Here is a 72,089-nt window from a genome sequence, read left to right as displayed (position 1 = left end):
TTTAATTGAAGTTAAAGGATTCCTGCTCTGCTTGCCAATTATTTATTGAGATGACAGTCCTGGCTTCTGGTTTTCATTAAGAAAGCAGCGAAAAATAGAAACCTAAACCCATCATCATCAATTATCCCAAATGCCAAAACACATTCATTAATAATCCACTTGTGAGGATTTGCATATGATTATACACCGTTTCCAATTAAGTGGAGAGGGTAACATGTTAAAGCCATGTGGTTTCTATATATAAGCTGCTGTGTGTTTGCTTCCTCATGACATCCATCATCCAGGAGGATGTTCTCATTAAAGGTGTCTCTTGTTAACACAGGCACCTTTTCAAATGAAAAAACCTGCACACTGCAGCAAAAGGTTAGTAGTCTTAAAAACAGTACACTTCCTCTGGCTGTTTGGTTAATATTTGATTTGTTCTCACACAAACATCATGTCGAAACAGCTGAACAACTGGTGTAATCTGCCCCCTGGTTCTTTTATTCAGTCTTGCACATGCAGAGTCTCATATCTTTATAAGTTAGACAAGAAGTAACATGATTTCCTGGTTCTTTTCAAACTTATGTTTCATTTGTTGTAATTATGTGTATTGTCTTATGAGCACTTTGATTTGTGAACAGACCAGCATGTTAGAGCTCAGTTCAGCAACACTGACATGTGAAATAAATAATGCATGACTAAAACTTTGCATCAAAAACATAGTTTTTCAAGAGTAACACAATATGCAATGCAATAAAAAATGCAATATAGACTCCGGTGGGACCCCTGCCCCGGGTTTGGGGTCCATCGCTTCGAACCGTATTCTGAAGTCGGAACGCTTTCATGAACTTGCGAACAAGCAACTCTATCGCCAGACAAGAACACCAATATCGGACAATTCTGCATAACCTCGGATTACATCCAGTGCCAAGGATTTTAAATTGTCGCTTTATACGATATGTGTGCATGGCAACTATGAGGTATGGTTAGAGTTAGGCTACTAAAACATAAAACTTTAACTGCAGGTCTTTGACAGGACGCAAACTCCAGCCTCTGGCATGACAATCTGCTAGATTTGGACCCATGGGTGTACTTTAAATCTTCCCTCAGTTGACATTGAAATGATGTGTAACCGTGACCTATAGTGTTGTCAATTATGGAGCGCAAAGGAGTTGTTCATTCTGAGGCCTGTTGTTGCATGTTTCTTTCACGTGTACACCAGAGGACTGAAAGAACAGCGGTGTCAGACTGTATGAACTGTCTTTGTATCCTCCCCTCTCTCTCGTCTCCATTCACCACCCTCCTCCCCTCTGTCTTCGAGGCAGAGGATGATGAGACGGGGCATCTCAGCCCTTATTGCCCTGCGTGTCAGGCTCCATTGTGGGAGAACCTGACTGCCAGTGAACTCAGACTGCTACAGAACTGCTGGCTCAACCCCAGTGGAGCCTCCGAACACCAACGACCTCCCACCTCCAGCAGTGACTGAGTGTGTTTCTGCAAAAATCAACTTCAGTCAGACATGCAGCATGAATGTGTGTGTGTGTGTCTGTGCGCGCGCGAGTGTGCGTGCTATTTTTTTTTATATATATATATGACTGAGCTGGTTTTGCTTTTATCAGTGACTCAATTGATCTGTCCTCTGACCCCAGCCTAGCTTCTCAGCTCCATCGCGCCACTGCACTTGCATGACCTCCGACCCTTTATGTGCTTGTTAGGGTTGTTGAATGTAGAAGGTTGCGAACTCCATAGAATATAGAATTCTATTGCTATGGTGACTGCGGCCATTAACCGCCCTTTAGACATTTCGTTTCATCCCACAGGCATGGGCTTTATTGATTCTTTCATTTAGCCAGCGTTAATCCTTTTTTTCTTTCATTTCTATACTGTCATTTTATTTTTTATTTTTTTGCCAAGAAAATTGTGGGCACACTTTAGAAGACGATGAATGCTCTACATTGTTATTTATGTGTATATTTTGTGAATATGATTAAGTATTTCTGTAGGTTGCTATTTGTATTCCAACTGTATGACCCTGCTTGATGATCAGCCGCACTGCATCGACTAACATTTGGTTTGACAGACCACGACTTTTGTATTTTTGCGGTTTTTAGTTTCTCCACATTTGCTCCTTGTACACATTGCTCTCCTTTAGTTTTCATCGTCATGAGAATGGGCAGTTTTTATTGCGACAGGAAACGTTATTTGCATATTCAGGTCTTTCTGTCCCCTGTTAATAAATGAACCCATACTCACTTTGCCCACAGGATTGTATATTAATATGTTCAATAAAGCCAGATTATGTATATATACAGTATATTCCTCTCTTCCACTTTGTATGTAACTACCACTGTGCAGTGAGACCCACAGGCTTTTGAGGCTTTGCTCATTGTAGGATTTGGTAACAGTTCATTTTACAGGCTCAGAAATTTCATGGAAAGTAGGTAGGAAGTACCAAGCAACATATTTGAAATTACCCCCAAATTACCGCAATAATCTACAATGACTATTTCTTCATTTCTTCAATACATTTCCAGGAAACTTCCAGCTGCTTTCTGATTAACTTACGCCCCTCATGTCATTTCAATTTCCAACTAGTTTCTGAAGTTAGTTGTTGCTGCTTAAAGGCACAATATGTAAGAACTGGCCACCTGTAAGCGCTGATTGTTGCTAACTGTAACTGTAGCTGTGCAGGACTGTGAGCTCGGGAACCAAAGGAGTGTTAGCATTTCAGTAGATATCTCTGCAACACAATACACAGACATCATAATGTCAAAACTGTTATTCATTCACATTCCGTTGATATTTTGTATATATTTTTGAATGTTTTCAACTATAAATCTTACATGTTGCCCCTTTAATTTCAAATCAAATTCCTGTTAATTTATTTGCTAATGTAGTGTTGTCTCAAAATGTAAAGACAGTTACACAACATTATTATGAGGCCGCAATAGGCAGTTATGAAACTTTTAAATTGGGAGATTAGTCACTTGATTCTTTACAATGAAGTTGTTTTTGTAACTAAAAGTAGTAGTAAATTAAGATGCAACAACTCGCTTCAATTTAGTGGCCTGCTGAGGCCACTAAATGGGAGAAATTATCAGCTATTTATGAACTGTTTTTGGAAAATAGCAGAATATTATCATAAAACATTGTTGGGGTAATTTTCAATCAATTTTTAAAGTCATTATTGTCATAATTAGGAGGTAATTTCAGTGAATTTTTTTACCACCTACTCACCATGAAATTTGCACAACTGTTAAAACAAAATGTTACCGAGGATTTTTAAAAATACAGTTGTTGCTGTGAGATACAATCTCTGTAGCCCCTCTTAGGAGGGCATGTTCTTCTTCTTACTGCCTCAATTTTCATTATGACATGAAAGAAACCTTTTTTTCATCCAAACATATGCCGAAATCGACATTTGTGGATAATTATCACGGTCCGTCCTCATGCAGAAGATGACAATAGTTTAATCTAACCAGTTTGATTTGTTACTTTCCGCACAGAGTATAAAGCCAATAATTCTCATTTCACACATGAATGCAACTGCACACTAAACGTGACTCCTTTACCACTCCTATCAATTACTGATGATGTGATATGAGATGTCTTGAGAGAAGAGCTGGGATGCGGTTTGGTCAGTGACTCTCATTTATATAATTCACTTTTAATAAGCTCTACTCTGTGAATTGGTCACTGTTAACTACATCTTAGACACTGCAAACATAAACACAAACAAGCACAGCTTTATATACATACATGCACACACATATATGGTGTAGATGGCAAAGAAACCTTTTTCTTTTTTTTTACATGAGATATCTTAAAGTCATGAATTTAGTGAGCCTTTACTCCCAGCAGTGTTAACTTCCCATTTATCCACCCAGAGTGGTATAACCTCCACCGCCCACCCCCTTATCACACATTCCTCTACTCTGCTGTCATTTGACTGAGAGCAGCCTGGCTGGCAGAAAAAGCCAGAAAACTGAAAAAAAATGGGGAAAAAAAGGAAGTTTTATCATCCAACTTCCTGTTCCCTTTGGATGCAAACGCATGTGCTTTCAGGCCGGTCTTAGTCTGGGTCACCGTAGCCAATCACAAAAGGGTAGAGTGCCACCTATTGGTGCACAACCTGAATCCTCTCTCTTCTCCACCACCACCTCTCCTCTCTCCCTCCTCCCACAGCCGCACTGGCACTCAACTCCTACACACTGACTCACCATATGTTTTTACACGCGCACAGAGAAAATCACAGTTTGAGCACACGCAGTAGCCACACGCACACAACGAGGATGCACACAGATGCTCATGCATGCACTAATATATGCAGAATGACAGCACATGGATTCATACCATTGTAGAAACTGACAAACATTCACAACTCAACAAATCACCGAATGCATTACAGACACAGTGAATTCGATTTGGACAATCAGTGCTCGGATGAAGCTGCACAGCTGAGTAAAGTAACAAGAACATTTTTTTGCAGGATTGTCTCAGAGTGGTCGGAGACTTCTGTTGCATTTCATTCCCCGTCCTTCTTCCTCCTTATTTCCTGTAATTGCTCATCTGTCAAATCCACAATAAAGGCTTAAAATGCCCCCACAAAATATGTATGAAACAGATTGTCTCAATGATGTTGCATTATTTGTATTAATCATGAAAAAAATAAACCAATTCAGAATGTAGGATGCAGGTCTCTTTCCAAAACAATCCAAGGCACACTGTAGGATTTGTGCAAAATAAAAACGCCTTTATTTTACTTGGCATTGTGTATTTAAAATAAGCAGTGTGTTGTCACCTGCTGACCTATTGTAAGACCTGTACTTTTGTACAAAGCCTACAGTGTGCCTTGAATTATTGTTGAAAGAGTCTTGCATTTTGTATTTTTTTATCAAGATTATATTTCATCCATGGAATGACCTTTCAAAAACAAGAAACAAGATTCCAAAGAGCACCTGTGATCACCACAGAGGCCCAGCAGTGCTTTCAGTCAAGAATACTGGGCCTCTAGTTATGTGTTTATTTAACTTTATTATAACAGTTTATTTATTCCAATAAGATAACACAAATTAAAGTGATTCATCAAAGTTAAAATATTTTTAGATAGTTATTTCTTCTTCATACAACAACATTGTAGCGAATATTTCATGGAATTTAAAGGGGCAAGATGAAATCATTTGAGTTGACTTAGTCAATAATTAATTAAAATTGTCGACAGATTATTATGTCACTGTATTGCGGCTGTCCCTGTGCTAGTGGTGTAAACACTAACTAACCACTACCTGCACGGTTAACTGAGCTAACTAGCTAATGTCAGCTACTTTTGAGTATACATTTAACAGATGGCCAATTGTTACATATTGTACCTTTAAATCTATGAAGCTAACAACAAATTCTACAACAAAATGTCGTATATCTGAAGCAAAAAAAATGTCAAAACATCAGTGCAATGCTCAGTTTTTATGTTATAAAGAGTGTCACTCTGAATCAATTATTAGTTTTAGGTGAAGAGTAGAGCTTGAATAAGGAATGGGTAGAGATGGATAAGGGCTTTTGGAAACCAAATGTTTTGCACATGTTTTGTTGGAGTAAACAAGAATTAGACACCCAAAGTTAACCACCTCTCTAGAGATGATTTTATCCACAGCAAACCGTCGTCTAACATGAGCTTTTGAGCGTCTACTTTGTTTCCTGTAAGCCCAACACCATGACAAGAGGTGGATGCAAGTATCACTTTAATCCATCCAGTGAGGCTCCGGGGCTTTCACTGTCATAGTAAACTCTTGAGGGAGCAGCAGGACGAAATGTGTAGGCAGAGAAATAGGAAGGCGGCTTATTCTGCTGACCTTTGAACCCCAGGAAATATTGTTTATACACACACAAATATGCACACACACACACACACACACACGCATGCATGCATGCAGAAGTAAACACATGCACCCCCCTACACAGTCACACTATCAGCAGCAGGGTGATTGTGAGTAGCTAGGCCAAAGTGTAGCCGTGTCTCAGTGCTCCTTCACTGTGAATGATTTCCACAGGGCTGTCAGCAGGCACCATATTAACCACATCAGATTCATTCTCATGCCAGACTGTCACATGCAGTCTGATTCATCAACTTTCCACACTGTCAACCCAGGAGGGAAGAAGATAGAGAGACAGAAGGAAGGGGAGATGGAGGGGCCAGAGAGGAAGCAGTAAGAGGATGGTGAGAGGAAAGATGGAAAGGCGAGAGGACAGTCTGGTGAGTGGATGGAGGAATGAGATATAACAAGTAGAAAGAGAGAGGGGGATAGGGGATTCACATAAAAGACGAATAAATAAAAGGGGCACACAAGCAGAACTCCGGCTCTCCCGTGCCTGACATGCCGAGCTGGTGCTCGTGAAGAAACACGGCGGCGCAAACCAGCCAATAACCCGGAACGCTGAGTGTCTCACAGATGGGAAACATACTCAGACTCTCTCTGTCAGCCTCTCCCTGTGTGACAGAGCCACAGAAACACTCGCTGTGGTATTATGTGTGGAGGTGCCGGCTGGATCTCATTTCATTTCGTTCCATCTCCTTTTCCTCTGAAGGATGTAATGTGGTGTCATGCACACAGATCTCCAATTCCATTTGCTGCTTAGTGGCAGTATGGTGCATGAAACAATGCTTAGGAGGTTTTTTCTAGATGCTGAGTGTCACATTTCAACTGTTGAATATATCGAATAATAAGGGCCTGAAGTGTTTTGAAGAGCAGTGATCCAGTAAGGCGTTTATGGTCCTTATTTGGTGTATCTTTCATCGACCCAAGAAGCAAATATTCTGTCTTTAGTGATTTTATGCACTGTGTCACTGTTTGAAATGTAAATGAGGTCTCATTACAGCTGGAGTGACTTTCGAACTCTCACTTTTTGCGAAATAATTTTGAGCTAGGAGATTGCTCTTTAGGTTGATGACAACATAAACAAGGTGCCTTTTTTTTTTTTTACCTGTTCACTTCACAAGTATGATAATTTTCCTGATCTTAGGGTACTGCAAGAGGAAAACACTGCTTACACAGCAGCAGGGGGGATGTCTGCTAAATGTGATTACAGAGATGGTTGTATACAGGAAGTAAAACTGATATGACATGAGGAAAATGATACCATACTGCATGTTTTCAGAGGTTGTTTGCTTAAATTCACCACTGGAACTGTCATGAATACCAAACCTAAAATTCTGTGGTTGTCGGAATAAAATAAGCTTAATCTCTCAGTTGGCAGCTGTTTTTTTTAGGACTAAAATGGGTGAAAAGTTCACAGAATGATGTTGGAATTCATGTTAATCCAAGTATGGTACAAACTTTTTAACACAATAAATAAAATCTGTCAGCAGGTCTGTGTTTAAAAGTCAATGTTATGTTATATTATGTTATGCTATCCTATGTCATGTCATGTCATGTCATGTCATGCCATGCTATACTATGTTTTGCTACATCATGTCATGTCATGTCATGTCATGTCATGCCATGTCATGCCATGCTATACTATGTTTTGCTACATCATGTCATGTCATGTCATGTTAAGCTTTTTTATGCTATGTTATGCTATGTCATGTCATGTCATATCATGCTGTTATGCTATCTTATGTCATGTCATGTCAAGCTATGCTATGCTATATTATGTTATGCTATGTTATGCTTCATATTATGTTATGCTATGTTATGCTATATCATGTCATGTCATGTCATGTCAAGCTATGCTATGCTATGCTATGTCATCTCATATCATATAATGTTATGTTATGGTAAGAATTAATTCATCCCTAAGTTAGTTAATTTTTAGGTAAAACACTGATATACTGTATTAGGTATATCAAATACCTAACTATTTTAGGTAAAACATTGATATACTGTATTTCTAGATACAATCATGATATATCTAATATAGTAGGCACAATATAGTAGTAGTTATTCGTTAAAAGCCGAAAGTCCTGATCCCACAAAATGTACTTGCAAGATTGCAAACGGTGGAGATTACAATTTTACCATTTTCTAAAAACACAGCAGAAACTTGTCATACATGTGACTTTGTTTCTGCGGGTTACTGCAACATTATGTAGTAACTAATACGCTTAACCTCGTCTGATTCAAAGCTATTAGTGGAGAAATTGCAAAAACCTGATTTGCACTTAGCCCCAGTAACCCCGCTGTGTAATTGACCTTAGTCAGCCACATCATGGTAGGTTACACGTACAGACCCAGTCTCATTTCATGAAAATATATTTCCTGGTTAATTTGATGAGGAACATCCTGTTCTGATTAGACCTGCACATGGGGGATGGTTAAAAATAACCCACAGAATAAGTGAAGAACGACCTCCTTCGATACACTCAAGCACTCCACGCACTCTTGGAATGGAAGCACCACACTGGGCAGATGAGGAGCTCTGATGAGTGCTATAATGAAAGATCAAAAAAAATGTGCACACAGCCTGTAGCTTTATTTGATCAATTGGTTAAACTTTTGTTGAAATGTGAACTTCAAAAAGATCATAATCCTTTGATGAAAAGGATCCTTAAATTTCAAATATAAAAGTTGAAACATAATGATAGAGTGCCTCTCCATAACTTTAAATGCTTCTAGTATTTTCTTTTGAGGCAAATACCCAGAGAAGGGACATATATTGGCCTGGAGCCCCAGTCAGCACCTCATAATGCCACAGAGTGGTGTATTGCTAAGCTACTATTAGTCATACTTTATAATCATCACTATTAAATGGTTGATTTAAAGTTAATTAAATTAGATAACACTTATTTAACTGTTAACAAAATGCTGATAAATGCTTTACAAAAAACAACTGTTAATCACCTGTGTATTGACAAGTTGCAACTGATGTTTATAATACTTTGTAAATACTGTGTAGTTCATCTATAAACATTTTTTGAACGGCCTTAATAAAGTTGCAACTGATGTTTATAATACTTTGTAAATACTGTGTAGTTCATCTATAAACATTTTTTGAACGGCCTTAATAAAGTTGCAAATGACATTTATAAACCTTTACAAATGCTTAATAAGTGGTTTATAAACCAATTCATTGTTTGTTAACAGTGACATAACTATTAACTGAAAATTGATTAACCATAAATTAGGGATGGTTTTTATAAAGTGTCACCGTGCGTTTGACTGATTCTATGCATGTGTGATATCCATGTTTGCTGATTTGACTGAGTTGGGACTATGAGAAAAAAGTGATGTGACGTTCCTGACAACTTCACAAAAGAGAAAGAAGACACACAGAAAAATGTAAGGATGTTGCTGCAATACAACCGGTGTCTAAATATGTATTGCCCTAGATTAATTTGGTTTAATCATCTTATATTTATGGCTAAATGGCATTCTGTGCAACATCCAGACAAAACGAGAAAAGCATGTGCCACCACCTGAGCCCCATTTCCAACATAGCGTCGTTCTAATCACTGTCGGCAGTTCAAATAACTTACTGCCGTTGCACACATGGAGAAACGGCGCGCTCCTCAGCCGCACTAAACTGGTCTCTATAAAGCCTCTACATAGCAACTCCTCCGAGCATATCATTAAAATTCATCCAGATACCATAGCAACCAAGTTTTTCTCATTGCAAGAGGTCAGTTGGAGCTCGTAGGGAAGATGGCAGGGTACCAACGGCTGGGTCTCCCACGCTGGCAGGGGAAAGGTCACATCTCAACTTCTGCATCGAGCTTGTACTCTCCTCCGACGATTACTCATGAGTACACATCTGTTTCTTCATGAGTGTTACTCTCGTCCTATAGACACTCGATAGCTCTCATCGTATGCAACATTCAGACTTGTTGTTGTGTTTCTTGCAGGGTTTATCACCATCTTCACAAAGACTTTTTGCACAAGACTATCGTAGAGACGAGTAATTTATTCATGTGCTTCCCGCAGTTTGATGTTTCATTTGTGAGTGAGCTCACAAATATCAGACTAGCAAGCTCCTCTAATTGATTAAAATCAGAGTATCACTCACAGCCCGTCTATGCCAGGGTAACAAAATATCATTTGATTACCGAGTGTAACGAATGTATCTGAGTTGAAGGCTACACTTTAATAATGAAGTTGCTGCGGTTTGTACGACCACTTTATATGAGGAGGAATTAATAGATGTGATTCTGTCGCCCGGGCGACTCGCCAACTAAATTTCTAATCAAAATCATCTTATTTAAACAAGGCATGACAAATGAAGACATCTTGGCTCCAAACACTTCTCTCTGTGTTTGTTTTAGACTCCGTAAAAGACAAAAAAAAAAAAAATGTCAAAACAAAACTGTCAAACAATAAACCTCCTCCTTTTTTTTTCTACTCAAAATGCCTGGAAAATGTCATTTTAAATGAAGTGTAGGTGCATAAAAGAATGAGATATGCAGATGCGAAAAACAATGGTTCATTTAAAAGTTATGACATCATTAGGAAATGCTGTAAAAAGTGATAAATTGAGCCTGAAACATTTGCTATTACGAGACAACTGACAAGCCGGAGGCGGTGGCAGAGAAACTTTAAGAGAATAATCGCAGTCAATTGTGCTCGTGTGTGTGTGTATGCTTGTATTTTATCACACTATGGCAACAAAATAAACCTGTATATAGTCGCATAGTGGAGCCACGCCTCACCTAACACCTCAGCCTACGCTATCAGATAAATGTCCTCATATGTGCAGGAGTGTGCATAAACCAAAGAGGAGGTGATCGCAGTAGACAAAGGCTTCAATGAGCTTAAATTTGCCACGGGTGAGGACCTGCCACTTTGAGTACGTACAGTACATGTGAAAAGGGGTTAAAGAGACAAGAGGGAGTGATTTTAAGAGCTTAATGGGTCATATTGATGATGTGTCTTATGCCAGGCAAAACAGCGCTGATGGTTGACTCCCTTGTCGGTTTATTAATGGGGAAAATCACTGAGGTACTGGAGATAGGACCCCTGATTACTTTTATTGATCCTCGAGGACTGCAGCACAGGTACTAGCATTTGTAGTATCAGTATTAAATGTTTAATTTGCTTAATTTGATTTTATTTACTGTGTTTTTACCAGCGCAGTTGTCAGGATTAAATGTCGGCGGTTAACACTTCTGCAAACCACGGATACGTTCACATTTTTACACGTTACAGGCTACATACCGTGTTGACATTTGTACAAAACATGTCATTTTACATTCACATTACATGTTTGTCACCTGACTTTCATGTCCAAAGATGGAGGGGATGGGAGTCACAGGCGACAAGCCAGTGATCACTGTTCAAGTCTGCGTTTCAACATTTGCAAGTGTGAAACCATATTTTTAAGGTGACCTCAGGACAATTTCTCGTGGTGTCTGTGGCGACAAAAACAGATATTTTAAGCCAAAACATGATGTTTTCCTAAACCTAACCAGAGCATAAGCACAGCACTGTGAGAAGAGAAAAATTTAAATTGAACCTACAGAAATGTAAAGTCGCAACATGAAGAAACATACATTTTGAACTTATCTGTGGTTTTGCAGGGACATACTATGCCAATGTTTAATCTGCCAATTGGGCTGGCTTTTTGTATTGATTATGGATCGGGGCACTGAAGTTGTTTATCAGTCATATTTTAGAATAACATAATCAAGGTACTTTCAATAAAATGTTATCCTACAGTAATAAAAAATGCTTCCAAACAAATGTACCGCATAGTTGATTTAACAAGTCTCTGGCAGAGCCTGTCCTCATAAGGAAAATGACCATATAGGTAGAAAATGAAAGCAGCTTATTACGACCATTACGTATGTTTGTTGTTAAACAGCGACCTCTAACGGCTGTAGTAATTATTACAGCAGCAAAGTAAGAAGTGAAGAGAAGCAGTATAAATAGTGAAAAGTCTGTATAGGGAGGAGGTCGGAGATGGACGCTTCGGTTAAACAAGTACAGGGCTTTCATTCAGGAGACCGTGGTATGCGTGTGAAACTGTGAGTCAATGGTGAATTATTTTAATTTACGAAGGTAGTGAAGTCATGTACATAGGGTAATGTAAATTACTTTTGATTACTTGTGATTTTAACCCAAACCACAATGTTGTCTTCAACCTAACCAAGTTTTCTTGCCTAAACCTAACCAAACTGCGACAGTCAACAACATTGTTTTGGGAACGGTGATATATGTCATTTGGGGAATGCTGACAATCGACCTATCCAGTTGAGGCTGTTTCACTCTGACACAGTCTCAAATAGTGAATAAATACTAATTGTAACAATTCAACTTTTTTGGGCTTTATTGATAGGATAGCTTCAGAGAGATGACAGGAAACAGGGTGAGCGAGAGGGGGGTTGACATGAAGCAAAGGGCCCAGACCGGACTCGAACCCTGGGCCACTGCAGCAAGGGCAAAGCCCTGCTGTACCAACTGAGCCAATGGGCACCCCAACAACAACAACAATTCAACTTTTGATTCTGATTAATGCAGGGCTATTGTATAGGATTGCATTAAAGGTGTCCTTGTTCAATGTGTCCTTGTATTTGTGGCATAAATTCACCCATGCCTCTAAATGGCCGAATTGTATTTGCACATTATTGACAAACCTACCACACAGTTCACACAGTCCTGCTGCTGATTGCTCAGCTGTCCGGTGATGTATGTTTTAACTCTAGCCGTACACCTAAATCCCACATTCATTCAGAGTGTGAAGTGTAGTGTTACTACTGACACTGCAGTTTAGGCAAAAGACATTCATTGTGAGGATTACAGTAGGGGGGAGAGAGAGAGAGAGAGAGAGAGAGAGAGAGAGAGAGAGAGAGAGAGAGAGAGAGACTGGGTGATGGGAAAATCCGATCTGTACTTACAGACGAACTGGTGCTATTAAGCAGCTTGGTGTGACCTCAACATCTAGATTATACTGTAGTTATACAGCGCAGTGGAAGCACTCGGCCATTAATCCACATAACATGTCATAAGAAACAAGCTGATATGTCCCGTGTGCAATACATCAGAATGTAAACTATTATTATGGTTTGTGTATACTTTTATATTTGTTTTTACATCGAAAAGACAAAATACATCGATACACACACAACCTCCAACCTGTCCAGCGCTTTTAAGCAGTACATAAACAGCTATATAAGCAATTTATAGCCTCCAACAGTAAATTAGGCATCGTGACTTTTGCATTAAAGCATCTCTATACATCAGCTGGGCTTCCTGGCTCCATGCACTCAAGAGGGAAAAGGAGTTTCACTGGAAGCCTAATAGCAGTTAGGGCTCCTCATTTAAATCAATGCTTTTAGCTTTTTTTTGTGGCATTTAGCTATTGGCTATAAAGACGGCAGGATGAAGCTGGGGGAGCTCAGTAGCCAAAACAGGAGGAATTTAAACAAGAAAGCTGAGCAGCTCGGATTTAAGGTGGCTGTAGCTTCATTGTACAACAGCAGTACATGTAAGTACACATACTTTGACAGAAGTGACACTGTACACACATGTTTAATGCAAAAAATCCAATTCTTAACACGTAGCGATAAAACCCTGTGGAGTATATAGAACAAAAAGCAGACAAAAACAACTGAAATGTGGGTAAATGAAATCATAGAAACTCCAGTACGCTCTGTCAACTAGTATCAGGCTCCACTGTAAAATACTGTCGTCTGATTTTTCCTCCTCTTGTCTTTTCTTTTTTTTTTTTTTTGCTCCAACTTTGCATATCTTAAGTGGAAGATTGATGACAGGCTGCATGCTGTGGACAGAACCTATGCTAATGAGGAACACAGGAGACCTCCCCTGGGTTTAGAAAGCAAGTTGAATAAGAAGAGGCAACAGGGACTCGGAGCGCAGCGGGTGCTGCCTGATTCTGCTGGAAATAGGTGTGTACATATGTGTGTGGGCAGGCACGTATAAACGAGCGTGTTTCTTTGTTGATCGCTGAGTAATGCGTGTTTAAGTGGATATCCATACACGTCTGTCTTATTAATGAAAGGATTTGGTGTGCTGCTGATGCTGCTGCTGCTGGTGGTGGCGGTGGAGGGGGGAGAGGGGCGGTGGCAGTAGAAATATTAGACACAAATAAGGTCAAATCCACATTACCATGGTAACCCACCGGAAGAGACCAGCTGGTCCATCTGTTCCTCGGCTAACTTTGAGTTGGTTCTTCCACACCTCACACCAGCTGCTGTTGTTATAGTCACACAGGATCTTCATGTTCACTCAAGCAGCAGCATCCCGTGCTCTGCAGCTTCACTGGAATTCTGAGGAATGCATTCACAAAATAAAATAACAGCAATAGAAGACATTCCTACCCGGTGCGCAATGCACTTACTATTATTTCATACAACAAACGAATGACAGGAAAGGTGACAGGAAAGGTTAGACAAAACTGGGGATTTTTTTCTTTTCCTTTTTCTTTTTTTTAGGAGAGCAGAGAGTGTTCTGTGTGGTAGGTCATGGATGTTAATAATCCTGCCTGAGTATCAGGGCTTTATGTTCCCCTTGAAATTGACATATCATACCATCAAGTATGATATGTCAATTTCAAGGGGATACACTACAGGGGAAAATGTTATTATTTTTCAATTCACCAGTCAGTTTTGAGATGTTAGGCTATTTTGCTTCCACAAAATGTTTTCTTTCAGACAGGTGGAAAGAAAACATCTAAAATACACATTAAAGTATTTATTTTAGTTCAAATTTCTGTTATAGTTAAAGCAATATTATGCAGAAAATTGTATTTTGTGCGATTTGGCGCCCCCCCACAGTCTCTAAGTGCAACACCACTGTCACAAATGCAAATCCCAGGTCTATGACAATTTGTAATGTAGGTGCTAACTACAAACAAAACTCATTCCATCATAACAATGTTATGTGCTCAAAACTGTTTAATGAAGTAAACATGTATGTAATGCTGTGATCCTACCCTCTCACTGAAGTTACAGAGTGCAGAAACAAGTGATAGCTGGGGGCGGCACAGTGGCTGTGACAGAGACGCCATTCACCCTATTACAAGACTGTACTACACTGTACCATCAAAATTAATTTGATTTGTTTGTAAATTGATTTGTTATTCTAAGGAGAAAAAAAATGACACTGTTGCTTTAATCACTTGGATAGCCTCAATATGAATATTTAAAAATAAAATAGCAGAAAACTTGTCATACATAAAATATTTGTCTTTATGTACGCAATCAACTAGATTCTTTGTCTTTTGTATTTGTTAAAATCGTTACCCCATTCAACATTTTTTGTCTAAAAGTGACATTTCACAGTTGTTTTTCTCATATTCTGAGAGCGAAATCTCCACTTCAGTAGAACTTACTTTCGCCAACTTCCCAATTTGATTCCTATCTAAACTCTGAAGGTTAACGCAGATGGGTTTATTCATATGTCATTCATAGGCAATTTTTTTTTCTATGGCCGTGGACAGTATTTTCTGATTTATCGAGTGACAAAAAGAGATATCTAAAGTTCTCTCTGTAAAACCATTTGACTTGAATGCGTCGACAAAATGAAACATGACATTTTAAAAGGGCTTTATCCAATTCTCTGGAACTGTATGCAAATATTTAATTTGCATATGTAAACATACAATTTCAGAAGACTTCTTATTCAAAAAATAATTGTCTTAATGTAAGTCATCAACTAGGGAAGTCACACGGTGATATCTGAAAGTTAACATTTTTAAACCTGTTCACCTGTTGTGTCTCCTTCAGAAACACAATACATGTGTATCTAATTAGTGACTGTTAATTGGATGTTACCTAAGTGCCTCATTTTCTGAGCCAAAAGTGATGCTCCTTTACTCTCAGTTGTATCACTACCATTCTACTTTTCACATCAAGCTGAACTGTAACCAAGACACTTAGTGTTGTGTTTGTTATCCTACATGTCTGTGAGTGGTGGACTTATTAATTTGTTTTTTCATATTTGCAGTATAATCTTTGGCATTGCTATATGGAGGAAAAATCCTTCTCTGAGTCGCCAGCTGAAGCACCTGAACGTGGAAACGTGCCTGGTTATCGGTCAGAATCAGGTAGCATAATTGGTGTAATTATGACAATCAGGCAACTAACCTCATATAAGCTAACACATCAGATATAATTAAAAATTACTTTTATTATTTGAAATCGAGGGGTGAGAACACTTTAGCTGGTGCTCGTATCCAATTCACTTATTGAGTGGCAGCGGTGATGTGTTTGTATAATAGGTCTTGGTTTAGAGATAGTGGCTGGAAGGTAATGCCAATTTCACTTCTGATGTGTACTGGTGGCACATATTGTTAAAATATGACATTTATTTTTACATAATAAATGTTTAAATTTGGTTCCATTATCTAAAATTTTCATGCTTTTTCCCTCATTTAATAAAAATTGGATTATATAGCACTTTTCATGAACTCAAAGACACTTTGCTCAGATTGAGCGTTGAACATTAATGCTTAACATTTTTTAAAGGTGGAATAAGGTTCAACTCCCGGCCTTTACCCCAACAATTTTCATATAGTTACTAAAGCTGTAGAATAAATGTTGTAGTGTAATAAGTATCACATACATGGAAATACTCAATTTGTCCTTGAGTAAAATAGTTGAGTTAATGTACTTAGTTACAAGTCACACTTATAGGACTATAGTTTAAGTGCTATAAATTGATATTATATTATATATCATATTATATTAATGAGAAAATTCTTTTATCCAAAGCAATACCTGATTAATTTTGCAATGCTTATTAAAGAAAAGAGTTTATCCATACAAAAAAGCATTTTTTAACATATAAAAGTAGTAGTTTCATATGAGCACCCTCCTGCACGGACTGCCAAAGTAAGTGCACTCAGAGTCGATAACCATTCCCATAACAGGAGCAATTCCCGCGACATACACTCCATTCAACCACAACTCCACTGCTTACCATTGCAAGTGTCAGGCGACTGACTGAGCAGCAACAACCCTCTGTTGTGGAATTAAATTGCATCATATCAGCACTGGTTTCCCCAAACTTGAGTTTAGGAGGCGTCGCTTGTGCAAAAAGGTGCCACTTTAAAAGGGCAGTCAAATAAGCCTATAAAATTAGCCCCTTTAATCAACGGTCTGGCCTTTTCAGCCCCACGATGCCATCACTCCCGCAGCACAACGAGACCAGGGTCACAGCAGCATAACGTATCCGGCTGGTGTCTTTTCAGTCTGTATGTCAAATGGACATTTTTCTGGGTAATTTCTCACCATGGCGGCCACTCTGATTATCATGTGACTGTGGGGGGTCCGGAGCCGAGAAGCTAATGAACTGCTTACATAAAGTCTTCTGCCAAGGTTGTCTCTCTCCGTCAGGATGTCTGGGAAAAAAAAGCTCACTGCTCACTGGAGCGGGGCGTTTATATCATGGATGGGCTTTGGGAGAGAGAGAGAGAGAGAGAGAGAGAGAGAGAGAGAGAGAGCGACAGTAGGGAGCAAGGGAAAAGTTGAGAAAATAACAGATGGCTAGCTATAGATGGCTGGCTCAGTGGGTGGATGGATGAGGGGATGAGAGGGGGATATATACGTGGATGGATGGATGGATGGATGGATGGATGGATGGATGAATTTACACATTCTTCGGTGGATGGTTTCAGCTGAAAGATCTAGGGAATGTAAAAAGAAAAATCTCATGGACAGTTATGGGAAAAACATTCCTTTGTCAGCATCATTTTACTGTCTGCTACAAACGAAAAACACAATACGGAGAGAGAATGAGATCAAGGTGGCTGTCGATCCGAAATATCTGAGCCTTACACTGATACATGAGAGTAAATCTCACTGAATAAAAAAACCTTCAAGTGAAGGATGATCCCTGAACAGACAGTTGTGTCACATAGGTCAAGGCATGGGTGTTATGGTTGAATGGTCCTTGTCTGCTTGGACACTTTCAACTTCTCTTGATTGCCTAAAATGGGCCACGGATTCATGTAAGCTTCCTATTGAACATGTTGGATATTTTCTCTCTTTTATCCACTAGATGAGATACAGATGAGACACAAAACAATGACATGTGGTTGTCGGTTATGATATTTGACTGACAGCCAATTAAGTGTCACATGTGACTGCAGCACCATAAGTCTTTGTTTGCGAGGTATCATGGCCTTTAAAGGATTAGTGTGGTGATCTGGTGAGCACACATAAATCTGGAACTGAAATAGTTCCCAACAATGTGCACTTTTAATTCCAGCTTGTGTAATGTTTGCCAAAAACTGCCGTGTTTGAGGAAGTTACTGTGCCTTTTGTTAAAAAAAACTATACATATTTGTGACCCATGTTTAAAAATATAAAGATTGTGCGCAAAAACATATATATTTTTAACAGGAATAGAAAATTTGATGGGTTTTTTTTAACAATATAACAAATAGTTTATATTTTATTCAAATGTTAAACTTTGACTTCAAATCAGATTTGAGATTTTGTGTTTACTGCAAACCAGAGAGGCACCACAGTCAATAGGTTTATGAAACATGCAAAACAGTCATATAGACATATTTTTAATGAATGGATTATCACAAAAAAAAAAAAAAGTAATTGAAATGCCATAGAGGCAGGTTGTGAAGTGCTCGGTGTGTTCCACTGTTGACTGCCTGCACCAAAAGGTGCCATGCTAACATTACAGTGTCGACACAGCTCATGTTAAAATAGAATTGTTTTGCTCCGTCAGAAAAGTGTGAGACTGAAAACTGTAAGATTAAATTTAAAACTATGTTGTTCATATTATTCATAACTGTCTTATTTAGATTTAAACCGTTAGATGTTTAAGATTATGTTTAATGGTGTAAAGATTAAAATGGCAATGGCTTAGTGTTCAGGGAGTTTTGTTTTGTTTTTGTTTTCGTACTTATTTTCTCTCAGTTTGGAATATAGGTCCCAAAAAACATTCAGTCCCTGTCTCAGACTTCCCGCCCACAACGCTGCCTCTTGGGTTGCAACTGATAACAAAGCCTGAGGTGCACACTGTAAATAAGTTTGGGCTGTTTCAACTTAATAATGTAAGTTCAACTTTGACTTAGGTTGTGTATTTAGTTCAAAGTCCAACCAAATTCTAAGTTAACTGAACTTAAGAAAACATGTTCAATACACTTAAGATATTAAGTTATATCAACAACTGTTCAGACACACTGACAGACATAAATAAAATTGGTTGCCTTCTACATTTTCTCATTTTAAAGAATCAGGTCTTCATTTTTTAAACAAAGAACAGCTGCAGCTGCTCCTATTACCACTACTTTATTTTAAAATAACGTGAAACCACTCCCAGTTATTTTTTTAGCATGTTAAAGTGCAGGGGGTAAAGACTGAACATAATTCTATCCTGTTCCCATTATTATGAAAATAGACAACCATGACTGTATAAAAGACACACAACAAGTTTTCTTCAAACTATATTAAAAAAAGGAGGCTCAGGAGAGTTTTACCTCTCAATGCATGCTGGGAAGTCTTCTAATACAGTATGTTGGTCATGTTTCTTCAAAAACTTATTTTAATTGTTTCACTGAATTCTGTTCAGTCTATTCATACAAGTTAGAAGAACTCATTTGTATAAGTTCTGAAGTGGTCTGAATAACAATAGCTAGAAATGAACTTGAAATAAATTAAACTTGTATATTTACTTTAAGGTAATGAGAAAATATATGTTAATACCACTAAATTAAGATTCAACAGCTGCCTTGAGCTGAACCCTGAATCTGAGTAGGTGTGCGCCCCTTGCAAAGATTAAGATTGTGACGACTTCATGCATGTCTACTAACTGTAATTTGACATACAGCAGTATCTCTTTTTTCACAGTATACGCCAATATAATTCAATAAAAGCATTTCAGCAATGTTCCTTAAACGTTATTGTTGTAAGTAGGCGACTTTCATCAAATGTCTTTTTTACAAACCATACTTAAAAACACAACTAAAACATACGCACACTCACTTCTTGCAATTATTGCCTTTTCTTATACCACCCACGATGCATCACAAAAAAAACATGATGCTAATTTATTCTTGACTGTTATCTATGGAAACTGCTGACAATGTACTTGTTACTGGCAGCAACTCCTTACAGACTTCATACCGTGCACAAGGAATGCTACTGTATTGTAAGTCGATAAGATAAGCTCAATCAATAAAATGACTGATTCCTGACTATTTGCTGCAGGCTGCGCAGTCGATCTTATGTAAAAGCTGTGTGTTTCCCGCCCGTGGGTGGTTTTGCATGACCGAGCTGAAAGCAAAACCTAAATAATCCCTGTTGAGCTTACAGTATGAGTAAGATTGATTTTTTTTTTTTTTTCCACATTAATTTAACAGCTTTCTTTTCTGGCAATACATTGCTTGTGTCACAGTCTTTTCCTACTGCGTAACAGGCTGTGGCATAATGTGGCTTAACAGGCGGGCAAAAATATTTGTTCTACAGTCATCAACACGAGCCAAAGGGAAAAAAAAGAGTCTTTTTCACCTGTTAATGTATGAATCATCCCCAAACTAGGTTACTGAAAACAACTGCTTAAAGACTTTATATAACGATGAGAAAATAAACCAGCGCTCACCTTAATTTATCTAGTCTTATTTGCTGCTCTAACGTTGCAAGAGAATAAAATCAGTAAATAATCTAACTACCCCGAATGAGGCTGTTGAGTGCACACTAGGGGGCATGTTGGATTGAAGAAAAGGGAAAGCAGGGGGAGGGAGGGGCAGGGGAAGAAGTTTGTGTCCATTATATAAAGTATTGAGAGAGAGGCTCTCAGTGGAATATAAAAAAGAGAGGAGATAGGATGATCCAGAATGATATTTAGAAGATGGAGAGGGTCAAATGTTAAAGGTGAAAGCATTAGTGAGGAAATGGGACCAAAAGGAGCAAAGGGAGGAGGAGAGAGATGAAAAAAAACACTCAAGGAGGATGGAAGTAAGATGTAGGGGAAGGCAAAATCTGGCCTGCAAAGAGGGAAGGGAATGTGGGTAAAAAGGGATCAAGGAAGGGACAGAGACAGAGGAAAGGTTGCTGGGAGTTGTTAAGGAGGAATTTGTAGAGGAAGAGGGGAAGAGGCCCTTGTGGGAAAGTTTTAAGAGTGGCAAGAGACCAAAACCAAACTGGAGAAAGAAAAAAAAGTCATGTTCCCGTGAAATGAAAAGAAAGACAGCAGGAAGGGACCTGAAAAATGGCGCCAAGAAGACACGACGAGTGAAGAATAGGAAACAAATACCGGAGCCGGAGTCATTTAGTAAGGCGGAGGGGCTGAGCAAAGAGTGAATTGGAAGAAGATGAATTAGCGCAGGGGGGTGAGGGAGGAAGCAGAAGGGGCGGGAGACAGATTATAGTACAGGTGAGCTCCGGATAAGGGATGAGGGCCGGATGTAATGGACACTGTAGGAGGAAGATAAGGGACTGGCTGGATGGATGGATGAATGTCTATGAATAAATGGATGGTTGGATGGATGGATGGATGGATGGATGGATGGATGGATGGATGGATGGATGGATGGATGGAGGGGGTTGCCAGAGAAAAGGAGTGGTCAGTGTGCTGGATAGATAAGTGAGAGTCAGGGTAGCGAGCATTAAATGATAACGGGAACTGATTAGGGCAGGGACGCGTGACAAAAAAATGAGGATAAGAAGGCAGCACATTTATTGGTAAACAACAATGATGATGATGATGATGATGACGACAATGATTTGCCTCATAAACTCAAACCCTCTTTATTTTCTGTCTTCCCGGCATGCTTGGCCTGCCTGTCAGAGATTGCTTCCCATAGAAATACACATCACGACTTGCGCAGTCATATTCTACGTCAACCAATTTATAGCCCAGTCCAATATGCTGACGGTGCTCGAGTAAATACCTTTCTCCAAGGAGAACCTTCAGGCCAATGTTGAGTTGACATTATTCACATCAGCATATATCATTTTAGGCCTGACACTCAACCCAAATAAAGAGAAAACATTCCTCTCTCCACAGCCCAGCAGAAGCACGGCTGTCATCCCACAAAAACCTCCGCCAACAATAGATCCCTTGAAAGTGATTACTTCCAGGCAATTTAACACAAGCAGACTACCCACTAACATAAAGGTCACGGGTTTTATGTATTCAGCATAAGGTGGAGTTCTAGGGAAACATTTTTAGAGATGAAGTTAATGGTCAAAAAGAAGCTTGGAGGTAGATCTACATTAACATAAAAACTCAGGCTATTATAAGAAGATAAAGAGGGGGAAAAAAGCTGAGTAGACCAAACAGACCTAACAAAATCAAAACTGACTACGCCATCTGCCCACAAAGGGGAACGTATACTGTATGATCGCTGATCAGACCATTTTAGGAGCAAACGGGGTAACACAAAGACAAACACTACCAACTAAACTTCAAATACAACAAACATCTATCATTAGTCTGATTAGCCACTGCCTGAATTTAACAGCTCTGTCTTTTTGCTCCAGCCTCACAAGCCTCCGCCATAATCCTATTTGCTCCATGGCTACAGTTGCTCCACCTTTCAGCTCTGGCAAACCAATCTATGTATAATAACATATGAATATCAAATAAAAGCTATGTGTCATCATTATCTGTCTGCTGATGTATGTGCAAAGTGAAAATAACGTGCATAAGTTCGGAAGATCAACACACTAAATGAGGACAAATGACGGTGTGACAGTGACCCAGCATGCACAACTCTAGGACCCTAAACTCAAGCAGCTAAAAGTAATAAGGCTCATCAATAATTTTATCATTTACACCGATATTTTTTCCCTAAATGTCAAAACGTCTTCCATTTAAGAGACCTTTAAAGTTCACAAAGAGACAGCAAAGATGTAATACTTTCTGGAGTTGTTCCACCTGCAATTGTAATCTGATTCAACCACTGAAATTCCATCTGTGAGTGGCTCCCTCAATTTTATTTGTCCTTTGCATTTTGAGACAAAAGCTTACACCAACAACAGCACCGTCACAACGCAAGTGTTTTTAGCAAGCGTACTGACCTTTTTGAGCATACTTAAGTTGGTCATGTGTAGGTGTGAATGCTCTGCCCACTCAAAACCTGTTTTGACTAAACATGTAGTGCGGAATTGAGAGCAAGGCCGTGCCAGGAAAACTTTAATTATTCAGTTCTGTTTATTGAGGTTTCACTACCAGAGCGGCTCTGTCTCCGAGAAGTGTGCGCGTAGAGCTGAAACTCCAATCTGCCATCTCAGCAGCTTAAGTGTTCGGTCTGTCGCACTGTCATTGAGCAAGACACTCAACCATTCCTGCCCATTTTAAAGCGCTCTAGGTGAGAGCATCAGCTGCATGCCAGCATGTAAATAAAAATGGGCGACCACCTCTCCAGTGAGGATACAAGGGTCAATCTTTACCTTGTTCCAGCAAGGTCAGAAAGGTTGGAAGTAGAAAAAACCCATGGCCTGGTTTTTCGCCTCTGTGTTAAAACGGGCCTGCTGCCTGAAAAAGCTGTTGAAAGAAAAATAGAGAAAACAGAAACCAGACCCTCAGATAATCATCATAACCATAAAGTCGCAGAGAAAGATTCCAACAACACTGCCTCAGAGAAGCATTGACCGTCAACTTGGAAGCTAAACTAACCCCCCATCCTGGAATTCACCACTCACTTCGACACAAGTGCCATCACCATAAAGAGGACGGGTCATCTTAGCAGAGTGAATGGCTCCAGGTGTCCAACACAATTCTATTCCCTCTTCAGAGATTGATGTCTTGGCCCCGGAGGTCAGAAAAAGCATTAATATGACAATTCCAAATCATAGCTTGAGAAATGCCACAGGTGCAGGAAGCACGCAGGACACAGGGGACAGAGCTGAGGAGGATTACAGTGTCGGCTTCAGGGCCGCTGCGATATATGGTAAGTCAATCTCCCTCCGAGAAGGGAAAACATATTTTCACACGTCCAAATGTTCCTCATATGTACGTTGCTCTGACTGACAAAGTGACAACAATTCTTATTTCTCGTTATTTTAAAAAACACCAGATTCTGCACCTTTTCTACCGAAAATGGAAAACAAACCAACCATTTTGCATACCACCGAGCAGTCATAGGTGTGGCAACAAAACCAGGCAGTCCCCATTTTTCTGTCCCCAACCATACCCAAATACTTTGCCAGCCCAGTCACCAGAATAAAATGTTAGCAATTAACGTTTCCGCAAACCACTGATGGATTCATATGATGACCTTACTGACACATCAGGAGGGTGGAGGGGATAGGGGTGGAACTAAGCTCGTCGACAGGGCAGCCAAGCCAATGACCGCCATTCAAGACTGTTTCAACGCTGTGTGTTGAAGAGTGAAAGCACTGCGTGTTTTCGACGAGGGACCACGGCATTTCAATACTTGTAAGCGTGACACTATTGGATATTTTTAAGGAGAAGTCGGGACAGTCTCCAGCTGTGTCTGTGGCGACAAAAACTGGATAGTTATGACGAGAAGTCATCTCCAGCCATGTTTGTGGCGACCGAACTGGGCGTCCTAAACAAGACCTTGGGACATCTCGTGCTGTGTTTGTAGTGACCAAAGCAGGTATTTTAAGCCACAACATGCTCTTTTCCTACCCTCAACCAAATATTGATTGTGCCTAAACCTAGTCAGATCATTAGCACATTTATTATGGCGATTGGCTAGACTTTACTCCAAGAAACAGATATGAAACAGTAGTTATGCAGCCAACCTGTTATTGAAGTCAGTTAGGATGAGAAGAAAAGCTACAAAAGCCACAAGTTATGTGCGATTTATTCACTCTGAAATATATTGACTGAGTTTAATGTTATATTTATCCACCAAGGCTCAATGAACACACAGGGCCAGAACACGAATGGACCTTCACTCTTATAAATTCTTTATTCCTCTTCCCTTCATTCTTTGTCCTCACACAAGCAGCCAGGTACAAGGTTGCACAGGCTCAAACCAATGTAATGTCTTCAGGAATGTCTTTGTAACTGTTTGACACTGTAAGGAACCAGAAAGTGTGCCAGTGAGTCGTCGGACTAGAAAATCAACCATCTTACCAACAGCTTTAACTCTAACCCTAAATTTAGTTGCAGTGAAACACATTGAATTACCTTAGCCTCATTTCCTGGCCCTAATATTATTACTAATACGTATTGCTTATGCTTGAAAGATGTTCCATGAAGGAATGTGCACAGACATAATTCTAATTCAAAACTCTAACAACTCTAATAAATGCCAGTGTGCCTTTATGCATCAATTTCATCCATTGTCATGGTGACACCTTGCTGCAGTAATTAAGTTTCTTTTCATATTGTTAATCAGTGCATTTAAAATGCTGTTAAATATAAATTTGAACTCTGAACTCATCAAATAGGGCTTTTCCATTGGCGATAAGTCAAACCATTCTGCGTGTCCAGTATAAAAGCGCCAAGTATGCCGAGTTGTACCCAAGATGGACCGTCTACAGTCTGACGGCTTTCAAGCAGGATGAGGTGATATCATATGGGGACGAGTTTCCTCTACTTCTGCTTCTCTCTCCGTCCATTTCATTGACCTGCCTCTGTTTTAGAATTAATAAGCGGTAGACACCAAGCCAAATCATATTCTGATATAATGGAGAAGGAGATGCAAATCCCAGCCGCCCTGGGCTGACACGCCGAGTCAAACACGGTCAAACCGAGCCAATATATGTGTATGGAAATAGACTACCGTCATAACCCATGAGGTCTATTCGGCCAAAGCACTTTATCCAAAATGGGATTGATGCTTAAGAGAATGTGAACCTACATTCTACTGTATGTGGCACTAATACATCCACTGCAGCCATCTCAACCACCATCACACCTTATTACCTCTGTAAGCTCCAGTGGTCACCTCTCCCTCACCAATGTGGTCTAGTGCCTTTCATCAATCATAGTCAACTAGCTATAGGGGCTGAATAGAGGCTTGGTGGGGGTTGGAAACCACTGGGGGCTGGCTAATGTGGCCAAAACAAAACAGCCTGTGAGCACTGTTTACAGATATTTGACATTTGAGAACCACGATCTGAATTTTATTTACACTTCTGACACAGTTTTTGTATGATAGAAACCCTCATACGGGCTGCTTTATCCATGTTTGTCTTTCATTTTCACTTTTCAGATTTTTCTTCATGCATGTTTACACACAAACACACACACACACACATTTGCACACACAATGGCCCACAGTCGATGCTGTCAATTTTGGTCCGCATCACACCAACATCAATCTTCATTAAGGACTTGACCTTGGATGTGACCGGCGAAGCATGGATGATACCACCTCGCACAAAGAGGGCCATTGTGTTCTTTTGTGTGTGTGTGTGTGTGTGTGTGTGTGTTTATCGGTGAGTGTTTGTCAGCAGGTGTAGCCTCAGAAGTGTATGAACAATGGCGGCGTCTTCATCCTTTTGTGTACATGTGTGTTCATACAGTCTTTGAGTGTTTACTGTGCAGCATGTTTGTGTCACAGCAGCAGAACTCGTTTCCTTGCATCTTTTTTTTTTAAGAACGGCAAAAAAATACAATCTTGTTTACAAGACTATTACGCTGGTAATGCATGTCAACACAGAAATAAGGGCTGCAGTGTGAGCCTACAATCATCTCTACAAGGAAATCATTTACAGCAGCCATGAGGAGTTTTTGTTTATTTAACAGCCTCAATTTATTTTTGATCCCTCTATATAACTGGCAGGAGCAAAAGCATTTGTGAGGAGACTGGATGTTTGTATATTATGATTCTGTACGCCTGCCACTTGGTCTGCAGCAGGTCGGCCTTAGCATTCTCATAAATTCAAATTAGGGAGCCAAAGCTCTTGTTAATGGTGGTATGACCATCTTAAAACCTGATTAGAACTTTTACTTTATGGATGCTTCTTAGTTATTGATCTTCCCACAATTAGAGAGACTGTAGTGTGCCTCATCAGCACGCAGCCCATTCCGCAGGCTGTTTATCAGAAAGTCTTCTACATCACGCCTCTTCCTCCTGCTCTTCAAAGTTTGCATGGCTAAAAGGTCATGGAGGACAGCAGCTCGTCCTGCCAGGAGGCGATGGCGCTCATGCTAATCTCTGAGGTTTTTGTACACAGTTGGCTTGGAGAGTCAGCACAAGCCAGAAGTCCAAATCTTCCCCTGAATCACAGGCTGCACTGTGATCACACATTGGTTGGTTTGGCACTTAGGCCGTTGCCGTTGGAGTTGCCCTGGAATATCCCGATTGCATCTGACTGAGAACCTGAGAACACGCTGTGGTAGTGGCTTGTCAATCACAGGGCAACCAGCCCTAAAACATTGTCTTATTGTCTATTTTATTCTACGTGGGACCATAATTTATTAATTTAACATCATGCATCATGACTTGGGCCCAATGCCATTTCCAATTTTCACCCCTACCCCCCATTTTCCAGTGCTGTCTTGCCCCTCAGAACAGAGTTTTAGGGGGTAGTGGGTGAAATTTCTCCCTATGAAATGGGACAACCCTTCAAGACCCTCATACGTCGTTTATGTAAGCAGAGGCAACCGGACATGTGCGGTATGATGTGGTAATTTCTCTTGTGTTACTGTAATATCATTTGCCATTCATCTGATGGAGACAGAAAAGCATGATCGCTCACAATTTGTTCACAACTTCGTGCTACCAATCAAGCCATCGAATAAAAAAGAACACCGCTTTGCTACCTAGCCACTAGCAGCGCTTTAAAGGCTAACATTAGCAGACCTTGCTACTACCCTGCCAGTCTGCATTGGTATTTAGAGGAGAGGTAAAAAGTGCATCAAATTTCCTGCTGGACTTGTCATCAACATTGAAATGCATCAAAATGCGGGACAGTCATGCACAAATCAGCATTTTCAATGTAGCGTTAGCTAGCTTGTTGGCTTATGGAACATCAGCAAACTTGTAGCAATTGTTCTATGCTTTGAAAAGGACGATAATGCATTGAAACAACATAGAGTTTTCACAACCCCTAGCTAGAGGTGTGCCTCTAAAAAACTTCCGGGGCCATGTAGCTCTCTTGGAGCATGCTGTAGTGGAATCCCCGGTTTGTTGACTATCCAACAAAACATTTCGGACTAAGCCTTTCCAAATCAGAAATGGGAGAGTCCAGTCCAGTCTCAACAATTGCTTTATAATTCCAATAAGTGGCCCAGATTGCTATTGATGGGGGCTGAATCCAGGCTACCTCATTGTGGCTTTCAGGGAACCAAAGTTCAAACTCATTCCATCATCCAACCGACTAAATTAGCTCTAATTGCAGGAGCTAACCAAACACATTAGTTCACTCAGCAAACTCAAATGGATAATTATGTGAATGTAGAATGCTTATTTGACGTCTAGGCTCTAACTTCATCTCCCCCACATGGAAACGCAACAGCAGAGAGTGAGGAGCCACGATAGTAACTTCCATCTCTAGGGGAACATAGACTTAGCTACAGGTGGATGTTAGGATGGAGACTTTTGAAATGCTGTATGAACAAAGGCAACAGTGGTGGCAGCAGTAACTGCAAGTGACAGTAAAGCTGTTAGTTTGCTGTTTAAACGTGTAGTGAGCATAATGAAATGTGATGAAACTGAAACGAACTGCTGAATAGCAAATGGGTGTCAATTAAAATTGATTAGTATATCAAATTGGTGCAAATCAGTGCTAATGATTCTGTTCTTTGTGGTTTATCTTAATTTCGTGGTAACTAACAAAACTAATAAACTATAAAAACAGATCCAAGTTGAATTTTAGTGAAACGAAGATCGGCACGATAGATTCAAGAAAACTTGTTTGCTTATGTTCCCTATATGAATCTCATAGTCATTCAACTTTGTTTAACTCCATATGTTTCCCCTCTGTGCCCCACACTGCAGTTTGAGCATCACTTTCATAGCTTAATGCCAAAAACTCTGTATTAGCTTTGAATTTTTCTCCCCTCTTTACACTGTTTACTCTCACTTTAACTTCATGTAAGTAGAGCTGCTAAAGGCCAACAGCTGTATTTGACGGTGGCAAGCTGAGAGGCTGACACTTATTTTGCTGTTATTCCAAATATGACTTTCTGTATCTCTATTTTGCGTCTCTTTCACTCCCTCCATTGAGCGGCAGCAGCTTATGCTGAATGAGTGCTTAAAGAGCGAAAACAAAAATAGGCATGAAGTTTTTCCACTTCTTTTCCTGTTCGACTCCGATCAGGGAGGAGTCATCGTTCTGTCTGTTTGACAAGAGATGGATGTGACAACGTCTAATGTATGACAATAGAGAAGCCAGATAATAAAACGTGACGTGTTCCCCTGGTTATGAAGTCACGTTGCTTAGCTCTTTTCATGTCTGTGTGATTCTCTTGCTGTGATTCTCTTTTTTCAACCACAATTCCTCGTGAGCCTACAGTTTCTTTCAGATATTTTTCCCAATCCCTGTTTTTACAGAAGCCCTGAGGGGCAAGTCAAGAATTGACTTGGATTTTCTTTTTTTGCATTTTTTTGCTTTTTTTTTCCAGAGAAAAAAAGTTTCAATGTGTTTATTATTTTTCAATATTTAAAAAAAAAAAATTCCATGTGTGAAACTTAGTGAAATTTTTTTGGTTTTTTTCGGGAGAATTTTTTTTCCCTGTTTTTTTTTTCACCCAGTTTCACACATGACAAAAAAAATTGTCTCCTTAAATTTTTTCACTTGGTTTCGCACATGACTTTTTCTTTTTTTTTTTTCTCTGGAAAAAAATGTTTTACACATAAAGACATAAAAGCAAGGAACTAAGAAAGACTATCCTGGCAACTTTTTTATTTCCAACAATTTAGATCAGACTTAGAAAATGGATTACCAGAAAAAAAATTACAAAATTCTTCACTTGCCCCTCATGGTTTCCATATTGTTTGGTAACCACTGCTCAAAATTATATGCTTGACACTTTTATTGTATTGTACGGAAGCCCTAAAGGGCCATGCATTCATACATTTTATTTCCTCCATTTTTCCATGATAACGAGTTAATTTCATTTGTTTTTTCGAGATCTCGAGTTATTATCTCAAAATAACAACTGCCGTTTTCCTGAGATAACAGGATAATTTTCTCGAGATCTTGAGATAACAAAACTTTGTTTTCCCGAGATAACGATATAATTAATTCGAGATCTTGAGAAAGCAAAACGATAGTGTAGTATATTAAATCATTGCAGGAAACATCATTCAGTGTAGCAATGTCAGAGGAGCAGGAGCATATTGATCACCGCGTCACATATCTTTTCAATCAAGGCCTGACACAGGCTGAAATAGCATTATGCCTTGCTATTACAAATAATATACACATTAGTGTGCGTAATCTAAAAAGACGGTTAGCAAGGCTTCAGCTATATTGGCGGCGCAATCTAAGTGAGCCTGATGTCGTTGTTAACTACATAGCTGACCAGCTACGAGGTCCCGGGCGTCTCCATAATCTCAGGCGTATCATATCACAGTCATTATCTCGAGATCTTGAATTAATTATATCGTTATCTCGGGAAAACGACAGTTGTTATTTCGAGATAATAACTCGAGGTCTCAAGAAAACAAATGAAATTAACTAAATAAAATGTATGAATGCATGGCCTTTAGGGCTTCCGTAGTATTGGTTTTATTGGTACTGGTTATTTTTGAAAAACATTTTAATGACATTTCCCACATTTATTTTAGTATGTAAGCTGTTTTTTTTTTCTTTTTCTACACTAATGGCAAGTGTAACTTCATATGCATCCTGTGCTTGTTTCAAAGCAATTGAGCAAATACAGTGACCTTCAGAAAAGAAGTAGATAAATTCATTGGAGACATTGTTGTTTGTACAGTGAATGCTCTCTCCATTTGAATTAAAAGTGTGTAGCAGGCCATTGTTCTGCACATCTCACCATCTGACGCATTGAGATATGCTAACGACAACTCTTAGGGCATTAATCATAATAATGCGAGACAAACTCTCTGTCTCGTCTGCATGGTGGGAATTGAGGAGCAACTTTTTGTGGCTGCAACCCAGAATAGCACCTCCATACAAATTCACAGCTTTGCTGAATGACTGAATGATGGGCTCTAATGAGGTAGGAGATGTGTGAAGAATCTTTCTCTCCCCTCCGCTCCCTCCCGCTATCTCTGTTTTTTTATTTTGTCACTTTGACTCTCTCTCTCTCTCTCTCTCACACACACACACACACACACACACATGCATGCACACTCTGACACCATCGGTTTCTCTCTCAATCACACACATGCATACACAAATACTCCTACACCTCCAGAAATAGAGGCAGCAACAGTCTCACTGAATATCTCAGCCCACATGTTGATAATGTCACCTTTTCAGTGTTTCATTACCTTGTGCTAACAATCGGAGAACATCTCTCTCTTTCCGTCTCTCTCTCTCTCTCTCTCTCTCTCTCTCACGCGGTCTTTATTTTGGGATCAGTGGGATGTTTGAGAGGAACTGTCATTCCATATAATTGCCATAGCCACGGTAATGGATGCTAACGGCAATTACTCCGTCGCATCTGGAGAGCGAACAGAGTTTATGATCCATAATGTCTGTACTCCAACTTGTAAACGGCACTCAGAGGAAAAATCGGACAAGGGGAGGACAGGATGGACGCAAGGAGGTTGAGTCATATGTACAGATGTAGAGGACTGCTCGAATGTAACAATGACTTGATTTCATGACACAAATGACGTCTACACTCAACTTGCAGCTACAATGAATGTAGATGGGTTTGTCACTGACTGCATCCCCATCCACCTTTTCTCAAAGACCTTAGGATGAGTGAGGGGTCAGCTAACGTTAGCAGAATAAAGGAAAATGTACAGAAATGAGCACCTCATAGGTTGATGCTGCCTGGAATAGCAATTTTTCAAGACCTTTAGTTCCCAGGACTGGTCGGCTTTCACTGACCTGAAGATGTGCCACTAAATCTTTGTCGGAAAATATATGAATATCATGTCCTGCTATGGAATACCTGTAATACATTAGTCAATATTACCTTTTGTACAGTGCAGAAGTTATGATATTAACCTACAGGCATCTGTGTGAGGCTTTGTAAGAATGGTTTACAGGTGTAGCAGCAAGAGTTATAAAAGTCTGCCAAATGTAAACATAAATGACAACAGAAGTATCCGTTCTCATGAACTTTTGGATTTCGTCACATTCTCAACCAACTATTTTATACAAGAACAGCATTTTATTAAACAAATTAATAAAATAAAAAGACAGTTTCCAATTCTCAATCAGCAAGTTTATGGTTTGGGTTCTTAGTTTTGTAATTTCCGGTTTTATTTTGTAAGGTTTCACTTTACACTTCCTCCCTTTGTCCGTGTTCCCGCCCTTTTTCTGTGTTCACCTGTATCTCGTCAGTTAATCACCCCTGTGTATTTAAGCCAGTGTTCATCTGTTTTGTTCCTGTGTCTCCTGCTTGTCTCACCTGTCCCCCAGTCCTGTGCTTGCAGTGTGTCTACCTGTGGCCTCCTGTGCTCCTCTGTCTCCCTGTTTTTATTAGTTTTTCACCGGTTGATTTTTGTTTTGTTGCCTGTCTTTGCTTTTTAGATGTTTCTCCGCCTGCCTCTGTGCCTGTGATGAGTGTTCAAGGTTGTACATTCAAATGCCGATCCATTTTAATTATTTACTCAAATTTTGGACATTTTCCTGGTTGAAGTCATCTTTAATATTATCGTTGGTACCTCGATGTTGACAACTTGTAACTTTCTTATTGGTTTTATAAACACTGACCTGTTATTGACCATTATATTGAAAGGCCCAAGCCAATCTCTGTCTCCTCTGCTCATATGGAGCTCCTGATACATTTAATATCTGCCCTGCATTTCAACTTTGACATTCAAACAATTCAAAATAGCGATCTGTTCCTTGTTCCTTTTTATAGAAAATCTTTAAGGTTATGTCGAACAGTCAGAAAGTTAGCTTGTGGCTTCTCTGATTTGCAAACTTCTATTTCAACCACATATGTTTTATTGAAAAAAAGAAGTTGTCTAAGAACAATTGGATTTCTGCATTGGATTTTTTGAAAATATTGACAGCTTACCAAGTGCAAAAATAAAAGAGGAGTGTTTGCTCATCTTTAAAAATGAAGCTAACCAAGAGATACAAAGTTAATTAACTCCAAAGTCCAAATAAAGAAATTAAGACAATATCTTTGCAACAATTCAGGATATTACATTAAAAAATAGCTTGTGCTTTTATGTATTTCTAATAATTAATTTCCATATTTAGTTATTTTTATAGTGATAAATATATCAGTTAAGTCACATCATTGTTCCTCAGTGCCTGAGTGGCAGTAGTGAATAGTTTCACTAGGTAGAATCAGTGTCCAGGAAAAGTATTTGAAGGAAAAGCAACCAAGCAGTGGAACAGATGGTCAGTGAGATTTTAATGCCCAGGCCAAACTAAACTGTTGCGCGTCAGTTGGCTAAATCTCAGGGTTATAATCAGTGTTATGTAAACTGACGAGTGAGAGCGCTGCTGCTGCTGTGCGGTCTGCCTCCGCTCCGTGGCCCTACTCGCTCTGCACTGTTTGTGTGTATATGTTTAGAGCGCCTTCGCCGGCAGACGTCAATGTTTTTGAGAGGGAAAGAGAGAGAAGAGCCAGTATGGATGCAAACCAAGAAGCATGAGATGGAGAGAACCGAGAGAGAGGGAGATCAAGGCCAGCAGGAAAAGACACTTAAAATTTCAGACATTCAGTGGAATTAAAATGCTTTAATGGAGACATTTGACTGACACCAGTTCATTAGAGTACACAGCAACCACCACAGCTGAATGCTGAGGACAAATCCACAAAAACATACCCCTAATGGCCACTAGAGGCTGGCTCAAATAAGGTTTATTGAAGTGAATGAGAAAAACCCCAAGGCATTCAACAGAGGTATAAATCCTCTGCACTGGAGTACAGTTCAGTTGGAGGCTGGTCAAACAGGCCAAGCCTCGGGCTCATTGGATTCCCATGAATAAATCCAATAAGACTAACCAGTTGTTTGGGCACTTCATTAGATTAGGAATAAAAAGAAACTTATCTTAGAAACTTGGGCCAGACTGGGGTGCAGTTTTACATGTCGTGTAACATTTGTAAAAATGAGTTATGAATGAAATTTATAACCTTGTTTTTTTCTCCATATAAAATGTACATCTTTAATGGCTGTAATCCTCATTCTGTCCAATAAATGCACGCAAAATAAACAGAATTGTATACTTCTATGGACAATAATCAATAGATAGCTGTTATTTGCAGCAGTTATTTCCAAATAGCCTGCAGCCATGGGCAGGATATAGGACAACGGGCCCCTGGACACAGACCTATTAAAAGCCCCCTACCGCTCCTACATAGGAGCAAGACACTCAGACTGAATGGGACAGAACATGACTGTGTTCTTTGTGGTTGTTTTCTCTTTTCACGGCTGTATAGCATCTCTTTGAGGTTGTTATGCCTCTGGATGTAGTCCTTTGACCTCTGTATGCAGTCATTTTGCGTCTCTTTGTGGTGATTTTGAATGTCTTTCAATTTGTTTTGCTTCTCTCTGTAGTCACTTTGCATGTAAGTCACTTTGCTTCTCATTTTGTTTCTTTTTATGGTCATTTTATGTCTCTTTGCGGCCTTTTGAAATATCTTTGAGTTTGTTTGGCATCTCTTTATAGTCACTGCATCTTGCTTTGTAGTCATTTTACGTCTTCTTGTGGTCTTTTGTCGTGTCTCTAAGGTTGCTTCTCCTCTGGATGTAGTCGTTTGGCCTCTGAACGTACTCATTTAATGTCTCTTTGTAGTCATTTTGCATCTGTTTGTGGTCATTTTGTGTCTCCTTGTTGTTTGTTTTAAATCTGTTTGTAGTCACTTTGCTTGTCGTTTGTGTCAGTTTGTGGTCATTTTGCCTCTCTTTGTCTGCGTTTTAATTGAGGAAATCTACTTCACATTGAGGTTCAGTTTAGGAGCACCTGAGCCTGTATCTGGAAGGCCTGTTCAGTAATCCCTCCACAAAACTAGCCAGCCAACAGGCCCCTGATCACTCCTCTGGCCTGGTCCCTGGATCTAAAGCTGTATTTGTGTGTGCTGCACCAAACTGCAGCTCCTTTTTATAAATTTTTGACCATGTGTGAATACTGCAAATCCACTAGCAGCTCACAAACTCATGTTCAAATCGGCATGGGAGCTAATTAAGTGAATTCTGGCTTGGATTCTGAAGTCCCAGTGAGATGATCTGTAATATCAATGGCATCATAGGACACAGTGGTAGAATTTACTAACTGTGAGTTGAAAACTACTGAATTATATAACACGAAGAGGCAGTGTCACACTTCACCTTCCAGGAAAATTACTGACGGTGTCACTGTGATATCAGAAGAAATGTATGTAAATGTAAGATAAAACTGTTAAAAAAACTTGAAAAATGCCTTTTCTCCCTCTTTAATATTTGAGTTTATATTCTTTACATTAGTCATAAGTGTTAAAAAAGTATACACAGTGGTGAAACAGCTGTGAAGTAAAAGCTTATTACAATAAGAGAGTGTACAGACATGCATGTCCAGTATATACATGCATGCATGCACACACCCACGCAGTTCACACTCATTTACACATGACAAAGTGGTTGATGGGTTTTTTTTAGCACAAGGAAATCAATGCAGACCAAGATGCAGCAGAAAGGCTCCCGAATTCTTGATCTCATGTTAGCACATATATATATATATTTTAACACGGAGCTGAGCTGTGTCCTTCCTTTGATATTCATTCACATGCTGTTTATAAATAACGACAGTTCATTGGAAATCATGAATATTTGAGTTGTGATGTGCAGTTGTCTGCAAAGATTCGCCAACTTCCTTTTTGCTTTAGCTTTGGATTAACCTCCTCATTTGTCCTGCATTGTGTCGCAAACCGCAAGCCTTTACAACAGTGTGCATATGGGATATCAACGGGTATGTATGCATGTGCATGACTGTCTGTTAATGTGCACACAACCAAGATGTGCTTGTACTGTATATTTGTTCATGCATCTGTAATAGTTACTTCAATAACTTGAGTTCATCTCACTCATTTATGTAGATAAACTGTACAATATACTCTGGTAAATAATTAATTTTAGTTGGGCTGCAATTTTACCTTAATCACTCCAACAATAACACTATTATTGTTTATGTTTATTATTTAAACTGCTTATTCGTGTCCCCTTGTCCTCCTACAGGCCCTTCCTTATGGGAGTGTAACAGTAACTGGTGGATGTAGCAACAGTGAGTCAGAGAGTCTAATTTGTGTTTACTTTCTTACCGTGTTGGCAGTAATTTAAGATTTATCTGGGAGAGAGTTGGCTCACATATTAGCCACAGCCCACAGAGACTGAACACTACATCATGCTTCAGGGTTACACTTTCTTAACTGTGTAAATGTACAGTATGGAGAGTAACAACACATTTGCATACCTGCCAACAATCTGGACTTTCACATTGATTTATTTTTATTATGAATTTTTACATAACTAGACACATGAGATGGACATGACAACACTACAACTTCCTGCAGAAAGAAGTTGAAACTGGTACCGAGAAGAAGAAACACGCTTCCAAATTTCACTCCACTTGTTGCGAGACCTTCCCCTTCATTGACATTTGCCCCCCGTCTGATTTATTCCTCCTTTCTCCTCCACTCTGCAGATTGCAGTCCTGCATCATTTCATCCTTCCTCTTGTTCTTTTTGATGGTCTACCTGGCGATGATTGCTCCTCACACACTCTCTTACACTTTGTTTTTTTTTTTTTTGCAGTGTAAGGTTTAGATGTTGTTTTTTTTAATGTATTGTACTGTGAGCTATGAATTCAAGACTAATATGAAGTTATCTTACTCTCCCATCCTTGTTTTTATTCTCTCAATCTATGGTGTGAGCTTATAGGCCATGTGCTGACACCCCAGGAAGTTAGCAGGTGTGCATTTGTATATGTTTGTCGCTAACAGTATGTAGATATATGTAATGACTGACTCAATTATTTGTGGAGTGTAATATTTAACATAAATGTTTGTTGTGATGCAACAAACATTGTAAAACCTCTCTGAGAGACTTCCACTTGCTTAATCAGAAAAACCTGATTGCCCAGATGCATTATGGCTGCAGGGTACAGGGTATAAATCTGATATGGAAGATATTCTACACATTTTCATGGTGTTCTTGACCCAAAGTCACATATCAGATGGGAGAGCGGTTCATTCAGAACAGATTTAGTTGATGAAACCTGTTATTGTCAGAAAGTACAATCTGCAATCCCGACCACCAAACTAATTCAATACAGGTGGAGAAGCTTCTTACACTTCAAAAATGATCTTCTTTTAATGCATTAGATATCAACTTGTGTTTTCCGGTGCTGTTAAATGTTTGTTTACATCAGCAATGGCTGCTTTCTCCAGCCTGCTGGTAGGTTGTATGTATAATACAGCATGTGGGAAAGGATCGAGTGATTCATAAACGCTGGCAGCGTCGATGCAAAAATAATTCCTTGTTTGTCTTAAATATGTTGAACTTCAATGTTCTTTAATTCCATTTCAGTCTGATATTGCCGATCCTTCCCCCTCGACATAAATGTCAGCCTTAAATATTTTCATTTTGTTGAAAGGAGAAACATCCCCACTGTCATTTTAACAACATCTCATGTCAACTTATTCAACTACAGAGTCATCTTCTTAGTGTTGTAAGATTATCCGTGGCAGTTTTACACGCCTGTATTTGTGTAAAGAGAAAGTAGGCTCAGTTATATTCTTGTGTGCACATGCAGTCTGTATGCATCCATCCATCCATCCAAACATACAGTGGGTATGCATATATGTAGGTATAGGTATGAAAGTCAATGTGTGTGTGCACCTGTGCGTGTATTTGTGTGTCACAGGGGACTCGCCCTGAAACAGTGAGTCAGGCGAGGTTGCCTGTTCATGGCTGATTGCAGAGAGCGGCTCACAGAGGGGAAGCGCTCTTTTTTCTTCTTCAAGAGCCTGATTTATTCCACTGGACAACTGATTGAGGCAAGTCACTCTTAATGCTCAGCAGAAGGGAACTACAGGCTCGAACTGCCAGAAAGGCAGGTACCCCACAATTTGGCAGCATCTTCTTCTGACAAAGCATTCTGGTCCTCTCAGGTGCCAGCCTTTCCTTCATTCTTGTCTGTTGTAGGAGCTCTACACAGTCGCACCGATTTTGATTTACTGTGAGTGTCTCTCCTCACCTTGGTACCACATGTGGATAGCACCTCACTGAAAATATTTTTGGTGATTCATCCGCACCTGTGGAAAACCTAATTAGTCTGCTCCTTCCATCCAGATTGGACGGGTGAGCGATGTAAAAATGAAACCAGGAGCTGGGCAGGAGGGGAAGTGAGACACTGTTAAACAGCACACACTGAGTCCGAGTTCAAGAGCCAGAGAGGTAGCAGAGCTTCAACCCGCTGGCACTGTGAAATGCACAAGCCCAAGGGGCAAAAAAAAGGCGAGCACAAATCAAGCTTTACAGCAGTAATTGAACTGAAGTACTGCACTTGGGTTTATCTCTCTCTCTCCTGGTGTAGCCTCGGTTGGATGCAGCCAGATTGGAGAACCTGTCTGCCGTTGCCGACTGGACATAGAGTGGTCCTGAGCGACCTCTTCATCGAGGAGCAGCCCTGACCTAACTGGTACAACACGCCGCCGGCTAGAGGAGACTCAGGAATCTCCATCGAGTGACATCACATGCCAAATTAAGACATCCCTCCCCTGTGAAGAGTGCTTTGTTCCACTCCAAAGGAAATAAAAACAAGCTGAAAAAGCCCTCTTGCACCTGTGCTGGTTTTATCCCTTTTTAAAATGCTCTTTACTGCCTCCAAATTAGCTGAAACTGAGACTTCACCTGCTGTTGTCTGTGTGCTAGTGGAACAGGACGGAAAAAGAATCTGTTGGTGTTCAGAGTGTGTTGCAGTCATTGAAAGGCAGGTGGATGTGCAACGTCACGTATGGGAAACGATCTCAAAAGTGCCGCTACAACTTTTTTTGCTGCTTGACACAGACACACACGATTTGCAAAGTTCTCATTTCCCATGACTAATCCACAGGAGGAGTTTTCCTGATAGATCATAAATGAGTACGATTTAAAGGCTCTTGATACGTAGTTTGTTTGCTTGTGATTGACAGGCTCCGCATGCACGGTGAACCATCATTCACCATCATTCTTGATCAATTTATCAAACACAGCAGGGCTCATTACTAATAGATAAAATACACTCCCTTACAAAATCACCCCTGTCATTCCAGAATGATTACTTCTGACGACGAGGCTGCCAAGCGGCGACCGCAGTTCAAGTCTGCGCTGCGGCATTTGTGAGCTTCTCCAGTCATGTTTGTGGCCCCAAAACTTATACTTTTCATGGGAAGTCAGGCCGTCTCCAGCTGCATTTGTGGTGACAGAAGCTGGTGTTTTTTAAGGAGATCATGGGACATTTCCAGCTGTGTTTGTGGTGCCAAAAAGTGATATTTCAAGGCAAACCACGATGTTTTCCTCACCATAACCACATTTTTGTGCCTAAACCTAACAGAGCATGAGCACAGGGTTGTGACAAGACAATATAAAGCAACATACAGCTCAAACTTATCTTTGGTTTTGCAGAGGTGTACTGCGGTAACATTTATACTGGGTCGAACCAAAACATCACAAAATTGCGGTATATCACCTTGTTGCGAGGGCCACTTTTCCTCTCCACGACAACAATCCTGATCCTTTAAGTGCAGGACAAAGACTCCATAGGACACCCAAAGGAGCAAACGGTTGTGTGCTTGCGTGTGTGGCAACACACCCTCACACAGGGAGAGATAAACTGCAGCATGAACGACTGAACTGTTAAAGGTCAAACGGACGAATACTAAAAGACACTTACATGTTCAGGATTGATTGCGCCGCCTCAGAGACACACACGAGCACAACACCATACAAAAACCATAAAAGGTTAAGTGCGGACACACTAAAGCGGCTGCAAGTGACTTGTTAATGTGTCAGCGAGGCGGACTCCGCCGCACAGTTGGTACTTTAAGTGTGCGTGTGAAACGGAGCAAATGATCGCCACATACAAGCGTCATGATGGATGCACAAACAGGGGGGGGGGGTGTCGTCAATATCCCTTCTTTTAAAATTCAAAAGCACTGTTCACAGCGAGTGATTATTTCCCCATAACCTGCACATCTCTCACCTAAATTACCATCATCCATCTCTCCCCGTTTAGCCCTGCACACACACACACACACACACATGCACACACACACGCACATGCACACCTCACTATCACATTCCGTTCCCATCACCTGCCCAGAGATGGAGCTATACTGTAAGTAGGCAAGTCGCCTTCGATTGTTGGTTATTTGCTTGAGGAATGGGTCTTAATTGATCACTTTTTTTTTTTTTTTTACTTTTTTTTTTGTAGAAGCTGTCTCCAGAACAGAAGGTTATTCAAACGTGAGGGAGGAAGAGGAGGATGAGGAAGAGGAGGATGAGGAGGAGGTGGTGCTGGTAGTGGAGGGGGGGGAGAAAGAGTCGTACTTTCTCCCCCCCCCCCTCCAGCCCCCCCTCCCCTTCTCGCTCTCTCTCTCTCTCTCTCTCTCTCCCTCTCTCTCTCCGCTCTCCGTCTCGGGCGTGCGCAGCCACAACACAAACGCGCACGCGGGCACGTGTTGGTTATGCATGCCCGCACGTGCACGCGCGCGCAGAGGCAAAAAAAAAAAAGAAGAGAGAAGAGAAAAAATCGAGTCACATGCAGCGGTGGCGTCTGGCTCTGAGAGAAGGGAAGCAGCTGGAAATGACACTTGCATTACAGCGGCATTAAGGCGCTCGGTGGGGTTTTGGAGGGTTTTCTATCATTATTTTCCCCTCTTTGTTATTATTATTATCATTATTATTATTAAAATATGCGCGTGCACCTGCAGCATCAGGTTATGAGGAGGGACTATGAGCAGAGCGCAAGAAGAGGGAGAAAAGAGGGAGGAGGGGGGGAGAGAAGTGCGCTTATCCAAATATTTGGGTTATTTACGTCATTATCTCAACTTTAGATTTCGGGCGTGCTCGCGCATCGTTTCCATCTCCCGACACGTCGGATGCAAGGTATTGAAATGCAGAGCGCACACGAGAGGCGCACACAAGCCCGTGACGTCCCCTCACAACTAATCACGCACATGCACTACTTTGACCACGCGTGAGGAGGCAACACACACACACACTCTCACTCACTCACTCGCGCACACACAGAGGAAACGTTGCACTGCAGACCAGACTGACGTGACTATACACTGCCAGCTCACTCTGCCCTGCTCTGATGGTGAAATGAAACCTCCAGTCAAAACTGAGGGCGAAAAAACAACAAAAAAACAACAAACCCCGAGTTGTCATAAGCAGCTGGAGTTTTTATTTTTTTAATTATTATTTGTATTATTATTATTATTGCACGAGGCTTATGCAACCGTGAATTAACACACTGATATGATCATAAACTGCTCTCCCTCCCCTCTCCTGCTGTAGTCCTCGCTGATGAAAATGTCCTCTGATTTGTAGTTTTTTAACTTGGAAATACGCAGATGACTACAAAAATATACGCCGGGTATCATCAGCCTGGGATTTTTTTTCTTTTTTCTCTCTCTCTTCCTTCTCCTCTTCTCCCTCTCTCCCTCTTGCAGATGCACACGCAGCTCAGCGCTCCTCGCCGTCCTCAGCTCAGTCTTGAGTGGCGCGGCTGTAGCAGCAGAATTATTGGGGGCTGTAAACAGAGACGCTGCGCTGCTGCCTCGATGCGAAACGCAGGCTTTTAGGAAGACGGTGAGTGTGACTCGAGGTGGATTTTATTAGTATTGTTGCAGAGGGAGAGGCTCGTCTCATCAGTGGAAGCTGGTGAGGGAACACGATTTTCTTTAACATTTTTTTTGGAGGTGTCTTCCCCCCTCCTCACCCACCCCTCTCTTTGCTTGCCTGCTTGCTTACTGTGTGCGCTCCCGTCTGATCCATCCGCGTTCATTTTTCCCCAAATGTTTATCGCCTTTCCCGGTGAGTACTTTTACTGACCCGCTTCTCTTGAGATTGTCCTAGCTGTCATGGATCTTTTTTTTTTTTTTGTGATAAATGTCAATTTCATCCCCGTTGGAAAATCATCACGTAGGAGTCAGGGAGCGAGACAGGAGAGAAAAAGCGCGATGAGGATGGAGAGAGAGAAAAACACGCACACGCAAGGGAGCCCAGTTGAAAATGTAAGAGGATTTTTTATTTAGCAGCCACTGAGAGAGAGATTAGGGCGACAGCAGCAGTGGAAGTTGAATTGTGCTGCATGTAAAATGGGCGGGCTGGGTTTTATATGAGGTTGGTACAGTCTAACATGAAAATGCTCTGCGCTTTGGACGCAGCGTCTCGTCTCAGCCCGTGCGCTTTTATTGATGACCGATGAGCACCAAACGTGTTTTTTGGATAGTGACCTCGGCGCGCGCACACACACACATTCGTTAGTTTAGTGGAACATCTTTTTTTTTTTTTTTTTTCTCCCTATCCCCCCGCCGCTGACAGACTGAGAGAGTTCAACTCACTACAGCACCGCCAATGAACAGTGAGAGAGACCTGCGCACATCGTCAGCAGCCGCTTCTCCAGCCTCGAGCTAGAATTCGTCAGATCTGAGATCACACAGGATTTTTTCTTTTTTTTTCTCCCCCTCTCTCTCTCTCTCACTCTCATTCAGTCCGGCTAGAAACGATATTCTCAAAAGTTTGAGGACATAGCCAGCGGACACCGAATATACCCCGACTCCTCCGTTCTGCTGTAAGTGATTTTCTCCATTTTCGTCCTCGGGGAGAGAGGGGAGTAACACTCGGATCTTTTTTTTTTTCTTTTAGAAAAGGATGGTTTGTGTTGCTGGACACCGCTAGGATCGAAGGCGAGTTTTTTTTTTCCTTATTTATAGGGGAGACGGTGGAGGGAGGGGGGGGAGTCCGCCGTCGAAATTGGGAGCGTTTACCGGGGGTATTTTGTGGCCAAGCGGAGCCGTTTTGGTGGCGTTCACGGAGGAAGGCAGCCCGCTCTCCTCTCAGCACCGCGGACAGCGCTCCGGATAGAAAATTAAAAAAGAGGAAAAAAACCATAAACGGCATCAACGCGCATTTTTGCATAATTACTCCGCCACGCACGAACCGGGATCGCCACGCGTTGTATTCAGAGCAGCCTCGGAGGGATGCCAGTTGCATGCAAAATTTTTCGCGTCCACGCAAACCGTGGATGAGGGGAGAGAGGGAGAGAGAGAGAGAGGGAGAGAAGGGTGACATTTCTCCTCTGAATAACTTAGAAAGTGTGCTTGCTTGTGCGGGATTTTCTCCTCCGTGCGTTAATCTGCATCATCCCCCCCCCGTTTGGTTAAATCCTTGTCAAGCATCGGATTTATTTTTATTTTTATTTCATTTTTTTTTTTAAAGGGAGAATTGTGTGTCTCTCTCCCCCCCCTCCCTCACTCCCTCCCTCCTCCTCCTCCTCCTCCCCCCCTCCTCCTCGACTCCCAATCCGCTCACGGTGCACCTTGGAACATCACAAGCAAGTACAGCAGGGGTATTGTCTTCTATGTGGGGCTGTGTGAGCAGGATTCTGCGCTCCTTGGTGACAATCCGTTATTTCTCTCCTTCTTCTTCTTCCTGCGCTTTTCCTGTAAGTAAGTAATCGGGTCTGATTCATGCCTTCAGAAAAAAAAAAAGGGAAAAAAGATGGACCGTGATGGTGAGCGTTGTGTTTTGCATGCGCAATAGCGCAGGGCTAATTGCTTACATACTTTATGACCCGGCTGACATCATAGCTTCATGATTGAGGAGGATGCAAACGCTCTTATTTTTAAGGAGGGGGGGTTTGGGTTGTGGGGGGGTGGGGGGGTTGATATTGCGGTACCGCCGCGGTTCACATTGCAGGGTATTAGAGGAGGCTGTGCACAGGTGCTACTGAAGCTCACACAGGGTGTTATGTGGTCGATGGTGTGCTTGCCTTGTTATTTCTTCTTAATCATCGTGCGCTACAGATGCAGCCATGGCGTGTCAGGCGTCTGAGCAGCTATCCACACACACACACACACACACACAGTCAGATGTGATGTAGGATGTGTTTACTGTCGAATTACGATGTAAAGCGCCTGTGTCTGGTGACATGTGATGGACCCCGTGCATGTAACAGGGCCCGGCTTGGTGTGATTCATGTGCTGTCAGTGAGTCTGTGACAGATGTTTGGGAAGCAGGACCAGAAAAAAAAACAAAAAAACAGCCCCTCACATAGGAGGTACCTCTGTAGGAACCTCCACCTCCACCTTGGTTGCCGTCTGACATGTTTGTTGATGAGATGTTGGAGTTAATGGTGGACCACTGGCTCCTGACTTAGTAATGATGTTCCTTCTCTCTCCCTCTTTGACCTCCAGCAGTGAAAGGTCCTCATATTGCAACTATGTGTGGACGGAGCAGGACGGCCTTTCTGTGTCTGTGGGCTTGCTTTCTCGTCACCAACAGCGTGCTGGGTGGGAAAAGGTAAGAACCAACTTTGACTTGTGCATTGGATCATTAGTTAGTTCTGAATATAGAGAAACACTCATTGGGCTCATTAGTCTCAAGGCATCACTGTGGATGCACATAGGGACGTCTGAGGGACGCACTGTGAAGACTGCACTGCATTTGGGCAAAACTATTGAATGAGGCTTTGTTGAAAAGGACAATTACCCTTTAATGCTGGTCTCCCTGCTTGCCAAATTGTCAACTGTCTCGTAAATATGTCAGTAAATCAGTGAGGCGCTCAGCCAGCCAAGGGTTCAGCCAGTGGTGCACCTGCCGGGCCGATATCCCGCCTTCCTGCCCATTGCCTGGTTTATTGGGTTACACCCGTCCCTCACTGAGCGTATCCTCTGTGGTTGTAACTGGGGCATCCCCACAGGACACCTCCATGCTTATAATTGCATAGAGGTAATAAGAAGTGCAGGAGCCAAAATAGCCTGTATCCATGTTGGTACACTAACCCTGTGGAGTTTTTGCAGCTAACATCCTCAGATTGAAAAGACCCGGGCTGTGCACAATGTGTCCTGCAGTGTGGTGTTTGGCACAGATCCGTGCACACGTGTTTTTTGACAGCGGCTGCAGGGGAAGGCAGGCTTCGATGTACAGACACACTTCTCAATGTCAACAGTGAGGTGTTGGGTGTCACCTAACCAGAAGCAGACAGAAGCAGGAAAGGGGAGGGAGAGGGAGTGTGTGAGTGAGTGGATGAGATGGAGATGACAGCAATGAGATCCACTGTCATGTGACTGCAAACTGCATTAATTCCCACATGGTTCAAATGCCGGGCAGCCATTCATGTGTGGCGTATACCTCGATGCATGGTAATCTGACTGCACTCCTTTTGGGTGAATGTGGGTAACTTTGAATTTGGAAGGGAAAAACAAAACCACATTTAAAATGTTCAAGGTTTAACAAGAAAAGTGCAGTTCATCAGCTGTTGCAGCTGCATGAGATCATCTGAGCCCATCTGAGGCTGAGGGAATCAGGATTTTCTGAATAATTCAGCGGAGCTGTCTCAGGCACGGTGATGTCTTGAGATGGTCCATCTTGCCTCTCTCTCCTCCACAACAAAAACACAATGCTCCATCTCGCTCTCTTCATCTTAATCGAGGCCGTGGCTTAAGTTTCAAGATGCAGTTGGAGGGTCTGATTTGCTGGGTCTGATGTGCTGCGAGCTGAGCACGTTAGAGGAAATGTATAAAGTACTGATTACTCCGCCGAGGAACTGTCACTGCAAAACTGCAAAGCAATTATCACCCAAAGATTTACTGTATAATCCAGTCCCCCAGTTTTTGAAGCCAAATACAGAGCTCACATGGACGCACACACTCGCAGCACGCACACAGGCGTACACACCTTGGGGGATTTCAACGAGACACGGTAATCAGGAAGACCTAGCACTCTGCTACAGTATGTCGCCACCGCGAGAAATTGCCTCATAATTAGATATCCGAGTGACGAGAGAGAGAGAGGGAGGGAAGGAGAGAGAGACACGCAGTCAAATGGAGAAAGAGAGAGAGAGAGAGAGTCATTGGCGGAGCGAGTGTGAACGGCACTGTTGCTGTTCAGATGACCTGTAGATGGGGATGGTGTACAATGTTTTATGAGGAAGTGGCCCCTGGCTGCTAAACATGTGTATTCTTCCACAGCACCTTTTCCTCCCCTGTTTTCCTTTCTCCCTCCTCGACACCCAACCCTAAAAACTCCCCACCACCCATGTCTCCCCCATATACACTGTAAAAAATGTCAATCTTAGAAAAAAAAGGTATGTGCCATATGATTCCATGTGTTACTAATATGTGAAAAATGTGGATTTCCTCCGGGTTTGGTGAACAAATTCGATTCAAATCCGGGCGGAATAAAACAGTCTGCCCTTTGATCGATTCTTACTTTCATTTTTCTTTCTTTAATGACTTTTAATGATGTATTTTTACCTTGCATTTCCCTCCGTTAAGTGGTTTTTAATTATTGTCGAACTTGAAAAAGCAAAAAGGACATCCTGGGCTTGTTTTCTCTGTAACCTTTGGGGGCAGACCAGATACGTTTTCTGTTGTTTGCACCGGTTTGGCAAATCTGAAAAGACTGAATAAATGAAGAAAGCAGGAATATTAACAAGGGAAGAGGAGGTTGTGTTTAATTTCAGCCTCAGCTGACGTCCCATGGATGCAATTTGTGCTACCTGCATTGATATATAATTGGCTTCCCAGACCTGAACAAAAACAGATTAATTATTGGTTTGAATTTGAGTATTTCAAAGCTGTTACCTCCAAGACTGACGCAAAACAAAATTGCTCATCACAGTTTCTCTCCAGTTTTAATGCTGTGCTTTTGGTCTTCAGAGAGTTCGCTCTCTCTATTTTTTTGCAGATAGAAGGGCAGTCGCGAATTAAGGGGAAATTGGTGGCAGAGAGACGCGCATTAACCCTTTTATACAAATCCGTGTGTGACGCCGATGCCGCATCCTTATTTAGAAAGCAAGAAAATGTCTAGCTGCTCACATTCGGAGCTGTAGGAGCTGCCTCAATCCCACCAGCTTTTAGATGTGAGCTGGTTCTCTCTTGAACGCCACTCCCCAGCTTCTCTTAACAGTATCCTCACCTCTTCCCAACCTCGCCCCTCCTGCCTTTTTTTTATCTCCCGCTCCTCCATCTCCGTTATCTCCGTCCCTTTTTTTTCCTCCTCTCTGTCTTTTTACTTCAGAGCTTCCCTCGCATGTTCCTCCAGACTCTCCCTCCCGCCATCCCTCCTTACTTTTCCCTCTCCTCCCGTCGCAGGTCCCTGCTAACTAATCTTGATGACCTCTCCCTCTCCTTGGAGCCGTTCGGCTAGCGGAGCTTGTTTCCAAACAGTTGCTGTTTACTTAGCACGCAATCAAACCAAAAACGCTATTGGCATAAAAAGAGGGGAGAGGATGATTGCTTGGCGGCACACAACACACTGTCCCAGACTTTCATCTGATTATTATCTGCACTAACACACATGCAGTGAATATGCACGTAAGCTTGCATGTGTGCGCAGACTCTGATCCCGCAGCACATGCATGCATCGATCCAGGTATGCAAACCCACACGTGCACACACATACTCTGTAAACACCCCCGTCACATCCTGCCGTTATGCTTTACAATATGTAATTAGGGGGCTGTATCCCTGATTATGAGTGTGTTTAAATATTTATGCGTGGAGATGCTGCAAACTCCGCTCCCACAATTACTGATTGCGACTGTTTTCGGCGTTGCTCGGAGCATTTTGTTTCATGTTCAAAGAGCACATTCAGCAAGGCCCGCGCGGTCTAAAAGACCATATTAAGGAATAAATAATGTATTATGATTTCTCTTCTCTCTCCTACGTGCCTACGTGTGGGCGTGCGCACGCATGCACGTGCGCTCCCTGCTCGCCCAGTTTCACATCCCACTGATGACAATAAGTTGAACACTCGCAAACATGCCTTTTATTATAACACAGATTTTCTCCAACACAGGATAAATTGGCCTCATGGGGATGCTTCCCAGTTTCCTGTCCACCTTTGAACAGCGGCTTTCTCATTCATCTCATATCGAAATGATCTAAAAACCTCTCGGTCACACGCTGTGAATTGCAAAATTGGCAACGACAGCCAAGTGCGTCAGCGCCATGAAGGATTCGACCGAGTTTTTGAGTCCGTTCTTTCACAATGTGATTCACGAAGCATTCTGTGCTCAACGGAGCTGTCTTGCTAACTACACAACAGAGATCCTTTTTTTTTTTTTTTTTTTTATTTTGGTCTTTGATATATGATTCATATTCAGAGTTTGTTCTTACTCTTTTGGCAGTTTTGACTGTGGTTTTTTGGACTCTAGCTGTGACGACTTTAAATCTTCTCCTTTGCTTTGCCAGCTCCGGGCAGAATGGCATGACAGATGAACAGAAAGATAACACTACAGTGTTCACCAAGATCTTAGACAGCCTTCTGGATGGCTATGACAATCGCCTCAGGCCAGGACTGGGAGGTCAGTAAACCCAAGTCATTGAATGTACTTTGTCCCTCATGGTGACTGTTGACTGAATCATTGTTTTTTTTTCCCTTCTTCTTGTATTTTTTGTCCAAATACGCAAAAGACATATGTGATATATATATCTTCCGGAGGTGGGTTTGCTTTCAGTGTCAGATCTCGTGTTTGATAACTAAAAAAAAAGAACAATTGGAGACACATTCCTCACCTGCTGCTCTTGTGAAACGGTGAATCGTCATAAAGCCGGCGCTTCTAATAGCACACATAGCGGATGTCACGTTATTGTGTGGGGGGGCTCCTCTTCACTCTATTGTCAAACTGCTCATTGTTCAGAGAGAGAAAACAAAATGGCAGAAAGACCGAGAGCCAAATCCAGAAACAGAAAAAAAACGAGAGGAAACAGAGAAAGAGAAAAGAGGGGGAGATAATGTGAGAATTGGTGTGTGAAGGACACCGAGGATCGCGCAGTGTGATGCAGCAGGCATCAAACAGACAGGCGAATAAAAGCGGCCCTGCTAGAAGTTCAGCAGCCGAGAGGGAAGAAATTATGGATTATGATGGGTATCATTCATAAATCATGCTGTCGTATTTCAGTTTCAGAATCACAAGGAAGGAACCCTCACACACACACACTCACACACACACATCGCCTCTGCCACTCCCTCCAATTGAATCCCCACTGGACCCATCTTGACTATCAGTATTATGGGACCAGAGTGGCATATTTTCAGTAATACAGCCATGCGCGAATTTATTAAGAGATTGAACCACTGTCCGGGTAATGGAGCTGACACTGAAACCAATACCAGCAGAAATGGTTATCGACGTCCAAAATGGGCATTTTTATGGTGGTTTGTTTATGTGTGTGTGTGTGTGTTAAAGCTAATGTTGAATAGATTGAATGGATCAGAAGCTATAGCCAGGTGGTCTTGTATTAACAGGTAGTTAGGGGCTAATGAATGCCACTGATAGTCACTCACTCTGGCAATTTCCTGCTTCAACAGAGCGTGTAACCGAAGTCAAGACTGACATTTTCGTGACTAGTATTGGGCCAGTCTCAGACCACGACATGGTAAGACTCTTTCGGTCTCTGTAAATGTCACTGGTTTTTCCCCGTGTCCCCCTTCCCCTCCACCCTCCGCCCTCAGCCCCGTCTTGTAACCTCTCTGGACACACAGGCTGTGAGATAATTATTAATTTGATGATTCATTCCATTAACTCCTGATGTGTTAATAAAAGTGTCACATGTGTGAAGCGTATTTTCCGGTGCATGGTTCGTAATCCTGCTCCACATAAATGCCACCCCTGCTCGTAAATGTGCCACGTTTATGTGCAATGTCGAAATATGCCGTGTATATGTGTTCGTTATGGAATATTAAAGGTGCACTGCGTAGTTTTGGGGAAGAGATTTGAATCAGAAGAGAGAGATCTTAATCGACTGATTTTTTTAATGCTTAAACAAACTAAATAAACAAACTGTCTTCGTTTTCATGACTGAATAAACAAACTCACTTTAAAGGACAACACAGTTTCATATTGTTTTACTTTGTGGCGGACCCTGCCACCTTTCTAGCTTCAAACAGAGTTCTGGGGACCTTATTTTCCTCAGAGAACAGCTTGTTTGTTCAGTTATGGAAAAAAATAATATTTCTGTCCTTTAAACTGTAAATATGAAAAAAAAAGCAAATAAAATATTTTACTTGTATAGCTTGTAGGAGTATTCATATTTCAGACCTCTCTCCATGCTGATAAGCCTTTAGTGAAACATCTGGAGCTAAGACGTGAAATGTTACAAAAACTAATTAATCAAATAAATAAAATCATCGGACAGTGATTGACTGGCACTGTAAAAATACATCAGTTTTTTAGAAGTACCAGATTATGGTGCTGATCCGTCTTTCACTCCTGGCGTGTAATGAAAATGCAGCAAAACAAAGCCATTATAGTGTTGTGTTGTGATTTGGAAGGTCAAGCTCTTGTCATATCCCATCATGAGATTCTTGATGAACACTACCGCGCTGTAAGATGATTTGACCATAAAAATAAAAAAGAAGGAAAAAATCTGAATTTCACATCAGATTAAAATCAAACCTCGAAAAATATGAAACGTCGGTGCCGTGATTTCTTAAGTCTCCTTCAATATGCTTTCTAAAAGAAGCTGTGGGCTGTTCAAACAGAAGCAGCTGATCTTTGCACTGTGCACCGGAAACCAATTAATCTCATCCAAATGTCTCGCTGCCTCTCCTTTACCACTTGGAAATAAAAAGAGAAAAAGGGCTCCTGTTATATGCACGTGAAGTGTGTGTACTCTATTTGACATAATCTCAGTTAATTGCACTGGCTGCTGACATGCAGCCCAGGACTATTTTGCTGCTGTGCTAAAGCCAGAAGGAAGAGCTAAAGAACATTTTCTCCATCTCCAGCCTTTCCCTATCCCGGTCTATTACCTTGAAGCTCTGTTTCAGTTCATACTAATTATCTTACAGGGGCCGAGTGGAAAGGGAGGGGAGGCAAGAGAACAAAAAAACAGGCTGAACTGTAATTTTTACAGGCTCCCTTTACTCTGCCGGGCAGTCATGTGGAACCATTAAAATCTGCTCTCAGCTATAGTCATTAGCTGCCTTCAAAATGAAATGTCCTCCTAATTTTGTGCCCAGTGCTTCCTGTTTGTGTCCAGTGTAATTTAGATTACCGAGCAAAGAAGTTTCCCTAAAGATAAATGCTAACAATGATCATTTTCGCCACTTACCTAACTATGCAATACCAAATGACCAAACAGCAAATGGTCCCCCATTTGCATAAAGCACATTAAACTGGCCAGGCCGTAATTATGTGAATGATAAAATGAAAGAAAATGGAAGCGCAACCGCACATGCTACTACGTGAAATAAAGAACAATTAAAATACTAGACAATGAAGGCATTTTTTTCAAGGATGCAAGCCAGAAAACCATCCACGAGATCTCCCCTATGTTTGCCAAAGCCTTTAACATGAAGAGACAGTTACCAGCAGGGAAACTAGGCCAAGAATACCGTAAGAAAGTCAAAGTGACACAAGGAAGAGAAAGGGGGGAAAAAGTGAGGACATGAATAAAATAAAAATAAGGTTGGATTACTCAGCACCTTCCCCAAGCCAGCTGTGTTAGGAAAGATAGGAAGAAAACAGCTATGGGGTTGGGTTTCCTTTCTGTTGTTGACTTCTTCTGTTCTCTACCTCTCACCGTCCACCTGTAGGAGTACACCATTGATGTCTTCTTCAGACAGAGCTGGAAGGATGAAAGGTTAAAGTTCAAAGGCCCCATGGCCGTGCTGCGTCTCAACAACCTGATGGCCAGCAAGATCTGGACCCCCGACACCTTCTTCCACAACGGCAAGAAGTCGGTGGCCCACAACATGACCATGCCGAACAAGCTGCTGCGAATTACAGAGGAAGGCACGCTGCTGTACACCATGAGGTAGGCTCGCATGTTCTGCAAGGATTTTAGAAGGAAAAAATGCTTTAGAGTTTGAAGGAAGAGCAGAGACGTTGTGTCATTTTGTATGTGCTTTTCATTTTTCTGAAGAGGACGGAGGGTTAAGGGCACACTAAATGTATGTTATCTGAGCTGAAAAGAGGGTGGCTGATGTATTTGTATGTTAATAAATCATGAAACATGACATGGGGGCAGTTGAACAGTAGTGTGTTACCCATCTCTCAATACTTTCTGACTTCCCTATTATATATATACGGCATGTGGAAACATAAATAGTTTCTCATCACTGACACTCAAACTCAGGTAAATACTGCATTTTTTGGGGACCGTTTTCAGCTGCGGATTAATAGTTAATAGTGCACCACAATTGTTTTAGTGGGATTGAGTCATAATGAATTGAAGTATCGTGTTCGAAGTAATGAGGGAACAGGTCCCCCAGTCGAAACGGATTGGTTTAATGATATATTTTTAACAGTTTCTAGACAATGATGGAGATCTGTGGCACAGTGGACTAAGATATATTTACTGATTATTTACACAGACTATACTTATTCTAATAAGTAAGATCATTATTGATGGTTTGGGGTCTTTGTTTTAGGTAGGGTTAGGCAATAGGAACAAAATTCTAAATTATTAACTTGATCATTTAAGCTATTAAAGGGGCACTATGTAGTTTCGGAGAAGAAATTCAAACAGTATCAATGAGGCAATAATACAAATTCATTACTTTTTTCCATAACTGAACAAACAAGCTGTTCTCAGAGGAAAATATGGTCCCCAGAACACAGAAAGGTGGCAGGGTCCGCCAAATATAAACAAAGTAAAACTGTATTAAATTGCGTTGTCCTTTAAAGTCAGTTTGTTTATTCAGTTATGAAAACAAAGAGGTTTTTTTAGGGTTTTTTTTTTTATTTCAAAACTGCATAGTGCAAAACTGCATGACACCTATCTTTGTGAATGTAGTCAATTTTACATATATGGTTCATTTCATACAAAGATGATTCACTACACTGCTCAATTTCTATTTCTATATTTAGAGATCAGAGTCAGCCATTTATGAGCTCTATGTTCCACATACATTTTCATCACAATCTGTCATATTGTCCATTGTAGTGTTCACCAGGAAAAATAAAATAGTTTTGTCCTGTTATGATTTATCACTTTGGGGATGCTACCTGACAGTTGCGAGCAGGAAGATAAGGTGTATGACCAGCTGAGCTGAGTTTAGAGCCACTCGTGGCATCTCAGCAGCCTTCAGCAGAGAAGGAGGTAAATAAAAGCGTAAATACAGCACGAACCTTGATGCACACCACAGAGCGATGCTAATGTGAGATGTCTGAGAGGCGAGGATCGTAAAACATTTGTTTTAGCATGTTTACTAGCGGGGGGAGGGGGTAGAGGCGGAGCTCGTATTGCTGTCACAGATGAGCGAGATGAGGGATGGATGGGAGATTAGTGTGTCACGGGTGGCCTGACATGCTGTTTTTCACCAAGCTGTCAGGAAATAGAAAACCCACAGCTGAGGGAAGTGGAGCGTTTTCTGTTGGTTTGGGGAAAAGTATGTGCAGTTTGACAGTGTTTGGTGCTGAGAGACTGGAAAAAAACATTGAGTACGCCACATGTTCCTGGTGCCTCGCTGTACTGCTGTGTCACTCTTGTAGCTAAATCCTTTCAGTCCACCATGCTTTCTTTCTCTCTGGCTTTGCCACATGCTGCGTTTTTTCTGTCTTATTTTCCTTGCTACCTTTTTTTGCTTTAATTTCAGAATCAGAAATACTTTATTGAATTGCCTAGGTTACGGTTGCTCCTTCTAGTATAGAAAATATCATACTGTGGATATAAACACAATTTAGATAGAGCAAGATAATATGATAAGAGTAAAAGTAAAAGTAAAATATATAAAGTACTACAAAAATAGTGCTGAAATATAAGAGGTAGTAAAATCAAAAAATAAAACAAATATGTCTGTAATATGTGACAATTATGTATGAATATATATATATATATATGTATTTATATAAATTGCATTGTTATATGTAAATGAGTAACAATGCAATTTATAAAAACGGAATGCTACATACACTTCATAGTGCAATTGGGACAAACATAGACATAGCACAGTACATGAGGGGGAAGTAGACTTAAACAAGGCAAGACAAATGAGAATAGCGAACAAATAAACTGTAGGAGCAATAATAACAGGGTTGAAGAGTGAAAAACAAAACAACAGCAACAAAACAAAAACATAGAAACCAGAAAAAAAAGAAATCAAATGTAACTAAATGAATGAATCAAGTGTAATATGTGTTTTCTTTTCTAATTCACTATCCATGTCTGTATGAATCTTTCTAGGCTTACAGTAAGAGCAGAATGTCCCATGCACCTGGAAGACTTCCCAATGGATGCCCATGCCTGTCCACTGAAGTTTGGCAGCTGTAAGTGGATGCTGCACTCACACACAACTTCACGTACATACACATAAAAACCCATGAACGCACCAAACTGACACACACACGTGCCTCTTTGACACGCTGAGTGTATCTGTTCCAACTGGAAGCATGACCCCAGCACCAGTCCTTGATAAGGGATGACAGTGTGGTAACAGCTGTTCTCCCAGAGGAACTGTCTGCCAAGGCCCCACCCCCACCCCACCCCGCTCCCGCGGTCCCCGCGTTCAACCCTGCCAGGCCCTGCAAGACCCCGCAAGACCCTGGCGGGCATGCAGCGCACAGACCTGTGTTTATCCAAGGCAGCACTCTCTGTAATATTTCCAGAGCATCACACCAGCTGCTCACCGCTGACAGCTAGCCCTGCCCTGCATCATCCTTGAGAAGACATAGCAAGAGATAGAATGATGGAGGACAGGAATAGAGAATGAGAGAGGACCTAAAGGGGAGGAAAGCATAAGGGATGGAGTGGGGGCACGCAAAAAAATACTGCAAAAGTGAAACAGACAGGGAGACTGTCTCTTTAGACAGCTGCACAGCGTGAGTGAAAGGACCGAGCCTCAACCCCCTTTAAATTGAACTCACTCCCTAAATATTTCAGTGATGAGCTCTCTTCCTTATGCTGCAGTCTGCAGTCGAGCCATCCTTTCCTCTGCAGTGGTCGAGCCACACTGCAGCTTTGACAGGTTGGGTGGCCGGAGGGAAGGAAAGACTGACTTGGCTGTTTTAAGGTCATGTTGTCCTGTCGGGATGTTGTTTGTTTTGTTTTCTTATAAGTCGGGGGACGGTGTGACGAGACGCGATGTGACATCGCATCCCCACGATAAAACGGTGAAATGTTTGAGGAGCGACGGGATGAGCCTAGATTATAAAAAAAGATTAAATAAAACAGTGGAGATGAGGTTAGCAGACAACCTAACAAGGTGAAAGAGAAGAATAATGTGCTTAAATAGCAAATAAGACAGGACAGGCAGAATTGAGATGAGAGCGGACTAGACGAGATGAGAAGAGACAGGATGAGACAAAATGAGCAGAGGTAAGGCAAAAAAACGAAAGGTTTGAATGGGAGATCTCATTTCAGATTTGTCTGATCTGTCTTTCCCTTTGGCATCCCCTGCAGCTTCCCAAAAAATAAATAAAATAGCCTGCGAGGCAACACGTGACGACAGACAACCAGCTGCAAAATAATTTATAACTTTCCCTCGCTTCGCCCTTGTCAGATGCCTACACTCGAGCAGAGGTGGTGTACGTGTGGACCAGAGGGGCTGCCCAGTCCGTGGTGGTGGCAGAGGACGGATCCAGATTAAACCAGTACGATTTGATGGGACAGAGTGTCGATTCTGGAGTGGTGCAGTCCAGCACAGGTGGGTTTCAGTTAGCTTACAAGGTGCTCTTATTATACAGTGATTTAAATAACACTGCCAGTCAAAGCTTCTCAGGAAGATTGAAGGTCAACACACACTCGGTAACATTTACCCTTTCATTTTTGCATCAGTTCATCTGCATCTTCAGCGGCATCGGTTTGTCGCTTTACGTATGACAGGCCATGTCCCAGATTCATAATTTCCCTACTGGCCAACCACAGCTTCTTTCCACTTCCTCCTCTCTCAATTGATACTGGCAAAAATTAGTGACAGCATTAAATGGGTGACCTGTTTGCAGCGATGCTAGCTGCAGGCAGAAAGTAATGCTTAAGACAGCCCCATCCCCCCCCCGAGCTACGCTTTGCTTTATTAGCAGCGAGCTCCCGAGCGACTGCATCTACCATGCGTGACTGAATAAGCAGTGTTGATGTATAAATACATTGTGTTATTTTTTTTGTTCCAGTAATTTATGTCTGTGGAAAACCACAAAATCAACACACTGTTCTAGCCAAATGAAACCCCAGTGCTGTGCCTGTGACTGTCGTATTCTCTCTGCGACCGGCTCTGAGTGCACTGATGAAATGGATCATGCCTGGGTATTGAGTTTGTTGACAAATGACACCCATAACTGTTCCAATAAATTTCAACTACAATAAAACCGAAGGCCAAAACAACAACAAACCATTTAGGAAAAAACACACTTTAGACTACAGGGACATATACGATAGATCTTCTAAATATATATTGTGAAAGTAAAGCACAAAGTTTATCCGCGCTGTCTGTCTGACTTTCATGTATTCTGTCTGCCGACCACAGGAGAGTATGTTGTGATGACAACCCACTTCCACCTGAAGAGGAAAATTGGTTACTTTGTGATCCAGACATATCTACCCTGCATCATGACAGTCATCCTGTCCCAAGTGTCTTTCTGGCTCAACAGAGAATCCGTCCCTGCCAGGACTGTCTTCGGTGAGTCGTCTGCTCTCCTCACTTCTAAACATCTGTTGGGAGACATATTAGAGCCCTTCGCCAGAAGGTTTCGAATCTGTTCTTGGGAAATCAATGTGGAAGACGCGATGACAGGACATCCGGCACTCATTCAAAAACTGGCGCTGTCGAGCTAAGCACTTAACCAACTGGACTTAAAGATATATTACAACACAAAACAAATACATAATACCTCCTCTAAGTGTTATGTTATGTCACTGTTTGACATTATGAAGTGATTTTGCTTCACTTTACCTGCCTAATTCTAAAAAAAATGAATATAACATGATTAACAAACAGTAAACCATAATTTGAAAATTGTGTTTAACCAATTATTACCTACATATCATTGGTTAACATATTAATGAGGTGGTATTACAGTATAGAGGTGGCATACAATGGTGGTCCATCCCTAGAAAAATGGAAAAATGTTTTAAAAAATTATGCAATTTGACCTTAATATCGAAAAGTCAACAGTTTTTGTTGCTCACACTCCCACTTCAGGTTTAATACTGTATATTTAGTTAGAGGTTTTCATTTGGACTATTTCTGCTGTTATGGGTTATTATTATATTAAAAAGCTGAATCTTGTCTGCTTCACCCAAGAATTTTAAGGGCCTTAAATACACATAAAAATACTATCTATCTAGACTATTCAAACTGCAAATTAATCTGTAGAACATAGATAACAAAGCCAACTATCGCTGTAGTTCAAACACAATGTATAGGAAGCACCCTGAGTACAGTACAGAGACTCTGCTGACATCACACAGCAGTATCAGCTCTATTGCCAACAAAAACTTGGACTGAGCAGCAGTAACCTGTTTCTCAAACTGCTCAGCCTCCTTGGAAGATCCTTTATCACCACTAGCCTAAATACATATAGCCTAAAACTACAGCGACACACTGATATAACTAGAGGGAGTGAGGCGGCGAGCAGTAATAGCTGAGCGTTGGATTTATATACCGACTTTAATGTCTGTCTGTAAGACTTCAGTAGGAATCCCCGACTCCCTCTAGGTTCACTCCTGCATCCCCTTTGTATCAACTGCCACGGCCAGCTATCGCAAGTCATGATTAGCTAGCGGGCCGGACGGCTAAACGGCTGGGATGGCTTACTTTAGCCGGTACTAGCCAACTATCTCGCAAAGCAAACTATGCCCACGTAACTCACAAGCAATGAAGTGTTTGTAACAAACTGCATTTCGGATTTCGGATTCAAGCTTTACTAACAATTTCAGCAACACACCTTAAGCTCTAACTTAGCCTGCAGTGCTGTGTGTGTGGGTACTCACTGTTGGCTAACCTATTCAGGCGGTAAAGGGGGTGAGTGAGTCTTTGAGGTAAGATCTATGACATAATTTAAAGAATAGGCTACGCTTGACTTGAAATATAAAATTTTCATTACAAAAACTAATAGTAATAATAAAATAAAATAAAAATATTTTAAAAATCCTCCCACTCGAATGGAAATGTAGTTTAAGTATGCCGGCTCCACTTATTGCATCACTTTCATCCCTTTTTGTGAAAATGAAAAAAAAAAGACATGTAATTGGATTTCTGATGCTAAGATAGATCCATCAGATTGATTTTTAAATGAAATACTTTTGTCACATGGCTTTGGACTCAATAGAAGCAACTGTGAGACACATGGCTTTTTTCCACATGCAGCTGTGTGTGGCCCTTAAGTGCAGCTTTGTCTCCTTGCGCCAAGATTGAAAAGAAAATGTTTTTGCTGTTCATATTTTCTCCTGAGTAGCACGTTGTCTGAGTAGCACGTTGCAACTTGTTATACAAGACAAGACCTCAGTGTTCAAAGGGATTAAAAGACAGGGTCTTGGATTGATTGCCTCATGAATCTACAGTGTGTCTTTCCAATCAAAGGAAAGCAAAGAGTGTGATTGATCACCGGTGAATGGTTCTCTGATATGGACAGAAATCATCCAATCCTTAACGGCGCTGGGAAATGTGTGATTTGCTTTAGTTGATGAGAGCTGGGAATTGGTGATTAAGCTTAGTATTAACTTAGCATGGCATAAAGCCTGGATCAATACTTGTTGTATCTTAATTTGTACACAGACAGAAATGAAGAAAGGGAGAATATGCTGTGAAAATGTCTCGCTGAACACTGGCTCGGTGGAGTAACTTGCTTGTGCTTCTGCTGGTTGCCTGGCAACCCCATGTTGACGACAGAGTGGCATCAATCTCCTCGTCTCATTCTCGGCTTGCCAAAATGTAAAACTTTCCCTTCGAAGGATATTAAACGCTGAAAAGACTGATTGAACAATTGCATATTCAGTCCAGAACCTCGTTGCACAATATTTCCATTCTACTCTATTCTGCCTCTGCACCAAAGAGGTGAACATGAGCTCTAATCAGTTGTGGCTGGCTGCGGTAGAATTTCAAGCACCAGGCTCAGTGTGAATTTAGATTTACGTGCTCTGAATGTGTGTCCACAAGGGTGTGTGTTTGTGCCTGTGATGTAAGTGTTTCAACTGCGTGTGCGCGTGTGTGCGTTTGCGCACATATTGGCGTGTGTTGCATGTGTCTGGGCATGTGTGCGTGCGTGTGTGTGTTTGTGTGTGTATGTGCGTATCTGTCTGTCTGTCACACTACGGTCTTACATAATACCGCCCAAAAGGAAAGCTCTTGCTAGTCTGCAGCATGCTCTGTAGCAGCAAAGCACAGCAGCAGGCAGAATGTCCTTGAGTTACCTCGCCCTGTACTCTTTCTTCTTCTTCTTCTCTCCCTCTCTTTCTCCCTCGCTCTCATCTTCTCATGGTTGTCAGTGTCTCCCCTGGTCCACTACTTAAAAAGCTTTCACAGAAAAACATTATACATGCACCAGATTCTGCAGCTCTGCAGTCTCCAGCAGCTTTTCTCTACTCTTTCCTGCGATGTTTTAGTGTCTTAAAGTGTGTGTTTGTCTGTGTGTGTGTGTGTGTGTGTGTGTGTGTGTGTATGCGCCACAGCTAGCTACCTGCGGTGCTTGTCACGTGTCGATGGGAAATGAGGATGGCCTAGATTAGATTGAAACAACTATCTAGGGCATGTGTGTGTCCCTCATGCTATCATTGCTGGTTCTGCTTCACGAGATTACACGCATGCAAGCATGTGCAAAACGCGCGCCCGCACGCACGCAAGCACAGAGTCGAGGAAACACATGCGTGCGCTTGCATGAAGACGCAGAGCGGCACAGCGTCCCAGTATACTAGGTAGGTCATTCATGTGATTAATATGCATCATCCGAGACAGCAGATGAATGAGCCCGTTCTTCAAAGAGGTTACGATGTCAATATAGCTGTAAATGAATCATTAAAAAGACATAGCAGACAATCAGGATCTTTCATTGCCATCCTAATCCCTCAGCTATCATCTACGTCAAGGATTTATGCGGTATATCAACCCATAGTACATGTGTCTAGTGCTATTAGGACAAAAGAGTCCACTGATCTGGCTTGACACTGAAGCTCTTACTTACAGTCTTTATAGCGTGAATCATGTGCGCAATGCAACCTGAATAACAAGCTACCTGCGGATATTCAGTGATAACTCAGGAGTGATGTTAGACCAAGGCTAATGTCTACGGTGGTGTCACTGCTTGAAATGTTCGCCGCACACGGGGAAATGTGTCGCAGCTCCTCCTGGTTCCATCTGTCATGTTGCGAGTTTATGACGCTGTATATGCTGATAATTTTGAGAGCTGGACTTGTAAATGGTTTTTGAAACGGTCTGATGTGATGCAGACAGATGTCCCACAGTATTAGGCTCCTTTCAGAAATGCAATTGATTTGTGCCTAGTATCATAACACACAACCCAGTTGCAGGAATAAATGCTGGAAACGCACATATCTTCAAACGATTTTATCTTGTGATAGTGCTGGGCTTATGATCTGGTTAGGTTTAGGCACAAAATCCACTTGGTTAGGGTTAGAAAAACATTATATTTGGGCTGTATTTGGGCAGCGCAAATGCAGCTGGAAATGTCTCAACTTCCTGTCAAGAAAAGTCGGGCGTTGTTGCCACAAACACAGCTGGAAATTGTGGAAAAAATACCCATTGGTGTCACACTTACAAATGTTGAAACGCAGTCCTGAACTCCGGTCACTGGCTTGGCAGCCTCCTCGCCTGTAACTCCACCACCATCCTCTCCACCTCTCGATGTGAAAGTCAGGTCATAAACATGTAATGTGAATGTGATACGGCATGTTTTGTAGAAATGCCAATACGGTACGTAGCCTATGACATCGGCGGTTTGTCAAAACATTAATTGCCATCTTTTTTACTTGCGACCGGGCTGCAACACAAGTCTCACTGATCACATTACTGTGATCTAACTTTAAGTAAAAATGACACATTTTTAACACATAGAGATATTTACTGCACACATTGTTCCACCGTATTAAGAGTATTTTTTGAAATGTGCCACATAAAGGTGCACTACGTAGTTTTGAGGAAGAAAAATCAAGAGAAGAGAAAAAGTACAAACAAAATTAGTTTGTGCAATCACCTAATTAATATTGTGAAAAAGAAGTTTCTGAGCACCTCTAATCGTTACCTCTCATGAACAAAGAAAATTCCGTTGGTTTAATTATCCAGACAACCAAAATGACAATCGCACCAGAATATTTCTGCATTTCAAATACGCCAACTGCGTGATGAATAAATGAATATTCGGCAAAGTGCTTCACATACAACATGTGGGCAGACAGGAATTAAATAAGACTCCCAACTTAATATTGCATTATTCTATGCTTGATCACATTTGGATAATATGAAGCAGGCAGTGGGATTCTCTAAGAAATGATGGAATCAAAAATAATTTTTAGGAGGAGGACTCACTGTGAGAAGTAGGGATGAGCATCATTCACGCCCACGCTGGCCATTAATTATATCTTCAAAAGGCAGAATAGGTTTTAAAGTGCCATCGCCGATGCACACTGTCATGGAACAGAAAACACTCATCTTCCTTCATGCTGTATCAAGACTTTTCAGAGACAGTTCTCCAGTTGTGCCACCGCTCGCTGCACACATACATTACGCAAGAATATGGCTCTTTCTGCAACAGTCATGTCATGCCTAATTAAAGCCGTAAGGAACATTAACGTACAGAGACACATACGTCTGAGTGGCAAGAATACTTCATTTTAACTAATATGCACACGAGGCCAGCGATGTTGCATATTCAAGTAGTCCAAAGAAACCCAAAACCCTTAAAGGAAATATGTTTCTTTTAATGCCGTGGGAGGAATGACTAAACTGCCCAAATGCTCTTTATTAATTCCTCCCACAGACACCTATTCACAGCTTGCATCCTCTCTGTTTTCATCGCAGGACAGAATCACGGTGTAGCCGTATCAAATGATGCACCGATACTAAGAATAAACAAACAACTACTGTGACACTATATGTGTTCTTTCATTACTACAGATGTGATCAGGTTTATGGTTTACCGACACAGATGTCTACAGCCGCCACCGAAACTCCATTAATGTGAAGCATCGAAACACTGTTGAAATTACATTGTGTCAATGAAGCACAGCCTCTGCACTAAATCTTTTTCCTAAAGCCTGCCCTGTAGATGAATAGGCAATTTGAAAACACAGCAGTGGGTAGAGTTATCTTATTTATCATTGTGCCGATTAAGAGGCTGATTAGTTTATAGCCAGTTTGGTGTGGTGGAAAACTGTTGGCATCTTTTTTTTTTATTTGCAGTCAAAATGAAAAAGCAAAAAGGAAACAGCCGCTGATTGTGCTGATATGGTGCTCTCTCTCTCTCTCACTCTCTCTCTCTCTCTCTCTCTCTGTATCTAAGCTGTCAGGGACAGCAGTGCTCAGAAGATTAGCTTGCTTCCTTCTCTCCTCTTTAGGAGCGATTGGCTGTGTATTTATTGGTTCTCCCATGATGCTGTTTAATGTATCAGCTCGTTAAGGAATAACTCCATGTGTGTGTGTCTGTGTGTCTACACAGGGTGAGTGTGTTTATGCGTCGACGCGTGTGTTTGTTCGCTATACGTGCGCATGCTGCTTGTGCGCCAGCGGGAGCTCATAAATTCATGATTACGAGCTGACAACATTGTAGGCAGTTGTGCTATGTATGGTGTGTGGGTGTGTGTGTGTGTGTGTGTGTGTGTGTGTGTGTGTGTGTGTGTGGCACAGTTCCCACAGCTGTGGTGCTGGCACAGCCATTTAACTCGCCTGTCAATCAACGTGTCAATTTATTGCTTCATTTATGTAAATGGGGGGTGACGTAGTGACGCTAAAGGTAGTGTGTTTCTGAGTCAGCCCCCCCTGAGGCTTCAGTTATTGATAAGGCATGAATAAATGAGTAGGCGCTGCGCAGTGGTGAGGTTGATAGACACCCGACAAAGACAGCTTCACTCCTGGGACTGTTTGAGGGAATATCGAATGTTGTTTGACAACTCCCTACACAACCATCACGTTCATTCATCAGCAGTCTATACAAGTGTTACAACAGTGGTGCCCTCACTAATTCATTAGTTTAAGATCCAGCTGATCATGGAAATGTTTGTGTAAGTGGAAATTTACTCAATTGCGACTAGGGATACCAATAGTCGGCTGCCTTAACAATCGATTATGGGTTTATCATTAATAATATATGAATTATGTTGGATGTGCTTCCATTAGGAAACTGTTTTAACCACTGACTATGTTTGATGCAAGATCAGAGTCGGTTACATTAGTAAAAGAGAAAAAAGAACAGATAAACACCAAGTTACTTGAACGGTAAACTAAATAATACAAAATAATGTCTAGATAATAATAGAGCTCCTGTCAACAACTGGCGCAACAAATTCCAATCCATATTGAGGCTACTAAATGGCTGAAATATAATAATCAGTTTGTATAGTACTTTGAAATTAAAAATTAAATTCTATTCTCATTCTGGTTTCTAATAAAATATATTTTGTCATACCAGTATTTTGTATTGTATTTTGATTGATTGTATTTGGAAATGAAAATGGAAACATAAAGTTTGAACATATACGTTTGATACAATTTGTAAAAATGTGGATATGATAGGTAGGATACATAGAAATGTAACAAAACATTAAGGTTTAACATATCCATTTATTCTGGTGAATCGGTTGTGCATGCCCAACCCTCTGTCTTCATGTAAGCCCGCTGACTTCAGTGCTATTGAAGTATCCAAATGTCAGAGATACGGTTGATGCTGGAGAGAAAATAACAGCTTCTACAAAGCTTCCTTAAAGGTTTTAGCATAAAATAGTGTTTGTATCACTGTGTGACAAGTGTGGTCTGCACTGTCCTTGTGCAGGTGCTATTAAAGGGTTTGTAAAACAGTTCATTAACGGCAACTTTATTACGAGGCCCGTTTTAGCGCTCCACCTGGATGCAGCGTTTAAATCACACACAAATGACTACGCACTCTGTGAGCGAACCGGCTTGCCGCTCCACAGTGTACTTTTGACCTCGTCCCACATTTTGATTGTCATGTTTGATTGGCTGCCTACTCAGTCAAACATTGTCGGAGGCGCTTTTCTGCCCAGAACCAGAGAGCTTAAGAGTAGAAGGAGAGAGAGAGAGAGAGAGAGAGAGAGAGAGAGAGAGAGAGAGAGCACAGCCATTTTCCTGAGGGCTCACTCTGCCCCACAGAGATTTGAGATCTGTGGCTTGGCTCTGATCCAATGGCTGAGCAGTAGATTTTACTCACCGGTTTGAGATTGGTCAGATTAGCCGAAGCCTGTCATTCAAGGGTTGTCAGTCAAGCGCTGAAGTTGGAACCAGGAGAGCAAACAACAAATTGTCAGAAAGATCGATAATAATATTAAACAGTGACTTTGCACCTTTTGCTGAATAAATTGTTTGACCTTAAGGGACAAACAAAGTTGAGCTCAACGAGCATATTCATTTATTTTGAGCCATGCCTCAAGCAATTTATTTTCCACTCTGCCGTCGAGCACCGAAAGTCTCTCAGACCGATTACCCTGATAGACATTAAATCAAAATTCTTTAAGCTTTACCTTGCTGTGTCACAAACCTATTAACCAAGTGGGCATTATCTGCCCCACATTCTCCAGAAAATGCACATTTTGAACTGTTTGCCTGCGTGTAGTCGTATCAAACTTTTCCTTGCCTGGGGCAGCCGTGATAGCCTTCCCACCTGGGAATAGTCTGCCTCACCTCGTCATTCATCAACTTAAATCTCTAATTTAGTTTCCCCAAAATTGCACCATCTTTTAATATCTTGACATTTTTGTCCCACCGTGTGTGTGTGTGTTCATTTGAAAATGAGTCTGCAAACAGAGGCAAAAACCTCGTGAGAAGATATGTATCATATAAATCAAGTGTCGGTGCTTGTGCACACTGAGCGAAATTGAGTGGAAGGGACTCTCAAGAATTGAGTTACACCACTATTAATCCAGTTAGAACTTTCCAGATCAGTGACTTTGTTCATTAACAGCCTTCAAAGCCTCAAGTCTATTAGTTGCAACATGTCAAATGGAGTCATTTAAATCCAGCTCTGGAGTCATGTTCTAATGAATCAACTTGGTAGTCCTCTAAATTATTCCTAAGTAGACCTAAACACTAAACAGACACAGAGGGAAAAGCCGCAAATGCATACCTGGTCACCTTGTTGTCACACACATGCGAACCAAAGCCTAATGATAGTCATATTCATGCATCCTTTCAAATTGTAACACTGAATGTTTCTCTCCATTCTTTTTCTTTCTCTCTTGTGGTATTAAGACGTTGGAGGAGTTGGAAGACTTGTTTCCATGACAACAGAGCTTGTCAAACACAGTAAAATGTATATGAATCCAAACATCGGGCCGCTTTCGCGAAGCCTTGTGTAATACCCAGTGGGGCTGCCTTCATCCGCCCCCGCAAAAATTAACTGATTTACTGGCAAACACAGTACCTGACAGATTGACAGCACTCTGCTGCCACCCATCTTTCCCTCTTACCTTCCCTCACCTGCCCCCATCCCTTCCTACTGCAGTATCTCAGAATGTGCATATAGGCCCTTCATTCTCCTCCTACACATGTATTTGGGTTATCTAGTGGTTCCCCTTTGAACACATACTCTTTTTCCCTCACTCCATCGGAACAGAAGCAGTGGATGTGAGGTGCGGCGCTTTTTCGTGCCCCAGCACCTGCTGAGGCCATAAGTTCACAGCTCCTTTCCTCCATGACTGCTGGCAAAATCACTTCTCACTGGCTGATCTCCAATGGAGAATATTTCTGGCAGCCACATCATAAGTAGTGACACCTTGATGTAACAGTCCACTGGAAATCTCAGCACACTGTTCTCTCTGCAGCCAAATTACACCTCCGTGTGATGCCCTGTATGTGTCGATTCTACAGCTTACATTCGTACGTACCAATCTGCAGCAGCAGTTTAGGTAGGCCACTCTCTCCTTATCCCTCTACCCCCTCAGTTGCCTCTCGTGTAGAGAAAATGCTGGTGTTCTCCTCCAGCTAACAGGCACTGTATGTGAAATATGGATCAAGGAAAAGTATGAGGATTAAAACTACAAAAATACAACCACAACTCTTTGACTGATGTTGACTTTAAAGGTCATACTGATAATGTTTTTATGTAGACAAATCTGTTTGTTTTTTTTAAACAACACAAGAAAGGTGCGCCCCGCATACTGTACTGCCCTAACTTTAGCTGGCGACATCAATTTTAGCTGGTGTAGCATCATTAACATTAGCTCGCATTAGCAACATTAACATGCGCTAGCTCCATGTGGCTGAATGTTATCAATAACACCTTTTTACTGTGTTACCCAGCACATCTAGGAAATATGACCAAATCAACAAAATCTGAGCAAGTCAACATTATCTGGCAAGAAAAACACTCCTAGTACTCCTGCCTAGTAGAAGACAAATTAAAAAAGCATCACATTGTGACGTCTTAGAGACACGAGGGGTAGTTCCAATGCACAAACAAGTCTTTATACATTTGTGCAATGTTGCTGGGAGGAGGTTTTGGCGTTTTTTATTGATTAAAACCATGCAGCAGTTCTCGCCTTACTAAGTGTTTATAGTGACCCAAATGTTAACCATCACCATCTACATCCTGCCAAATTTTGCTTAAACAAATGAACAAAATGTGAGCGTGAGTTATCGGTCAAGTTTTAAATACTTTTAAGCTTTTAGAAATCAGCTGCGTGTGAACATAATTCTGAGCTGCAGATGGGAGTGAATGAAAATCTGGTATGAATACATGACGAAGCATCACTTAATATTTCCATATCTCTTGCTGCCATACATCCCCGTAACAATACATCAACAAAACCATTCAATGCCCTACTTAGCAGTGGGTGCAGTGCAGGGCATGGTCAAGTGCAGATTTTATGACATCACATAGCTGTATTAATACACTTACTGTAGCATTAAAAATGGCTTTTGTGCTTTATATCGCACATCTTTATGCGTCCTTAAGTTGAATTGGAATTGAATATTCTCATGTGAAAGTGCAAATGTGATGATCAGGCACATGCTACTCCTGATTGTCCCTGTATTCCCTTTATAATGTAATTAACAAATTATCTATGAGGGACGTTTGATTAAAGAACGTGCAAACAAAAGCTTAGAAACAAATTTCAACAATAAATGTTATCAGAGTAAATAACTTTCACCTTCTTATTTAGTATCCTCTTTGGAGCCATAACGACCAACAGAAATGTGTGACCACGCTCCCTGTGTACCTACTCTGCACATCCAGTAAATCTATCAGAGGTGTCTTGTTCAGTTATGACTGGTGACCAATCATTTATTTGGCTCTGACTAATGAGAGCATAATAATCATCCTTTATGCTTCATGTCACAGCACCAAGTCAGTAATGCCAAAAGCATGCGAAAAGAGAGTGGGAGGATGAGGAATCTGTGATTCATCACTTAACACTTCATCTGAGGCGAGGAGGAAGAACAAGGAGAATTCATGATTCTAAAGGGAGCCAGGAACATTGTAGGACACATGTAATAACGATGCACCAGCTGCTTTTGCAGCTCCGAGGTGGTGGACATACTAACAAGAACACCACAGAGCAGTGGTTTTCAAATTGGATTGTATCGGGGGTCCCCAGGTAGAGGAGGGATATAATATTTTTACTGTTATTACAATGTTTGGAAGTCGGAAACACAAGGAAACAAATAGGGTTGGTCATTTTGATTGATTGTCATTTCGAGTATTTACCTCCACAAAGGATGTTATGTTTTCATTAGTTGGTTTGTCAGCAGGATAACACAAAAACTGCTTAACAAATTTCTACGAAACTTGGATGGAGGATGGGTCTCATCCCAGAATAGACCCCAATAACTTTAAATGCGGATCTGGATAAAGGGAAGGATCCAGGATTTTTTTTGCATCTTTCATTAACATTATGAAATAGACCATTTTATTTATATTTCCATTCATTTCTCAGGGAATAATGTATGGATCTTGAATTTAAAAAAAAATAATAATAAAATCAGGCTCATTCCAGTGGCTTGTATCTATGAGTGAGTACAAGAGTGAGTCACATCTGATCAGGCTTAATTAAATTAAAGGAGACTGTTTGGCCTTGGCGGAGGTATGTGCTCTACTCAGTGCCATTCTAGTTTGATCATTGTTTGACGATTGAGGACTGACTCATCTTCAAACCTCAAAATAAAAGAAATACTCTGAGGGGATTTCCTACAATGAATTCATCCTAAATTGGGGGTCTGTGGTCTAATGTGCATCAATCGTGGGGTGTCAAGGACCCCCCATTGATATAATCCAACACAAATGCTAACTTTAGTACATGTTTTGATTCTGTAACAACGGAGTCGACTAAATTCAACAGACATGATCAACAAAGGCTTTAATAACATATTAATCTTTCTGTAGTGATGAAAGGTACTGCTAACACATTGAATAGTCCAGGTACCAGACGTTTGCTCAGCAATAAGGCAATAAGGAAGCATTCCTTAGTTCAAAAACAGCTAGCAGAGCATTTTAAGGTGTGGATGGACATATTCTGTTGATCTTTTAAACATGGAAGTGTGTCTGTTGGGGGTATCGTGTACATGTGTGTCTTTACATAAACATCTCCCTCCACATGTGTGGGAGGGTCGTCTCTGCATATTTTATAATTCCTGCGCTAGCCAGCTGTTCTCCGGCTCCCTTCATGATGTCAAATCGGCGGATTGTTTGCTGCTCGGGCTGATGTTATTTGGTGTGTAAACATCTGCAGTAGCCTGTTCTGTGATGAGCACTGCATCGTTAGATATGCTCTGACCCAGTTCCACTCCCCTCGCCATGCAGCGTCTCATCTTAGCGTTCAGTAGCTGCCGTCGTGTGGTTGACATGCACCATCTAGCATGATGCAGTTTGCTCAGAAACGTGCTCCAAATGCATGAATTGATGCTATTTCATTGTTCATTTTTTGTGCATTGGTGTACAGGTCAAATTTAGAAGCCTATTCTGCCTGCTATTAGTCAGCAGCCGTTTCTCCGAGGCCAACAGCATCTTGCAGCTGCATCTGTGGAAATCTCATCCTTTCGGAGTCTATTAAAAGCACAAGCTGCAAGACTGTATCAGCTGCTCACATAGATTAATGCGGAAGAACTGCTTGCTCGTTTGATTTAAGGAAGAGAAAACTTGCCCTGCAAAGTCCCTGTATGATGGTACCTTAAGAGTGTTCCATTTTAGTTCTCATATAGAATTTACTGGTATCAAATTATATAAACAGTAAATTCAAAGTCATGCAACAACATTACTGTGCTGGAAATGTCTGATTTAAACCAAACTATTGAAGGTGGTTGTTTCCAGGTACTTATTTTATAGTCTTTCATTCTTCATAATTGAGATAATATACCAACTACAGCTGCAACGATTAGTCGATCGAGTCGATGGAAACAAAATGATGATCGACGATTCTGATAATCCATCTATCCTCTCAAGCAGAAATGTCAAACATTTCCTGGTTTCCAGCTTCTTTAATGTAAGAATTTGCTGTTTTTTTCATTCATGATAGTAAAAAAAAAGCCTCTTTTACTGTTTTTTGACTTTTTGTGGCCTAAATGATTAATCATGAGAGAAATCAGCAGATTAATCAAAAGTGAAAATAATTGGTAGCTGTGGCCCTAATACCATCATACTACACAGATGATCTTTTCATACATTTATACACAAGTGAGACACGACAGCAAATGATTTGTCTGAGATTTGACCAGATTTCACATGTTATCTTGTCTGTGTATCCCAACACAGGAGTGACCACTGTCCTGACCATGACCACACTCAGTATCAGCGCCAGAAACTCTCTCCCTAAAGTGGCCTATGCCACAGCTATGGACTGGTTCATTGCTGTCTGCTACGCCTTCGTCTTCTCGGCTCTCATTGAGTTTGCCACAGTCAACTACTTCACCAAGAGGGGCTACGCCTGGGACGGAAAAAGTGTGGTGCCAGAGAAGGTATTTGAAGCCCTTATTTTTACACTGCTTGTACTCCGAATATATATACACCATAATGTGGTTTGTTTGGTGACGATACGGCACATGACTGCTTTTTTTATCCCAATTTCTTCAGCTACAGCGTCAGTGTCTACCTTTGTTTTTACCAGAACAAAATTTAAAAGGCTTCTTGGCAAAAATGAGGGTAATCCATGTATCAAGGAAAGGAAAGACACATGACAAGCCCAGACACCAGTTTACAGTACAGTAAAATATAATATATATGGACTGGTGTTTCAAGCAGTCATTCACCAGGACTGTTAGCACTTAACCGTTGAGGGAGCGAGGCCAGGCAGGGAACATGTATTTGTTGTCGGCACCTCATCTCATAGAAAATGCAATTTGAGTAACATGACATGAACATTAATAGTTTAGTGTTCATCTTGTGCTTTCTGCTCCACTTGTCTCGGTGCTGCAGTTAGCAGCGTCGTACTCTGTAATCTCCCAGCTGTTTTTGAAAAAAGAAAAAAAAAAAAGGAAAGGAAAAAGAGCCAGAACATAAATTGTTGAGTTGAATGCTTTTATTTGGAAATGTGTAGATATGAGGGATTAATATCTCCGACCTTATAATAGCTTTATAATGATAACTTTATTTATATAGCACCTTTCAAAACCCAAGTTACACAGTGCTCTGCAATAAAAACAGGCAAACGCAATAAACCTAAACCAGAACTTAAAGGTGCAATATGTCAAAACTCTTTACTTAAAGCACATTTTTTTAATGTTCTCAACCACAATTCTTACATATTGCACCTTTAAGATAACAATAAGTATCATCAGTTAAGAAAAAACATACAGTCAGAGTTTTAAAAAAAGATGTTAAGGAGGACACTGAGTTTGGATTTCCACAGCTGGGGGGGCACAGTGCCAGAGGATCTCAAGCGGCGGTCAGGCTTATGGGGAATTAGCGAATCACAGATATAGAGAGTCATTCAAGACCTTAAAAACAAGCAGCAAGATCTTAAAATCAATTCTAAAACTCACAGATAACCAGTTAAGGTCTGCAAGGATATTTGTAATGTGGTCACTTTTCTTTGTACGGTATCTGTTAAAAGCCTGGCAGCAGCACAGCCAGTAATTGTACAAAAGAAATAAAATGCATCTTTAAAGAAATCTGAACTATATCCTCTTTTGCTTTCCCCTTCAAACAAAATCAGCAAAAGAAGAAGAAGGAGTCCCTCCTCAAGAAGAACAACACCACAGCCTACCCAGCTGCCACTGCTACAGCCTTCGCTCCAAATATTGCCAGGGACCCTGGATTGGCCACAATTGCCAAAAGCGCCCCACCACCCCCAACTGAGCCCAAGGAGGAGCCAAAGCCCAAGCCTCCAGAGGCCAAGAAGACCTTTAACAGTGTGAGCAAGATAGACAGGATTGCCAGAATAGCCTTCCCTCTGCTCTTTGGAACCTTTAACTTGGTCTACTGGGCGACCTACTTGAATAAGAAGCCCAAATTGCAGGGGATGAATCCACACTAATCCATGTTTCATTCCTTTTAAATTATAACTGTAATATTTTATTATTTTATTTATTTATTTTTGTTCTCATTTTCTTTCTTATTCCTCCTAAAAACAGGTGTTTATTTTCAGACAAACATGGTGTCCATGCTGGTTTGAATTCCCAGTCGTTGCATTGCTTCTATGTTTACCTAAAGTTTGAAGATTTTGAAAAAACAAAATAGAGAAAAAAAGAACGATTACGATACAGACTCTTGAAAGGGTGTTGTTCAGGTCTCGGATGATGCTACTAAGAAAATGCTACTATAAATATATAGCCAAGAGAATGCTATTCTACAACTGCACATAGCCCAAACTTGTTGAGGGGCTTTTGTTTCTATGTTTGTTTTCTTATTTTTTAATGTATTTTTTTCTATTTGATTTAAACATGGAATCACTGTAAAAGGCACTTGTGTATATGCAT

At 41.1% G+C, this 72,089-nt stretch overlaps 1 protein-coding gene across 1 annotated transcript; it reads left to right on the top strand.

Annotated features, from left to right (window-relative positions):
* Positions 1-44,334: 44,334 nt before the first annotated feature.
* Positions 44,335-71,647, top strand: gabra1 (gamma-aminobutyric acid type A receptor subunit alpha1). The gene is made up of 9 exons (XM_073479514.1): positions 44,335-44,414; positions 48,311-48,423; positions 49,431-49,498; positions 51,660-51,880; positions 54,251-54,333; positions 55,566-55,709; positions 56,526-56,678; positions 69,928-70,130; positions 71,327-71,647. The coding sequence occupies exons 1-9, from the start codon at positions 44,335-44,337 to the stop codon at positions 71,645-71,647; spliced, it is 1,386 nt and encodes a 461-aa protein (XP_073335615.1).
* The last annotated feature ends 442 nt before the right edge of the window (positions 71,648-72,089 follow it).

Source organism: Pagrus major, chromosome 13 (genome assembly GCF_040436345.1).
Source record: "Pagrus major chromosome 13, Pma_NU_1.0".
NCBI classification, from domain to species: Eukaryota; Metazoa; Chordata; class Actinopteri; order Spariformes; family Sparidae; genus Pagrus; species Pagrus major.
The sequence above is the reverse complement of the archived record's forward strand: the minus strand, read 5'-3'. Positions and strand labels throughout refer to the sequence as shown.

Excerpts from the sequence above, each read along its gene's own strand:
- gabra1 (XM_073479514.1), top strand. The coding sequence starts at position 44,335 with ATGTGTGGACGGAGCAGGACGGCCTTTCTGTGTCTGTGGGCTTGCTTT. Across the intron at positions 54,334-55,565 it reads TCCACTGAAGTTTGGCAGCT|ATGCCTACACTCGAGCAGAG; the intron begins GTAAGTGGATGC and ends CGCCCTTGTCAG. Across the intron at positions 56,679-69,927 it reads CCCTGCCAGGACTGTCTTCG|GAGTGACCACTGTCCTGACC; the intron begins GTGAGTCGTCTG and ends ATCCCAACACAG.